At 39.3% G+C, this 72,089-nt stretch overlaps 2 protein-coding genes, 2 long non-coding RNA genes and 5 pseudogenes across 5 annotated transcripts; 7 read left to right on the top strand and 2 right to left on the bottom strand.

The window, feature by feature from the left end:
* Positions 1-3,741: 3,741 nt before the first annotated feature.
* Positions 3,742-7,804, top strand: LOC146479488 (uncharacterized; annotated as a pseudogene).
* A 12,624-nt stretch (positions 7,805-20,428) lies between these two features.
* Positions 20,429-23,426, top strand: LOC146479487 (uncharacterized). The gene is made up of 2 exons (XM_085110210.1): positions 20,429-21,182; positions 21,462-23,426. The coding sequence occupies exons 1-2, from the start codon at positions 20,828-20,830 to the stop codon at positions 22,427-22,429; spliced, it is 1,323 nt and encodes a 440-aa protein (XP_084966336.1). The 5' UTR covers positions 20,429-20,827; the 3' UTR covers positions 22,430-23,426.
* LOC146479486 (uncharacterized) lies at positions 22,433-28,725 on the top strand (annotated as a pseudogene).
* A 430-nt stretch (positions 28,726-29,155) lies between these two features.
* LOC146479485 (uncharacterized) lies at positions 29,156-30,142 on the top strand (annotated as a pseudogene).
* Positions 30,143-33,917: 3,775 nt separating this feature from the next.
* LOC146479484 (uncharacterized) lies at positions 33,918-35,563 on the top strand (annotated as a pseudogene).
* Positions 35,564-38,096: 2,533 nt separating this feature from the next.
* Positions 38,097-40,715, top strand: LOC146479483 (uncharacterized; annotated as a pseudogene).
* A 536-nt stretch (positions 40,716-41,251) lies between these two features.
* On the bottom strand, positions 41,252-50,491 carry LOC146479482 (uncharacterized). Of its 2 annotated transcripts, XR_014864815.1 has the most exons (4): positions 50,284-50,491; positions 47,874-47,941; positions 46,131-46,197; positions 41,252-41,393 (listed from the first exon to the last, which is right to left on the bottom strand). It is a non-coding gene; the product is annotated as an uncharacterized LOC146479482 (long non-coding RNA). The 2 variants fall into 2 exon arrangements; XR_014864814.1 differs by lacking the exon at positions 41,252-41,393 and having other exon boundaries at positions 46,051-46,197.
* A 2,649-nt stretch (positions 50,492-53,140) lies between these two features.
* On the bottom strand, positions 53,141-63,021 carry LOC146479481 (uncharacterized). Its single transcript, XM_085110338.1, has 3 exons — positions 62,994-63,021; positions 55,905-56,138; positions 53,141-54,868 (listed from the first exon to the last, which is right to left on the bottom strand). Exons 2-3 carry the CDS (start codon positions 56,130-56,132, stop codon positions 53,342-53,344), a joined length of 1,755 nt encoding a protein of 584 aa, XP_084966464.1. The 5' UTR covers positions 56,133-56,138; positions 62,994-63,021; the 3' UTR covers positions 53,141-53,341.
* A 5,544-nt stretch (positions 63,022-68,565) lies between these two features.
* On the top strand, positions 68,566-69,471 carry LOC146479480 (uncharacterized). The gene is made up of 2 exons (XR_014864845.1): positions 68,566-68,688; positions 68,797-69,471. It is a non-coding gene; the product is annotated as an uncharacterized LOC146479480 (long non-coding RNA).
* Positions 69,472-72,089: the final 2,618 nt, after the last annotated feature.

The raw sequence follows: 72,089 nt of genomic DNA, 5'->3' as shown, positions 1-72,089 counted from the left end.
TGAAACTGAAATAAACTATTTTCACCCAGTTTGTTTTGCTGCTATAAATACACTTAACATATCAATGCTTTCTAAACATAATAGGTACTAAAGGAGTAGCACGGGATATGAAAAAGGTTTGCACTGGTCCTCACCATGACGAGGGGATTACCTGGTTCACTGAACTATCCGACAAAGGTATATATAGACGGATGTGTTTATGAAGCCAACCGACAGTCACCAATATTTACATCATAGCTCTTGTCATCCGGGTGCATGTAAGAGAGGTATTCCATTTGCCCAGGTGATGCGACTACATAGGATTTGCTCAAATTGTTTTTTTGAGAAAAGAGCGGAAGACCTGGTGGAATTTTTAACGGACGGGGGCTATAGGAAAGCCTACGTCGAGAGTCAAGTCGATAAAGTGAGAAGAATGACCAGGGCTGAAGTTTTGAGTAAAAGCATCCATCCACGCTCTACAAAGACGCCTTTTGTGGTAACATACCATCCTCGCTTGCCAGACATCGGCAAAATACTCCGAGAACTTCCCCCCATACTGGAGTCATCAGAGAGATGTAAAAACGCTATCAATAGTGTTCCGTTTGTGGCGTTTAGGAAACCGAAGAGCCTGGGGACCATCTGGTCCATGCAAAGGTAAACAGCCGGGACCCTAGGGATACATTATTGGCAACTGTTAAATGCTCACCGAGAAGATGCGAGGTTTGTCGTTACTTGGAGGAGAACAGTCAGTTTAAGGGCTCATATAAAGATAGGAAATATTCCATGAATTACCATGTTGATTGTAACTCTAGCAATGTGGTTTATCTCATCACTTGCCAGAAATGTTCCTTGCAGTATGTGGGCTCCACAGTGACCAAGTTTAGATTACGGTTTAATAACAAGTCTCGAATTAGACGCCACAAGAGGATGGGCCCAGCTGAGAAAGAAAGAGATGACATAACGTATCAACATTTCTGGAGCGAGGGGCACAATGGACTCAGTGACACGAGAATTCAATTAATTGACCGCGTGAATGGTGAGGAGGAGCCGAGAAGAAAAAGAGGGTCACTGGGCCTATAGACTAAACACTCTGGATCCACATGGCCTTAATGACAATGCTTTTTTTCTTTATACAGAATAAGCGCTCTAGGCGTACATGAACTGTTGTGAAATGAAGTAGCGCGCGCTTGTCGGAGAGTTAATAGGTTTTAGGAGCGCGCACGCGGCTGTAAAATTTTAAAGTTGTAAAAATAGTTTGACGCGTGCAGGGCAACTGAAATTTACCCTGATGAAGACTCCTGTACGGGGTCGAAATATAGGTGTGTAAAAAACAGTATCGTTTGTCTTCATTTGTAATTACTAAAGAGGCATATTGGAGTGCACAGTTGTTCTCTCTGGCACCTTTTGAGTTGAATAAACGTCAAGAATTTCACTCGAAAAAAGAATAAACTACAATTAGTGTGAAAATAACTAACAAATTTGGCGGTCATTCAAATTTAGTTGTTCAGAGACCCCAGCCACGGATCTTGTTAGCTTTGTTAGCGCTAAGTAATCTCAGGGGCCCCCATCTGGGATTTTATTACAATGCTGTTGTTTAAGGGCCCTGTTCGGGGCGGCTGTTCCGTTGCCGCGGCATGGTTTCAGGGGCTTTGTTTGGGGATTTTGTTATAACTTTCGCCTTCTTGCTATTTTTTATGCTGGTTTCTTGACATTTCCAGTTGACTCTACGAATTACGAAATTTTTTTCTTTTTTTCTTATCTTATTTGTATTGTATTTGCTTATTAATTTTTTTTGTTTTTTTTCGTATTTTTGTACTGCATTGTTATAGTTTTCCGCTTAGTAATTACCAATAAGTAATAGTAATGAACAATTATTGTTCATCACTTGTTAATTTTTTGCTACCATGTGTTATCACGCCCTGTTATGTAACCATCTTGGTAATGTTATGTCAACTTTTATACTGCGAACTTATTTAAGGAAATTGTAATTTATTGATCACTTTCACTGCAACTGATGAAGGTCAATGACCGAAACGTCTTTTTTTATTAAATTTTTTACTTTTTTAGATTTTTTATTGTATATAGTTTTTTTTTCGCTCGAACTTGTCCGTCCTCGTTTTTTATACTTTATATAATGCAAGAGTTAGGTTATTCGGTCATTTATTCGCTACTCTGAGTTTCAGGCTCCATGTGAAACAATCATCAAGCAACTGCAAGAAAAAACGGTTACAATAAGATAAATTTGAAAATACAGAACAATACACAATAGATGCTAACTTCTTTGTGTGACGCATCAACTCCAACGACATTGAATCCAACTTCCAGAGAAAACTTAGCGGTGACATCAAAAACAAGATCAAAAAGCCAAACAGCCTCCTAATTCCGGCAGACAAGACCACAAATTTCTATGCCATGAACCCTTCCTCCCACGACAAATTGGTTAAGGAGAACGTCACCAAAACCTACAAGAAATCAAATGACAAACTCATAGGAGAACTTGATGCGAAGTCTGCCAAAATAGCTGAACGACAAAAGTTAGGTGACCGCATTGATAAATTAGCTACGAAAGAAGCATTTGTCACGCTAAAAGATCATAAACTGAATTTTTATGACCATCCAACGTGTTGCCTAATAAATCCATTCAAGTCGGAAATTGGTGCCATTAGCAAGCAAATCCTAGACGACATTAACGCCTCTATTATCACCAGTACAAAAATAAACCAGTGGAAAAACACAGTAAGTGTTCTGCAGTGGTTTAAGAACTTAAAAAACAAGAGCTCGCTCTCGTTCATATGTTCTGTCATTTGTGAGTTTTATCCATCAATCACCGAGAAGTTGCTCTCTGAAGCGCTCGACTTTGCCTCTCGATACCGCCAAATAACCAGTCAAGAGCGCAAGATTATATACTGCAAGCAAAACGATCACTGTTGTTCAGCGACAATTGTCCATGGGAGAAGAAATCAGCAAACAATCAATTCGATGTCACCATGGGATCATTCAATGGAGCTGAAACATGTGAATTGGTTGGATGCTACTTTCTGTCTCTCCTCCCAAGAAGTATGGCCATAACATCCGCTTATACCGTGCCGACGGACTGGCTGCCTCCAACATGAAGCCACGCGAAATGGAAAGGATAAAGAAGGGGATATGCAAAGTCTTCCGTGACCACGACTTTTAAAGATCACAGTCGAAGCAAATACTACAAGGGTTAATTTCTTAGACATCACGCTTGACCTTAGAAGTGAGAAATTCTACCCTTACATCAAGGAGGACAACATCCCATTATATGTCCATAAAGAATCCCACCACCCACCGTCAATCCTCAGGAACATTCCTGAATCTATTAACAAAAGGCTATCTGAGATATCATCAGATAAAGAATGCTTAGATAACACTAAAGACGTTTATCAAGAAGCACTTGACAAAAGCGGCTACCACTATAAGCTCTCCTTCACACCAAGCCAGCCTTTTCACCCACGGAATGCTAGGTGGCAAAGAAATATCCTGTGGTTTAACTCACCATTTAGCAAGAATGTAGCAACAAACGTGGAGAAATGCTTTCTTTCACTTATCGACAAACATTTCCTTAAGTCTAATCCCCTTTACAAAATTTTTAACCGTAACACAATAAAATTAAGCTACAGCTGCATGGGTAACGTCAGAACAATAATATCTGATCATAACAAAGCTGAAATTAACAAATCCGTACGCACCAATGATCAAAAGAAGAACTGTAATTGCCGGAATCCCAATTTGTGCCCTATGGATGGAAATTGTAACACAGAAAATGTCATCTACCAGGCTGAAGTCACCACTCCAACCATGAAGGAAACAAATGAAGATTCAGAAATCATTTATGTTCATTTCGTAATGAGCACTACAAACATGCTACTGCGCTTAGTAAGTATATATGGAGCCTAAAAGATAAGAAAATTCAATTTAAATGTTCTTACATCATAGCCACTCTTACATTATTGTCTTATTAATGCTGACAGTTTCGATGCCTATCAGCCATCTTTATCAAAACTTGAAAAGTGTCAGAATTTCGTCAAGAAGATCAGAAAATTGCGTATGAAATTAAATGGCGGCACGTTAAACAAGCTAGGTCTTATTTGAACGTATCTAAAAGATGTAATTTGTGTTTGTGGGAGAAATTTTTCATATTATGTAGGCTGGAAATGTCAACTCTCAACAGCAGAAATGAACTTGCATCGGGTTGTAGACATACTAGGAAATTTCTACTAAAAAGTGCTCCTTTTTAGTTACTGATCTTTTTTGAATGATGGCCGAACAGTGTGTGTTAAAGGTCGGTATCACATTATACGTTTCTTTTTGTTTAGTTGTACATTGGTCATCAGTGATCTCAAAATGCAACTGGCATAAATCTAGCAATAAAAAACCATGAGAACTGGCCTACCTCATGTACACATGACCTACAAAGCTACAATATGTTGACCATCAAGTGCCCAGTAGTTTAATAATATCAATACATATTCAGTTTGCACATTCCATCAAGAGCCCTAAACTTGAAATCAGTGATATTCCTGACAACATGGGTATTTGTTACCACAGGGAGGACATTACCTTTGCCATGAGGATTTCAGGTGCAAACACGAGGGATACGTTTGCTCCAAGAAGACTATGACTGACCCCAAGGCAGTGGAAAGCTTCAAAGCTGCGATACGGAAGACTACCATCTACCAAAAACCCACCGATTATCTCCTGGTTTGTATGCAGCCATAAAATCCTATCTGCCTTGTGCTTGTTCATATGATGGCAAAACTATAGATTGTTTCATTAGAGGGGGAGGGAGTGGGGGGGGGGGGGGGCACTGCCAGTAGTTACTCTTTCTATACACCTGTTGTCATTAACCCTACAGTGTCGTGACACATTTTATATTGTCTGTTCATGTTGTGGTGTTGATCTATGCTGCCAAACAGATTCATTTTGGTGATGCCACGTACGAATTGAGGGTGCATCTGGCTGTATTGGATTGGGCAAGTTGGCGTAAATTACATCTGTATATTTAATAGCAATACAGCTTTTGTCATAAAACGGTTTGTGGCAGTAACTGTTTTATAACGACATGGTGTGGGTCATGGTGGTGATCTGATGATGGGAGGGGTCAATACATGAATCATACTAACAGCAATGCAATTTGCATTTCCACTTCAGAATGAGACTGTAGGCCGAGAGGTGCACTCCATCCAGTACTGCCAACACTCTTGACATCCTGGCAGAATGGCTCCCACTAGACTGCTTAGACCCAAGACATTCCTGTTCAGACGTGCCATATGGCATACGCTGTTCCAGAGGAATAAAATATCTACAGCTCCTCTGCTGTTCTAAACAGGTTGGTTTCAATTGTCACATGTGTGGTCTTCGCAGTAGTGCTTGGTAGAGGTAAAACAAACTTGAAACCATGCCATATATAGCAGCCCATGTTGTGAGGTCAGCCTAAAGAATCAGGGTGCTCTAGCGCTCCAATCTGTTCTCATACAAATGACACTGTTGACAGTGTTCCTTTTGTTTTAATTTCAGTGTCCAATCAATCTTCTACAACACAATCTCCGCTGGAGTTCCTCTGGCTGCACTAGTTTTGGTGCGAGAAAGGCAAACAAATGGCTCCTTTAGGAGCCACATATCTATTCAAAAGTCTTTGACCAATACATTTTATTCTGGCTTACAGAACATTATTATGCATTCTATACTGATAATGACGTACATGTCATATGTGTGTTGATTTCTTTCCTTTCTTTTAATTTTTTTCCAGTTCTCGATACTTTCCTCTGTAAATTATAGTACAACAATTCAGTTCAGGCTCAGTAAACATTGTTGAGTATTTACTTTGACTTCGTCTTAGTCAAGGTTCAGCAATATTCACTTCACCTTTGGTGAGTAATTGTTGAACATTTTTGCAGTGTGATTCCTTTTCAGACAGGAAAGAAGTAGTAACTTTGTCCACTGTTTCAGGACATGATTGGAAATGCTGAGTAGAAACAATTAACTATAAGCTAAGTGTTCTTTCTGTTGACATTTTAACAGTGACTTTATTTCCGTCTATATCTTTGACAGGGGGACAATATATGCCTGAGTTCCTGTCTTGCATGTATTAGTGGTTTATCCACAAACGAAACAGACAATATGATTTTTAACAAAAATGGTTCATTCTAGCATAAGATATAAACGTCTCTTTCCAACGAGGTACAAAGTAACGTTTTATCTTTTTTTAAACAACCACTGTACAAAGAATCAAGAATATCAAAATTTTGATCAGCACCAGGGTCATAGAAAATTATGAAGCGTAATGAGCATACATCATAGTGTTTACAAACCAAGTCTGAAGTCCAACCGTCAAGTAAACTGTTTACTGGATCAAAATGAAATGTGTGGAAACACACTTCTTAACAGATTCCATCGCATGACCATCAGTTGATCTGCAGACAGATAGGATACTTGGCCAGTTGAATAAACAAATGTTACTTCCCCCAGTTGGGCTTGTGTTAAGCTTAAATTGACAAAAGTGTCGACAATTTTCGTGGGATCTACATTGAAAATTGACGTTTCGTTGACGCGGAAACACTTTCTGTCATTGCTGCCATGTTCACGAACTGTAACGAAGGTAAGTGGCTAGGAAATATGGCGAAAAACCGGGGCAGAACGTCCATGGAATCCCCTCGTTCCTCGCTTCAACTTCGAAAGCACATGAGATGTTTTCACAGGAATCAGTAGGGGGGTCATTGAAGAATTTGCAGGGGCAGTTATTGAAACCTTTTTTGTCAAGCAAGCTAAAGAAAGGGACAGAAAATCTTTTTTGTGCAGAACACATGTGGAAACAGACTGTTTTCTCTCCATGTGTAAAGTTTAGGAAAGCAGCCATGAAAAACTCTGCTGAGGGAGAACTGACAATTCAAGTACCAGCAACATTGCCTAACGCAGTGGATTCCACTCTCTGTCCTAAACCTGAAGGTGCATCATTCCACAACATCAAGTGCCTACAAAGAGAATGTGACCAGTATGGAGTGGATCTGTTCACTCTTCGTCCAGAGGAATCTGCAGATAAGGGGTCTGTACATTGGTCACGGTATAACTACAGTCAAACAGGAAAGTTTCATGCCAATGGTCAAGAAAAGAAGAAAATCTCCCTCATCCAGAAGGAAACTCCTCCATCAGAGTTATTCAAGTATTTCAAGAAGCTCCTTTCTGTCTATCCCTATCACTCTTCAACCTTCCTGCAGGTCATGTGGTAAGTGTGCATGACTATTCCAAAGGCTAAACTTGCCGGCAAGAGGATGAGATCCAATCGGAATACTTTGACGTTGCCAAGGTATCACTGCATGTCACCATACTTCATTGCCATGCAGTAGAAGAAGTGGATGAAGTAGCCAGTACAGAAGACGACCCTCACCTGGTAAAGGAGCACATCCTTGTCATATCCGATGACCCTGTACAGGATTATGACAGTGTCCACAAGATGTGTGAGCTGATTGTCAACTACTTGACAAATGATCTACACTACAACACCAAAATGATCCACGAGTTCACTGATGGCTGTGCTGCTCAGTATGAATACCGGCACTGCATTGGTGACCTCTCCTGTTCTCTTGCTGACTTTGGCTTCACCATCCAGAGAAGCTACTTCGAGACCTCACATGCCAAGGGAGAGCAGGATGCAGCAGGTTCTCATGTGAAGCAGAAACTGGGCCAAGCTGTCCTTAGAAGAACAGCCACCATCAACAATGCCAGAAGGATGTACGACTTCCTTGTCCAGCACTTTTCCCAGCTAGCACGCTCAAGCTTCTCTGCGAGAACAAATTCAGTTTAGTTAAAGCGTAGGATTTTCTATTTTGTGCCATTTACTGGGGAGGGATCCGTTATCAGGAATAGAGCTGGGCGCAGATTCACAGAATTAAAAGGCATTCCAAAGTTGCACTATTTGAACACCACACCTCAACAAGGAAAAGTGTACGTGCGACAACGGTCATGCTAATGCATCAATTGTATTGTCAGTGAGGAGGAGGAATGTACCAACAAGGCGTGGCTTATGAATGGAAGCAGGTCGAGCTGGCCAAGGAAGGTGCTGTAACAACAACTAGAAAGGTAGCTGAAGCCCCAGTGCTTGACCAAGATACCGCTTCCTACCTAGCCGACCTCACCAACAAGGACAGTACAGTTGCCATAGCTGCTGAGGAGGATCCTGTCTATGACTTATATCTCCTAAAAGTCACTTCTGATGGAGTTGAGGAACTAGACAGTGATGTCACAGATGATTACCAGTGTCACTATCAGCAAGAAAACAGAGTTCTGAAGTGTCACTTTTTCATCAGAGAGAACATCCATGACACTGTCCGCCATATTTGCGGTGAACTTCCAGTCAGAAAGAGGGGGAGAAAGTTTATTTATAAGCTCCCTTTGAGAGAAAATGAGGAGATCATTGCTTCAATGTGACATAATAGATAAACTTTTATATTTTTTCCTTTTACCTTGTGTTTGTTTGATTACACAAGAAAAACAGAAATGTGCCACGCCCACAAGGGATTGTAATCAGGAAATTATCGATAATAATGCAAAATGATTGAAATATTTATAGTTATTACTTGCAATGTGCATTTAGATCAAAATTAATGTCATAAAGTGATTGAAAATGCAAAAGTAGAAAAAATGTTTTAGGACCATGCTACAGCAAATGGCTACATAACTGTGCTACTCATCATGTACCTTTTGTTTAGTTTTATGTGTCAATCCATTTACATTTAAACCTTTTTATGGAGAGCAGAAATTTGTCATGAAAAAGTACACATTGAAATATAGATGTTTAAGGAGAATCTTCCGAGATCCTGCATACAGTAATTGCAGACACAACATGGTTGCTTTAATAGTCAGCTTGAGAACTGTAAGCTTACACATGATTAATCTGTTGTACAGGTGTAGCACAGATGTCATCTACACACCGCCTTTGAGTTAGAGCATTAGGAATGTTATGTTTCCTAGTTTTAAAATTACTTCAATCATACATTTCATACACAGGATTCTTCGAAATTGGATATCCAGTCCAAATTGGACAAACTTTTAACTAAGGTGGAGTCCATTGAGGACCATCTAAAAAGGAATTCTGCCCATGGAGGGGTACACCAACATGTAGTACACTCTCCTCCTTCAACAAAAATAAAGGTAATGTAGGTCTTTTAATTTGCATCATTTCATGCACTGTACCAAACTGAAACCTGAAATTTTTAGGCCAATTTAAAGCCAACCTGTCTTGAAGTCGGAAGGTCTAATATTTTCTGGAACCAGTAAAGAGTAAATATTAGAAGGGCTTTGAGTTCTTTTGACCAGGGGTCTGTTAGAAAAAAAAAGTTACCATCCAAGGTGCTTATTAGTATTCAACGCCTTTTGTCTTTTTGTTGATTTAAATGGAAAACAGAAAGATCATTATAATGCAGGATAGGGTACCCAACAAAATGCAGTCAGGTGTGGGATTACTTGTGTGTCATATGTCTTGAAAAAGTTGCTCTCTATTTCTTGCTTGTAGTTTGGGCTAGATGATGATGGAGGAAAAACATCTGGGGTCTCATCACCGGCACCTTCTTTGGTATGTACACTGTAGAATGTGAAATATAGAGTTCTGTTTTACTCAGGCTGTAAGGCCACAAGTTTAAGCAATGGGCCTTGTTTCCTTCTTTCTGGGTCACAAATTCCAGTGCGTGAGACTCGAGTGATCTGACATGCACCACTACACAAAAGGTCGGCCATCTTGAAAAGATGTTTTGAAACCTTGCATTCATTTCAGTTTCAATTTTTTTCTGGAAAAGATCCTTCAGTAAGAAGCTTTGGAGGTTTCTCTGACCATACATTGACTGATATTTAACCGTTTGAGAAACATTTCCTTTCTCGAACAGTGAGCGGAAATATCCACTAATGGATTGTAATTTAAGTCGTTGTGTTGTGAGGCAATTTGTAAATAGTCTTTGTATTAGGTGTGCAGCACATTGAAAGACTAGCTCTAGCCTCTTGTAAAAAAAAACAGCACTAGGTCTGCAGTTTAGAGGGGGAAATGGCCAACGATTGGACCGGGTTTGTTTTTCATCACATTTCACTGTAACTTTGATAGGTCTGAAAAGTGTGTTTACATATTTTTTTTTTTTACCACTTAATTGTGAAAGGGGTTGTTGTATGAGTCATGAAATTGAAATGATACCAGCTTTTTACCGTAAATGTTTTCTATTAGCCTTGGCCGCTGTTTATCAGCAAATTAAATTCCCATGTTATGTATATTCCATAGAGAGTAGTTAATTTACTACTTTTCATGTTGTTTATGTTAGACTTGTTTTTTGTTATCATTAGATGTACAAAGGGACAGACTTGCTTACCTTATCCTCTAGTGGGGACAGCAAGAAGTTTACCCTGAGAGCTTTTTTCACCCTTTTTACCATGGAAGAAATGGCTGGGGGAATAGTGGGGCCAAGTCGTGCAAAAAATGGCAAGACCGTGCTTGATACTGAAAGTGTAGACCTTTTAAAAAGTGAGTAATGTCTATTGTTATTAAGCTTGTATGTATGCATCAAACTATGATTGTAAATTGAAATGTAGTGAAGACTTCCTGGTATGCTTGAATTTACTTCCCTTAAAGGGGTGACGGGTGATTGAGGCTGCCCTTCAGGCAAACAATTGATGAGGGAGTATGCGAATGGCGCCGTATCAAAGTACATCCGTCACTATAGGGGACTCTGGTGCGCACAAAACAAGTGTTGTGCATTATAGACTTGGATCGCTTCTGCTGCACAACACATAATTTTTTTTCAATCTACGTCCCCCTTTTTTGGGGGGGGGGGCAAAATCCAAGCATCTCTCTTGTTTGGGACGGGAATGGTTAAGTCAATAAAAGCACGAAAAAAACGGAGTTTTCATTGTATGTAGTCCCTCCCCTCACTTTTTAACTCGTGAATGCGCCATGTGCAATGAACGTGTTATAGTGATGGTGAAGTTTTCACTCGGTTGGTTGGTTCATGTTGTTAACTTTCGGGCATGCGCAGTGAATGACTAATCGTAATGTAGCGGAATTTTATTCTGGCGCTGGTCGAAATTAGCGACGTTTGCATTTTTGGAAGGGAAACACACCTCTTGGAAACGGTGAAATGAAAGAGGAACTTCCAAGGAATGATCAATAGTTTCAACAGCGGAAATCAAGCATTAATGGCCAAGAAAATTTTGTTTGATTTGTGGTTTTATTTAATTTTTGAAAGAACTGTAGTCTTTTAAATTCAATTAGTTGAGTAAACAGGAGAAATTTTTTTTCACGGCGTATCAGAATAGTTTGACGATCATTTAATGCAAGAATGGAGATTTTTAGTTAAGTCCGGGGTCGTAAACTCAATTAGTGAAAAAAAAAAGAGAAAATTTTTCACGAAGCATCAGAATAATCTTATTTAATCTGCAGGGCATAATTTGGCCACAGGGAGCCCACACAATGTGTCTGTGTAGCCGATTGTTATTACATAGTAAATGCACTGGATTTACCGTTTGCTTCACCCATAGCGATATATCGCTACCTTTGTATATAAATCAATGATAAATAAACGTTGAATTACCTTATCTGTGGTATATAGTCGTCCTTATACCCCAAAAGCGGTTTTTTGAGCGATTTTGAAGGAGTTTGAGTTCACCGTTGACTGTTCCATATATAAGAAGGACAAGGGAGGAATCCTTGTTTTGAAAGGGTTCCAGCGCCGAAGCGATTTTTCCCCAAAAAAACGCATCGTTCCGCTTTCAAACTTCACAGCATAAAGGTCAAAAGATTCACGATTCTTCTCGTATCTTCCAATCAAAAATCCATTCAAACAGCCGGAGCTAGTCCTCGAAGAAAATTGAAATCCCTCAGTATTCGAGCGACTGGAATGCGTAGCAAGATCCATACGTGCCAGCCACAAACCGTCCTGCTGATTGCCCCTTTCTGATTGGACGACGTTAGACAATCACCTATTCAAAATACCTAGCAAGGGTTGGGAACCACAGGCACTTTAGTGACTCTTCAACTGTTTACCCACCAGACTCGGGTCGTGTGTCTTGACAGTCACCGGAAGCCACTTACATTTCCGATCATTGTTCGCGTCTGCCAATGAATGAACAGGGGAACAGATTGTTTCGAGTTTTCCCGCACATTTGGATGTTGACAGTGTTCACGCGTTGGTCTTCGTTGTCGATATGTAACCCACATAGATGTTAGCTGGTTTTATTGCGTTCTACTCGTGGAATTTATAACAATGGAGAGGTAACAAAATATTTTCTAACTTTTTAATGAATTTTATCAACAAAGAAACAGCAGCGTAAGTTTTATGTTGAAACATACACCTTCTTCTTTTCCATTCAGAGATTCTAACACCTTGACAGCGGAACAATCCGAGATCATCAAGGTCGCCGAAGCCGGGCACAATATTCTTGTCACTGGTCAAGCTGGTACAGGAAAATCCACTTTAGTACATGCTCTGCAAAAGGATTTACCCAGGAAAGGAAGAAAACATCTTGTTGACTTCCACCCAATATTCGGCGATCAATCTCTACTCTCCAAAATCAAATTAATAATTGAGTCAAGTATGACAAAAGCTTTGGCTCAATGTGCTTCCTTCGCTGGAGACCAAAACTTTTTATTCATTTCTCCTTAAATGTCTTTGGCGATCATGTTACATCATACAGCCTGGAAGCAAGTTTCTAATTCCATGGAGTTAGACCAAGATTTGTTCACTCATAGTCAACGAAATAATGCCACTGAAAGAAAATAAAGAGAAAATTTGAAATGCCATCTGCTCAAAGCCAAGAAATGGAAGAAAAACAACTTGATTGAATTACTTGGTTGTTTTTGTGAATATTTAGTTAACTGTGACCATATGTCAGACTTGATATTCCATCATCTAATGTGAACAGTTTGTCATCAAAGCAAGACAATGAAACCTCATTGGGTATCTGCCATGTTGGTGTTCCACCTTCTACCCCGGGTGAAATTTACATGTTTACATGCCATCACCATGCAATTAGTCGAAGTTACAAAGGATTCCTCAGAAAAGGAATGTGTTCCTTCAATTCTTGGATTGCATGTGACGTCATATCCGCTACCTTATTAGGATGTCCGCCATATTGGTGTACAGGCTGTGTGAATTGACCCATAAAATCTCTTACAAATTCTGTAAGTGACTGCTCGTGAGGATAACAAAATTTGCAATTTAAATACGTGCTACAAACTCACCCTCGGAAAAAATCTCTGAGGGAATTGAGAATGGAATTCCAACTCGATCTGAATACTATAATTCATTGGATCCTGCCGAAAAGCAATGATATTTAGAGAAAATATCCACTGTGGGTTTAGACCCAGCCACTCTAGTTGGCGCGAAACTGAGCCTGGACAGTTTACCGCCAATTGAGTCCGTAGATCTGCAAGTTACTTGGGCCTAGACACAAGTTATTGCACCAATGAGCAGTTCAAAAACGTCAAGAGCCTAAAAGCTTATAACGAGCTGGTCTCCGGCATTGTAACCTATGTGCAAGGTCTGCAAATTTCGGATAAGTATGTTGTAATCGGCAAGGTGTGACATAGCCAAAGAATGAAGGACCCGCTTCTGCTGGTTTAGAATATTTGAGCAAGCAGTGGGAATATTTTCTCAGCCCATTGCATGGGATGTAAAGCAGGGCTTGCAGAAACGTGCTCCCACGTCACAAGCATTTTGTACTATGTCGAATGCTGGACAAAGATCCACAGAAAACTTCCATGCACACAGATTAAATATGCATGGCTTCTCGATTCATATGTGAACGAAGTACCATATGCCCCGTTCAGAGAGATCAATTTCAAATCAGCCTGCAAAACTAAAGCAAGATTTGGACAAGTCTATTAATACCAATAATGACGAGCAAGCTAAAAGGTATGGAAACAGCTCATTGATTAACATTGAGTGCACAAAATGCAAGAAGAAAGTTCACCTCCAAACCTCTGCTTATCCAGGAGGCAACTGGAGAGCCTAAAGTGCTGTAGATATCAATCGTAGGATGGTATTTTCTGCTTGTGAAATGGGAGTTTGACGCAAGGCGATCGCAGTTATGTGTGACATTTTGAACATGCCTCCACCTTGCCAGACAAAAGCTTGGAATGGCCTTCCACAAGCTCTCTATAAAGCTCACAAGGATGCTATTGATGAAAAACTGGCAAATGCACGTGCACATGTCCATGAACTACATAGGAAAGAAAACCCTGAACTGACTCTGGACAAGTGCTAGACTTTGGATTTTCTTCCAAGATTTGCGTCCTACGTAGCAGCAAAAAACAAAAACTTTCCGAAGAATCTGATGAGTTTAGAACCTGGTATGCTTCTCACGGTCCTTATTGCACCGAGAATCACACTGGTGGTGCCATGGAAAAGGAGATTGCCAGGCGAATTTGGAGCAATTCAATCAGCTACAATCTGACATACAAATTCATGATTTGTGATGGAGACAGCAAAGCCTACAATTTGGTGTCTGGGACATCTATGGTCCATACGACGACTGCAGCAAATGGGAAAATAACGACAAAAAAGTAACAAATACAGGAAGTGGGTGGCCTCTTATGCACATGAAAAGTGGAAATCTGATCATGATCTGGGAAAAGCAGATTGTCTAAGGGTCATGAAACTTGACCGCATTGGACATGTGCAGAGACAAGCAGGAACTTCTCTTCGTGAGCTAAGGAAAAAATGTTGAAGAACTAAAAGATGGTCTACCTATTGGTGGACGAAAGCACAGGCTAACAGACCGTTGCATTGAAAAACTTCAAAGCTACTATGGAAAGGCCATCCAATTTAATGTTAAGTCTGGGGAGGTCTCCCCAGAGGCAGCAGGTCAGTACATCGAAGCCATGAAAAATTACATCTTGTACCACAGCTGCAATGTCCCTGAGAAGACAAGAAGCCAGTAGTGCCCCTCAGGAAAGGACTCCTGGTGCCAATTCAAAAGAACAGCAAGATTTGAGAACAAAGACAACCACTTGGATCCAGTTAGAACCAGTTTTCCAACAACAAAGTGAGGAATCCCTCCTTTGCCGATGCCTTTCAAGATTCTCTTAAAACAGCAATGAGTATCAACAGCTTGGAGTGGATGAGAGCTCCTAAACATAAATATCATGGGCCCCAAAGTTCGGAAATGGCAGCAATGGGTGCAGTGTTGCAGTTCAATGAAGGTGCAAGTGCAAAGCATCTTCAAATGGAGAAAGCAGTAATTTCGCATGGGGAACTGTCAGCCATTGGAAGTACGCAGAAAGATCAATGGCAAGTAAAATACTCAAAGTTGAAAGCCTCCCAGGAGCAAAAAAAGGCTTGGAATAAGATAAGGCTAGCAAAGAAGAGGGCAGAAGAGGAGAGGAAGGCACTACTTATAGCAGTGGACGGCTTAATAACGTAAACCCGCTAGACAACCATAGTTCATCAAATGATGTACAAGTTGCCCACACGAACACTAAGAGATTAAGGAACAAACTACTATTGTTTTGATGTTTTAAGGCAGGAAGTGACTTGGTGGTATTTCTTTTATCATACCTACGCAAACTTTCTGCAAAATTCATAATGAAATTAAACTGTAGTTACTTTTTTTAGCTTTATAATATTTAAAGAGCGTTGCTAAAAATTGCTATCTTTGCTCCAAGCAACTCTGAAATTGTAATAACTCTTTTAAGTATTAATCCAATTTGGCTGAAATCTGTTTATCAAAGCTAAAGGAACAAATAAATGATAGCATTTTAGAGAGGGAGACTTACTTTCCGAGCTTTTTTTTTTGTAATTTGTTTTTTTTTATTTTACCACACGTTACAATACTTAAAGAACTCGATTTACTAATTACACTTTACAGCTTATTTGTAGATAACTTTCTGAGCTATTGCTTTTTGAAATTTGAAATTGAATTTTTGTTAGTTGCTATGGCAAAAGGAATGCTTAATTGTAAAAATCCTATCGTTAGATGTTAGGTTAACCATAAGGCTTTTTGGAAAGGGTGCTCTTAACATCCTAAAGTGATGCATTTTGGAGGAGAGAAATTTTTAACTATATATGCTGGGTGTGACACTTTGTATCCTTGTGCACCCTAGGTGTCCACCATAGTGTAAATAAACTAAGTGGAATCAACTTCAAAATGTAGCTTGGTCTCTCTAGTTTCCAAAAATATATAGTTTGTGAGGGTTTACTCTAACAGTTGTTAAGATACAGCATTTTAACTATTTACCCAGATTTACACGAAAGTTTTGTTCAACTCAAGCACTGTATTTCCTTTTACGTCCCTTCAGAAGGTGAAAGTGCTATTGACATAAAAAGGGATGGAAGGAAATTTAAGGAAGCTAAAGGGATAGGAAAGTGACACAGTGTTAAGTCTTTGGTCCAGCAAGAAAAGGTTCTGGTGAGGCATTGGTCCTAGTACTGTGTGAGCTGCATTGTTGAGGATGAAGAAAACTGCAGTAACAAGGCTTGGCTGGATAACTGAAATGAAATAAACAAAGCCTAATAATAGCCAACGAAATAAACTGATATATCTTTATTTCTCTCGGGGGGTTTTCGAGGCTCTTCGGCACAGCAGTCGATTATTTTCAGTTTTCTTTTCCGAATTCTGGGAGAACTCATAAACAAACATTGTGTCCCATGATGTGACAACTTCAAACTATGAATGCGAGGAATTTACTGCCTCAGAGTGTTCAGATAGCAACGTTTTTTACTCCGACAATGGCACAGAGAGATGTGAATCAGAAGAAAGTTTGACTGGCGAAGAAACGGAAGAAAATAAAGAATTTGAAGCCCGTTCGCTGTAAACATGTCCCCGATGTTTTCAAGCTAGCCAAACCCAATAAAGAAATGAATGTGGAAACTGAGCTAAATAAAAAGCCAACAACTAAAATCGACAACAAGCATGATTCTAGCCCAGCACCAAAGAGGTGTAAACTAACTAAGAACAATCCTACCGAAAGAGTGGGAAAGGGTACAGATGGAAAAAAATTCCGGTCTTCTATTAAGGCCTTCATGTCTAACACAGCATCCAAGACTGCAGACTCCTGCACTCCAGTAAACACCCATGCCGCTAAAGAACCACAACCAACGGTGAATTTCGGACTTGATGACAAGTCAATTTCGAACATTCAGAGAAGCGAGACCATCTTCAGCTTTCCCGAATACAAGGAGCCACTGCTAAACTGCCTATTAGACAGGTTAGTTAAATTATCGAGCAGTAGCAGTATAATTGATACGGAAGATCTTGAAGGCCTTCTAGCTCAAGCAGTTTAAGGCCTGGGTTTGAAGGGTGGTCAGAAATTATGAATGATCCCCTCTATCTTCGGTTGGTCTGCCTAGAACAGGATGAAATTTTCCCTGAATATTAAACTTAATGTTTTCTTTTGCCTTAACGTATACTTTTGATCACGTGACACATCATGTGACCAAAAAATGAGAATTTCGTAAATCGGCGATATGGCGGCGAATTTTCTTTATAAAGATAACTGAATTAGTGTTTCCGAAGCAGATTTTAAATATTTAACTTTCTACGTTTGGAATGACTGTCCTTAAGTTTTTGAATTGGAGAAATTAACGATCAAAGGTTGAATTGTGGACTAAAAAATGACCTTTGCCCTGATAATTTTTTTCTGGAGAACAATGGACGATCATTCCAAACGTGAAGCGATGGAGATATTTAATCTTTATTAGAAACGCATTTTTGTTTGATGTTATCTCTTAAAACCGTCACCTACCTGTCAAATCTTTGCTTTTTTCACAAAAATGATCACGTGACATGTCACGTGATCTATAGCACTACTTATTATGCTTAGAAATTTTCAGAATGATGAGATCTTTTTATCTTCCAAATTTCAGTTCAGTGCCATTGAATTTGTTAAAGTTATCTAGAATAAATCGTTTTTCCTCTTAAAAGCCCTTGACCCAGGCCTTAAACTGCTTGAGAGGTGGCAAGCCTCAGGACAAAGATAATTATCTGAACAACTTCGTAATAGATGCTTATCTCCATCTCCTGAAAGGAAAATCAACTGTAAGTGTGGAGGTTATTGAATGGGAGAAATTTGAAACTTGCATTGGGAACAAGCCAGCAAAGCAAGTGCTGAAAGACAAGGCTCCGATTCTGGAACAAGATGTCGTCTTGGTGCCCTGCAATCCAGGAAGAAGTGAACATTGGTTTCTCTTGGTGGTTCTTCCAAAAAATCAAAAAATTGTTGCTCTCGATAGTATGGCAAGGTCTTTCGTTAAGCCCACTATTGAGAGTGCTATTAGGAAGATGTGGGGTCTCCTAAAGGAACTAAGTCCCCTAGATCTACCCATGAATGAATGGCACTTTTCCTGGAACACACCTCGTGATATCGCAGAACAAGATAATGGCTTTGATTGTGGGGTGTTTGTCTCTACGCTTGATGCCTCCTTCTAGCATCTCCATCTGTAGCCACACAAAGCATCACAGCATTCAGGAAAGTGATGATCGTGGAGCTGCACGAGCAACAAATATACGACCTTTACAGTCCTACAATTGTCGAAGGGTGGTATTATGCAGTACACTACAAGCGTCTCTTTTACTTCGGAAGGGTCATCAAGTGTGAGGGCTCTCAAGTTACTTTTTAGTTTTTGTACTCTGTCAGTGCCAGCTCATTCGACTGGCCGAAGCGTGATGACATTTACACCTGTCCTCAGTCGTCCCTCTTCTATAGGCCTGTCACCATTGTTGGCGTTGGCCCCTTTACTGTCCCTCAACATGCTGAAGTAGGGCTCGTGCACCGCTACTTCAAAAAAAGTAGGAAGACAACTTGAGGAAAGACGAGAGAGATAACAAGACATGTTCCTGCCTCTAAATTTTAAAGATTTTAATAATTACTTTTAAAGCCATACATCGCCAAGCACCTGATTACATTTGTAATCTCGTTAATGTTAGGAATTTTTCCACGCATGGTCTTCGCTCAAATTCTGAACTTTTGTTAGTACCACCATCCACGAAAACGAAGACGACACTCGGTGACAGGGCTTTTACTGCTGCTGCACCATCACTGTGGAATAAACTGCCGAGCGCAATAAGGGACGAGGATAATCTTACAAGTTTTAAGTCCAAATTGAAGACATTTTTATGTAGAGTTGCTTACAATACGATGTGAGGACTGTAAGAATTGTAAATAACTATTTTTAATTAATTATTTTTTATTTTTTACATATACAATTTGTTAGGCGCATTTGATCATACACACATGCTAATTTGCGCTATACAAATATTAATTATTATTATTATTATTATTATTATCATAAAATAACACTTTCACAGATACTGAACTATGCACATAAATCTTTGAAGAACTGTTTTATTAAAAACGTTTTGTTCTTCCCATTTGTAAACTGCTGATCTAAACTGAAAAAAACTCAAAATTAATAAACGTTTAATATGTAAAAGTTGTCTGAACTAAATTGTCGTTTTCCAAATGTATTGCAAGGCAAGCAGGGAACTTTTTATCCTCTTTTCTTGTAAGAATTTACCAGATGATCTTCTCTTCTTTTCTCTTTCGTTTCATAGACAATATATAGTAATAAAGCACGAGAAATGAGATTACTTTTCGTTGACACTATACGGAGTGTGAAAGGAAACTGCTGCCTGTAGTAATGCAGGCACATGTCTAATCGTACGTGCAGCCGTGCAGGGCACGATCGAATTAAATTTACCTTCGATCAAGAACAATCTTGCCTTGTAAACTGCAAAGCAGCACAACAGAGCGAGGAGAGCAAAGAAGTTTATTGCGTCGCTGTGTCCGGCTCTAAATTGCAGCTGAAAAAAGAGGTTAACCGGCCGGGCGTTTCGGTAAAGCTATGTTTTTGTTGTCGTTCGAAACAAGTACAATTGCCTTGAGAACTGTGTTGGATGAACTTTTGAGATTTCTTTCTTGCCCTAAATTTGACATCCTTCCAAATTATTTTTTCTGGAATCTTTTTTTTATGCTTTTCGGCGAAAATGTGCTCCAAAAATTCCCGCGAAATCGGCCGTTTTCTCCGCGAATTTGTCTCTGCAAATCCCGCGAAATTTGACTTTTTTTTCCCGTGAATTATCAGAAGCCCTGTATTATTATTGTAATTTCTCTAGCATTTATATTTCACTGAAATTTGTTGTTCATTTCAAACTGAAGATGGCAGAGGCAACTGCCGAAACATGTCTCTAAAACTCAGGGGTGTCGTGTTTTTCTTAAAATTAATTTCATCACTGCCTTTATCCAAAGTGTTCTCAAGGAAAAAATTGAACACCTTGATATGGGAGATGTAGTCTCAGTAAGGGAAACTTTGTGCCATGATCTATCAGTAGACCAACAGGTTGCTGGGGTGTATAGGAATTAAGAGAATTTCCTCCTTATGCTTTGCAAATTCTATTTTGAAACTGATGAATACAGGAAAGATAATGACAAACTGACCTGGTTTGGTGAGAGAGAGGGAAACCTGAAATTCGCTCAAAAACTCAGTTTTTTGTTTTCCTTGGAATTTGTTGCTTTGGGTATTTAACTGTACTATGTAGAAAAAATTTTCCACCAATCTCCACTTTTTTTACCTTTTCGAGCGATTTTAAATTTCCCGCTCCTGTTTAATGACGTGGTTACCATGGCAACGTCCACAGCATTTTTTGTTTATCAGTTGTTTATAACGTTTTGTAAAGGCAATCAATCGCCGAACAAGCAGGATTTAACCAGGGACACTTTATTTAGTCTTATTTAACGTAGTTCCTTAGGGACAAGATCATTATGGGATAGATTTCGTGGTCGTTTCAATCGTGAGTTGACATACAGTGTACACAGAGCGCCTTACGCAGTAAATCCGAGTAAAAGTTATCGAAAATGGTCAGAGAGAAAGCTAGATCTGTTTACAAAAAGAAGAGAAAGGGAAAGCCATTTTCTGGAAGGCGAAGACAAGAAGGAAAGTCCGAAGAACCCACTTCTGTTGTTGACGAAATGGACGAAATCACCTGCTCAACTCCAAGCACATCTCGAGATGAAAATCAGCTTTCAGACTCGGACTCTAACGAAACTGTTGGTTCCACGAGGAAGAAAATGAAACATGCCAACGAGAAGCTTCTTTTAGATAGCTTTGATGAAGAGATTACCCTCCATAATGAGGAAAGCGAGGGATATCGATTGATCAGTATGAAAAATTTATCTACGGCGGTGTCAAAGGCACACGTGTGTGAGGAAGGTGAGACTTTTTTTGAAAGCATTGTCGTTCTCTGTATTCATTTAACTTATTTTCCATATCATATTAACCCTTAGCTCTAGAGATAGCTGTTTTCTTCTGAATTACCTTGAATTAGCTATTAAATCTTGGATCAAATAAGATAATTTTTTTTAGGTAAATTTTGTGCATATAAACAACAATGGGAAAAAGTCACATAATGTATAATTCTGACATGAGATCTTAACTGACAATAATATTACCTGATTTATCTGACGATTTGCACTTAATTTGTCTTCCTAGGTGACCTAACTCTTGAAGAAGACAAAAGCACAAGAGCAGGGCTGATGTCAGAGCTTAACCTTAAGTGCAGTTCCTGTCAGGAGTCCAGCGCACTCCTAACATCGTATAGTGTGACGCAGCGTGGGAAATTGTATGACATTAACCGCCGAGCAGTCTACCATGCAGTAGAGAGTGGCAGTGGCTATGAAGGCCTTGCGGCATTTTGCAGTATTATGAATATGCCCTGCCTTTCTAAGCCTGCATACTACAAGCAAGTGGACAACATCCTGGAAGCTCTTGAGGATGAAGCAAGGGAGGATATGAGAAGAGCTGGAGAGAGACTTCGACAGCACATTTTAGAAGAAAACCCTGAAAAAGACAAGGATGATGCTCTTGATGCTGCTGTCAGTTTTGATGGTACTTGGGCCAAACAAGGGTTTACCTCATTAACTGGAGTGGTTTTCGTCATTTCAGTGGACACCGGTGAGGTGTTAGATTACCATGTCCTGTCCAAAGCATGCCAGAAATGTGCTCTAAAGAAAGGAAAGGGTTCGAGTGATGAAGAATTTGAGGAGTGGCTATTGGAACATGAGTGTGATATTAACTTTGCTGGTAGCTCACCAGCAATGGAGTCCGAAGGAGCTGTTGTCTTGTGGAATAGGTCAGTGGAGCGTCACAACCTAAGGTACAAATGGATGGTGAGTGATGGTGATAGCAAGGCGTTCAATTCTGTGGAAAATCTTTATGGTGAGATCAAAGTGGAGAAATTAGACTGTGTTGGACATGTCCAAAAGAGAATGGAGAAACATCTGTTGAACCTGAAGTCCAGAACTAAAGGGAAACTTGCTGATGGTCGGCCTATTGGCGGTGCTGGAAGACTGTCGGACCCCAAAATTAAGAAGCTTCAGAAGGATTATGGACTTGCAATAAGGCAAAACACCATCAGGAAGTCAAATCCAACAAGGAGAGAGGTGGAGGTTGCAGTCTAGGAAATGAAAAAAAACATAATTGCAATTCTCCATCACAATGTTAAGTCCAACGACCCTGCAAAGCAGCATCGATATTGTCCTCTTGGCGAATCGTCGTGGTGTAAATGGCAGCAAGATGAAGCAACAGGAACTTCAACATATGATGATAGTAACTGTTTGCCTGAGGTCTTTTTTGAAGTCTTGAAACCAACTTTTATTACTTTAAGTGACTCTCAATTGCTTGAGAGGTGTGTATTGGGAACAACACAAAATCCCAATGAATGTGTCAACTCCATGGTGTGGGTACGGTGTCCCAAACATAAGCACCATGGTGTTAAAGTAGTTCGGTGTGCTGCGTCTTCAGCTGTCTGCCACTACCATGGTGGAGCTTCCAGTAGACTAAAAGTTATGGAGAGGCTAGCTATTCCTGGTGGAGTATGCACAAGAGAGGCAGCACATGCAAAAGACAGTAAGAGATTGAAAAAGGCTGATTTGCACGCCACGCAGAAGGAAAAGAAACGCCGTCAAGGCGAGCAAATTTTGCGGGTTCGTCAAGAAGAAGCCCTTCGAGAAGCAGAAGGAGTGACATATGAAGCAGGGGGATTTTAAATTGCTTTCAGACACTCCTGTGGTCAAAATATGGACATAAGGGCCACTATAATGGTTACAATTTTTAATAAATCAACTTTAATTGCTATCTTTAAGTTTAAAGTCAATTTTCTCATTACACAATAATTTTGTCTTCAAGAAAAGATATCTTGAGAACAATTTATCAGATTGATCTGAAATTTTCAGGGTTTCTTTTTCTCAATAAGTTTTGTGTTTTAAGCAGAGGAATTTTCCATATGATGCATGTACTCTAAGTTATGAAGTGAAACACATCTTTGATTTTCCATGTCAAATTCAATCAATCATTATTTTTAATGTTTTCAACATTTTAGAAATCCTTCTGCTTAAAACAATAAGCAACATGTCTTCTTTAAATTGATATAAAATAAATTAATTTTTATCAGTTCTAGCAAGAGTTATCTTTTCTTAAGTAAGCCTTGGTAGCACCCAGCAGGTGGCATGGTTAAATGAGTGGTATCCTATTACAATTGACTTGTGGAGTGTGAAATATTTTTTTTCATAATCTTTGATTCATAAGCTTTCCAGGGATATATAGTTTGCTAGGGTTTTCAATTAAATCCTAGCTGTGAAAAATTATTGAAAAATGGCCTATTTTTCAGGTTTACCCCCGCCTTAAGGTGGCCATTGGAGGTGATGGAGCCCCATTTGGCAAGTGGGACCAAGCAATGTCTTGGCAAATTAGTTTTTTAAATGTGGGACCCAGGGTAGCTTCTCCCAATGATAATTTTCTCTTGTTCGGAGCAAACTGTAAAGAGGACCATAAGGGTATTGTTAGATTAACAGAGAAATTAGCATCAGACAAGGAGGCAATAGAGAAGAAAACCTACACGGTAATGGGGAAGGAAGTTACATTTTCATTTGACCTTCTCCCACAGGATATGAAATTTCTGGCTTTTGTCAATGGTGAATTTACTAATTCAGAAAAGCACTTTTCCAGTTTTGCCAATGTCTCTCAAGATGATAGTGTTGGTTTGAAACGTGATGCTCACCGTCAAGTTCTTAGTCAGAGCTTATTAGTCAAGTCAAGCATTGGGACGTGTGCAACCAAAGTGAGTTTTTACTATTTTCTTGTTTCTAGTTTTTCTAGTAATCGGTTTACGTTTCTTAGTTCAGTTTCGTTCGTTTTATTCCTTCAGTGCTAGTTAAGTTCATAGTATTCAGTTTTTCAATTCGCTACTAATCATCAGTTCTCAGCATGGAGACAAGGATTTATTGATTTATCTACATCAAAGTTTCTATCATCTTATCATCTTGATTATCGTTGTTAGCTTATTTGATTTTAATGCTATTGTATTTTATTGTTATGCTTTTCAACACTATTAGCGTTTATCTTAGCCTTTTATATTCCCTTTTTTTGTTACTCTAAGAAAGCTTAGCTAAATCAGTTTTTATTTATCTCTTATCGCCTTTCAGTTCGAAACGACTAACATCAATTTTCATTGTCTTTCATCGATTTTCATCGACCTTGTAATCTTATCAACTTAGCAACCTTTGTCACTGGAACTTTGAGCATTTCTGTTCAATAAACCTTCACGCTATTGTTCGTCGTGTTCGTCTTTAAGCTGCGCATCCGTGCTTTCCGTAATTTGCTTGGTTTTTTGACCTCGTTATTCTCCCGAGTAAGTTAGAGATAGTATGTCACTTACTGGGAAATTTGGGGATACCCCAAACTGTAAATGTAGACCATGGCAGTATAGTCAAAGACTTGCAATTGCACAGCAGGTTGCTGACTTCAAAAGGAAAATCCCAAATCATTTAGCGGTAAAAACAAAGAGGAGTAAAGTGACACAGTTCATTGCCGGGAAAAAGTCAAGGCAAGAATTTAAACCATTTACTGGGAAACTTTGTGACAAAGAGGTTGTTCAACCACTCCACATACATAACAATGGTGTGCAGTATTAATTTTACATACAATGCTGCTCGATTTGGCCATTTCTAAGAGTAACCTTTCCAAGTCACAGAACAGCCTCAGTGAACTGCCCCCAAACTGTGCACTTTCCAGGTATTTAAAGGCTATTGAAAATGATGTTAACCCAATGACCTCCAGTGTGCCCTGATGCGCCCTCAAGGAAAACCGCTCTCAAATTCCAATGCGCCCCCACGCGCCCTGTCAGATATGCACTTTTTGATTGGCTGTAGCTTAGAAACTTAACTCCCCTGGGTATTGGAAAGCAGTGAAACGTGACATGAATAAATTAAGCTTTCATTTGAGACCAAACTCCCCTTGTTGCGTTCTCCACACGATTTTTCACAAATTTTTCAAAAAACGTCTTCGTTATAAACATGGCTTCTGGACGATCTGAGGAAGTTTCATCTTCGTCTGATGAAGAACAAGATTTCTTTGCCGGTTTTACCGTCGAAGAAATCAGACAAATGCACCAGGATCGTCAAAGACGGCGAGAGCAAGAATTGCTTCGCAATGTGGATGGGAGAAATTGAAGCAATGATCGACCTTCAACCACAAGAAAATGGCAATAATTCCGATGTGGAAGTTTTTGCTGGCGATGAAGAAGAAGATGGCGCTGAAAGTAGCGATGAAGAAACTGCCGCCGCCGAAGATGTACGGCCAAATGCCATTCAGTGGTCAAACACTTTGCGTGAGTTCACCGTAGAAGAGTTTTCTCTTCGGCATGGCCCAACCAAAGATCTTGGGGACAATGCAAGTGCCAAAGATTTCTTCAATCTTTTCTTCGACGATGGCTACTTGGACGAGATTGCTCGCAACACCGTTGCGTATGCCCATTCGAAGGGAGACAACAACTTCGCAACCAATCGAGCGGAAATTTCAGCATTTCTTGGGCTGAATATTTTGATCGGAATCCATGAACTTCCTCAGCTGAAAATGTACTGGGATGTGGACGAATTTATTGGAGTTGAAGGCTTCAAAAAAACAATTCCAAAGCAGCGCTTTGCAACTCTGTCGAAGTACTTCCATATTTCCGACCCAAACGCTGAAGAGCAAGGCGATTTGCTCTGCAAAGTTCGTCCCCTCATAACGCACTTGGAACAGAAGTTCATGGAAGCTTACATTCCCGGCAAAAACATCTCAGTTGATGAAGGACTTGTGAAGTTCAATGGGAGGCTTTCTTTCAAGCAGTATATGCCAATGAAGCCGGATAAATTTGGCATCAAAGTTTGGCTGCTCGCCGATGCGGATACGTACTACGTTCCTCGATTTCAAGTGTACTTGGGCAAGAATCGTACGAACAATGACTTGTTCCAACGCAAAGGGTTAGGGTACTATGTAGTTTGGACTCTTGGTGAGCCCTACTTGGACAATAACAGACATTTTTTCTTTGACAATTTCTTTACTTCGGCCGATCTGATGAGAGCATTGGAATTCCGAAACACTTACGCTTGCGGTACAGTGCGCACAAACAGGAAAGATTTTCCTGCCGATCTCAAGCACGTGAAACTCATCCGGGGCGAAGTGAGAACCCGTCAAAGTGGAAATTTGGTTGCCACAATGTGGAGGGACAAACGTGTTGTCTCGTTACTTTCCACAAATACTCCTGCCGAGCAAGAAATCCATGCAGTGGAACAGGTTGTGCGCGGACGGAAAAAGCGAGTTGTCCCCGCAGAAGCAATGAAGAAACCAGATGTGATCGGTGTTTACAACTCAGGAATGAATGGGGTGGATGTAAACGGCCAATACCGAAGTTATTACCCACCTGGGACAACTTCTCGAAAGTGGTGGAAATACTTGTTTTGGTTTTTCTTGAATGTGTCCATGGTAAACGCTTTCATCCTGGAGAAACTAGCCGGCAAGAAGAAGCGACGCCAACTAGACTTTCGTCGGGAACTAGCGAAGCTTCTTATTGCCGGCTACAATGGATACAAACGTCCTTCAACCTCCAGCAAACGTGTGGTTAGGACTGTAACCTCAGAGGAGAATTTGCGAGGACATTTTCTGGGGAAAATGGATGGCAGAAAAAGAGCATGTGCTATGTGTGCAAGCGCGGGCAGGAAGCGCAAGGAAGGCGGCTGCACCTTCAAAACATCTTATGGCTGTGAACAGTGTGGCATTCCTTTGTGTCGGCAAATGCGGGCTGGACAATCCTGCTTTTCTCAATGGCATGGTGGAAACTGAACTGTGTTTTTATCTTTTTGTTATAATCATTTGAGATTACAACCACGTTTCGCTATTCAGTGTAAATATAGTGAGTGCACTTTGCGTAACTCTGCCTTACTCTTTGCAAGTTCACGATTGAGTGCAGATAAAAACAACAACCTTAGGCCATTGTTTGGTAACATTCACATGGTGAAACGGAAATGTTAATAGCTCTTTTATACATTAGGGAACTAAATGTAAATCTTCGTGTCTTGTATCGCTTTGCTTGGCTTGCAAAAATAGTTTTCAAAGTTGCATCTTGTGACGCGTTGTGATGTCAGCAATGGCGCGCAAATTCAAAATTGACCCGCGCAATAAAAGCAGTCAATTTCGTTCTCCCAAGAGAAATGGCCTGTTTTTTGTCCGTAGGATTTCACAGCTAGCTTTTTCATGTGACTTTCTGATAAAATAAGAGTACACTAGTGTGTTATTTCACTGAAAATTACTTATAAAGCTAGTGTGCATTGTATACAACTCACCACTGGACATGATGTTGAATTGATTCTCCAACTTAAGGATTTTTTTAAAGAAAGCATGATGCATATTTTAGAGATAAAACTTCATTTAGCATATCTTTGTTATATAGGTAGAAATTCTGTGAAATTTCATTGCATTAGGACATGAAATGAAATGAAATGTTTTAACAGTACTCTGTGTTGTCATTGAGGCAGCCATTTTCTCTGGAATTTGGGGGGGTGGTCAGGTTTCAGGGATCTGGAGCTCACTGGGTTAAAGCAGGGAGAATGAAAAAAAAAAACAATTGGGCAAATGGCTCCTTGAGGACAGGGGTAAAGACAAGGATTTTACTTATCGGTTGACTGGTAAAGATTCACAGCTAATCTTTCATAGGTTATGTATTAATTTCAGTCAAAGCAATCCAGGGTTACTCAACAGATCCCAAGCTGCTAATGGATCTTCTGCCAATTGTCTTCATTGGTACTAAACTCAGAGATTGCGCTGCCATTTTCTCAATGTACCATCTTACTGAAGAAAATCTTGCAAAACTTCCTCAGTTGTGCCATGATTATTTTATTGCAGTTGCTGTTTGGTTCTTCAGTATCAGCCACTGTATGGAGCACTGGACATTTAGTCTGAGCTCACTCAAAGCAAATGTTTGACAAATATGGTACAGGGTTGGGTATCAACACAATGCAGGAGAGGGAAGCTAAACATGTGCAAATTCCAAGCTTTGCTAGTAATAGCCAGTACAAACAGCGTTGGTCTCAGGTTTTTAGGCGTGACCACATAAGCAAGTTGTGGCTCCCCATCAAGCAACCTTGCCTCTTAGCATATCATCAGTCACATGACACTCATTCCAACATGCATCCACACAGATCCCCAACATAACTGCTATTGTGGCATCTATAAAGAAGCTGACACTGAACACTATTTCTTCTGTGGACATAAATTCATGCAAGAAATCAAGAAAACAGTATCTGATGGCAAACCAACGGCCTTATGCACCTTCTGGCATGGAGAGAGTTCGATTAGATGGCAAACCAGCTCAATAATTTTTAAGGTATGGCTAATGAATTTAGCATGTAAGGTGGATGTATGTCATTCCTTAAGATCTTAATGATGCAAGGCTGTGCTCTAGTGGCACCCGGTGGCCCCAGCCAACTAACATTTCACTTCAGGTGTCTGAGTAAAATTACTGGTAGCCCGGACGGACCCTCTTGTCTAGAAGTTCAGCTCTGTAACATTGCAGGCTGTAGGGCATAGAGAACTGTAGTTGACATGTTTGGAAGCCCAAAGGGCTCCTTAAATTGGTTTTCTTGGAGCACAGCCTTGTGATGTGTAAGCTAGGTTATAACTTTTTTTATCATTAATTAATTGATATAATTCTGATGAATGCCAGCTCTATTCAAGTACACTATAACCGAATCAGTTGGCTATTTCAATTTTTTTTAGTACAAGCGTAGCCACCAAAGGCCAACTTTTTCAGTTCGACTGGGCTCTTTACGAACAGACAGATGGCGTTGCTATGGTGTCCCATCTGGGGCCCTTATTAGCTAACGTCTTCATGTCATTCATCGAAGATACCCTTGAGCGGCAAGGAAAACTTCCATCCTTTTACCGTTGATATGTCGATGACACGCTCACTGTAATGCCTGATTTAGCAACAGCAACTACTTTCCTGCATACCCTCAACAGTGCCCACACTTCGGTCAAATTCACCATGGAGGTGGAAAAGAACGGCAAGCTACCTTTCCTTGGCACCGAGCTTCTCAACCATGCACTGCGGATTGAAACCAAGGTTTATGTGAAACCAACAAACGCAGGTCTAATATTACACTATCAAAGCCATGTAGACAATCGCTACAAACGGAGCTTACTGACAACAATGCTTGATCACGCACACCGATTATCTTCCTCCTGGGCCTATTTCTCTGAAGAGTGTGATCGCCTAAAGATCGTTTTCGCACACCTTAAATATCCTGAACGCTTGATAAATTCGACCATTAACACCTTCCTACACTCAAGAATAGTTGACCAGCACCCCCCACAGATGCCGAAAGAACCAAGAGCCATCGTTCATGTAGTCATACCGTTTAAAGACCAGGAATCGGCAAATTATGTAAAAAAGAACTTAAGGATCTCGGCATAAAGGTGCAGACAACTGTCCACCCAGTATTCGTTAGCCGCAAAATTGAGCAAGATCTAAAAGTACGCGAAACATAGCCACAGATCGTCAACCAACAACGCATCGTTTATCATTTTCAATGTGACCTGTGTGATGCGGGCTATGTACGCTATACGCGCGGACACTGACACACACGCGTGGATGGGCATAAACAAAAAGCATCTTCAGTGTATAAACACTACCACGAACAGCATGGCGAAGTCCCGAAAGACCTACTGGGGCGTTTTAGCATTCTGAAAAAGTGTAGAAATAAGTTGATTGTTTGGTTAATGAAATGCTTTTCATCAGAGACCTAAAACCCACTCTGAACGTGCAAAACGACTTTATTCGCGCAAAAGTATTTACTTAATTAGCCTTAAACACTATATGCTAATTTATTGTTACACCTTGCCGTAGACTCTGTAATTTCTTATTTCTCCTTGACAATGGCGTCATGAAGACACCGAAACGTCGGATTTTATCATTAATTTTTGCATGTCTCTGCATTACCAAATCTTTATTGATAAAAAAAAAAAAAACATTGTAAGTTATAAACATGATTTTCTAGATGAAACATAGTTCTCTAATGTTATTATATTGTATTAAAAAAGTTATATATATTGAGACCTTTGCCTCTCAAATCATTAAAGGAAACAGTTGAGCAATAATATTTCAAGTGTCATCGTGTCCTCTGTTTAATGTTGACTGATTCAATAACAGTTCCAGTATCCACAATTAAATTTTGCTCTTAAAATCTCATCTTTTGCATTGTAAGTCACGGTTCCCTTCTTTTCCTCATTCACAATAAGCTCTGCTTGTCCTTTGCTAAAATTATGCCACATGACAGATTCCTAGCAATCTGGAACAATATCCATCTGTGTGACAATACACAAATGCCTCAACCAGGAGAGCTAAGCTATGACAAGCTCTTCAAAGTGAGGGAATTTTAAGAAGATCTGAAGACAAACTTCCGTCTCAACTATGATCCTCACTGTCAGCAAGCCATTGATGAGGCCACGATCAAATATAAAGGAAGGACATCACTGAATCAATATATGCCTATGAAGCCCATCGAAAGGGGCATTAAAATGTGGTGCAGGGCAGACAGCATGAATGGATATCTGTGCGAATTTGACATTTACTCTGGTAAAACCCCGCAGGGTGTTCAACATGGTTTGGGATATTGTTGTCAACCACCTATGTTGTCATATAAAGGGGAAATGGTATGCCATTTTCTGTGGCAATTTTTTCACCTCTTATGAGCTGGTGGAAGACTTGTACAGGGAAAGGTCATCAAAACACTGAAATGGGGATATGTGCTATGGAGAATGAAAGGTCCAGTCTTGGCACTGACTTGGATGGACAAGAAACCAGTGCATGCAGCAGGTACTTACACTCAGGCTCCAGCAGATAATCTACCTGAAGTCAACCGGAAGCAGAAAGTTGGCACCATTCAGAAAATAAAATACGTGGAATTGGTGTCCTCTTACAACAAACACATAGGTGGTATGGACAAAAATGACCATATGAAATCCTACTACACCATTCCTGTGGCTATTACGCTATTACATGCCACTCTCTCCTAAACAACTGAAGCCATGATATTTTAGCAGTTTTGCATTGTGCAAAAAACTAAAAGGGTTTGGAACTTATTCTGTAGGAACTCTACAACAACAACAACAACAAAAATTTATTTATAAATTAAATCTAAGAGTAAATAGAACTCTAAGAGTAAATAGAAAAAAACTACCCTACAGCTTTGAAAGACAAAGCCCTTCTAAAAATAAGGAAAGAGGGGACTACTACTCAGCCACCAGTGACCGAGTTACAGTCACTGTGTGGAAAGATACTAAGGATGTAAGCTTTATTTCTAATGTGCATTCTTCACGAGGTGGAGATACTGTTGGGAGGAAACAAAAGATGGTTCTATTCGTGCCATATCTGCTCCTCTTGTAGTCAAAGACTACAACACCAACACGGGAGCCATTGACAAAAAGTGACCAACTAATGAAATCATATGCCATTGATTGAAGACAAGAAGATGGTGGGTCCGCTTTTGTTTGCATATGCTGGACATTTGCAGAGTGAATGCATTTATCATCTACCAGCCCAGTTACAAAAAGTGGAACAATGGCCTTATGGAAGAAGACCCTCTTTATCTTCTTGACCAGAAAGAGTACTCATTGAGTCTGGTGAAATCTCTCTGTGGAACTTTAACCTGTTGCAAACCAAGGGGAAGACCGTCTGCTGCCCCCTTCCCCATGGTTGGCTCACCTGGCCATGGATCTGTGAATGGAGTCAAAAGGGGGCTTCTGAACAAAGGAAGGTGCCATCAATGTGCCTTGGGACCAAACAAGAGAGCTACAGTGGAGAGAAGGCTTGGCTGCGTGGAGTGCCAAGTGCGCCTTTGTCCTGAGAATTATCATGACATATTTCATGCTTGTCTGGCAATGGAAAACCCATGAGACATTTTTTTCGTAAAGAACTACTTTATCAGTCAGAACGTCACTTTATTGTTATATTATTATATTGTATAAATGGACTGTGTTAGATGAACTGCATAAAATTGAGAAGTGAAATACTGAGACGTTTTTCCATCTCGAGACTTCTTTCAATAACTTGCTTTTAGGCCTAAATTAAGTAGAGAAAAGTTAGATTTAGGGCTTCTGTAATTCATAGTGGCTATATATTTCAACATATTATCATTTATGCACTCTTCCATTTTATGCATGCATGTCTAAACTGGACTAGAATTACTAAAATAAATCAGGATTAAGGATTAAGCTCTATGATTGTCCAGCTTATATCCGTGTAATATTGTCATGTCTAAAAGCAACCTGAAAATACTTATACAAGAGAATGAAAGTTTAAAGGCTCAACTTATTACTTTAAAAGGCAAACTAGAGAAGCTGTGAGAGGCTTTTAAGCAACAGGAGGCGGTGATCAACAATGGCCCTGCACGTAAACAGCGGCATTCAAACAATAATTAAATATGCCATCGTGGGCAATTGGCACTTCTTAGTTCTAAGAGGGCACTGGGTACATGCTCATTCTTCACAAAACCAACCACTAAAATACTAGTGGCTCTTTTGTGAACCTAGTGGCCTTAAACCACAGCTTAAAAGCTCAGTTGCTGCAGTCAAAACCCCTTTTTGACAGCAATGTTGTAGGACCTCCTTCAAATAACTGCATGATCATAATCACTAATTTCCTGATATAAGCCAAGTACAAACCGCTTGTTACCCAGACTGACAACGAAGTTCCCAGGAAAGGTTAGGACGCAACCCACTTTGATAGGCCCTTGCACCGATCCACCTGTGGGGTGTAAGAGAACCACTAGGAACATAACAAATCTCCAACAGTGACCGCCCCTGCTTTCTATTGCAAGTTTATTCATACACTTTATGTTTTCTTACTATCACATAAGGAGAAGGACCAACAAATGGATGATAGCTGTAACCATCGGTACCTACAAGCTTACGTCTGGTCCTATTTTCCAGTAAAATAAAGGAAAACAGACACATTTGTTACCTTGTCGTGATTAGTAAAATGCCGTTATGAAATAAGAGAAGAAATTATTAAGATTGACATTTTTCAAGGCTGTCGTCAATTCATTGTTACATTCAGCAATCCAACGAAGATAGCTTTTGTTACACGAGAGAATCTATCGAAACTAAATGTGAAAGTGAACTGATCTTTAGTCACAGAACAACCTGAAATCTTTCACATTGGAGTGTCAGGAGATGGCGCATGGAAAAAAAGAGGATATTCATCCTCTTATGGAGTTGTCCCTGCTCTGTCTACCATCACTGATAAAGTGCTTGATGTGGAGATCATGTCAAAGGACAGTAAGGAATGTACTGTATGGAGAGGTAAACAGGGTCTGAAATTGACTTTTTTAGGCAGGTGTCAACTGGCGACTGAAATTTTTTTTCAGTCGCCATGTGGAAAAATGTGCTTGCCAAAAAGTGTCAATAAAATTTTTCCTTCACAGCGAAACACAAACCAAAATTTTTGGTCGCCAGATGGAAAATTCTGGTTGTCCATTTTTCTTTTAAGAATCAGAATGAAGAGAATGCGTTTGGAATCGCAATCGATGTCATCAGGAAAATAGTGTTGAAATCATATTTTGACCACTTTGACAGATCTACATTTCCACCTTTTGACACCCCAGCCCAGAGAATATCTAAATCCTCAACCAATATCTTCGCGGATGTTCCCTCTCTACTTTGTAATAAATTATGCACAGATTTCAGAACATCTTTGGAAACCACATTGCCTGAATAAATATTGATAGCGAAAGAACGCACGTAGCGTCTTGCGCCCGCAATATGTATGTTATGGGAAACCGCTGAAAAAGCATGGCGGCGAAGTTTCGCACTGATTGACTGTGAAGCATTGCGAGAGATTTATCATAACAGGAAAATCGGTTTTATACTTCAAAAGCAGTGGAAAGGTAAAAAGAACATCTTTGGACACCACATTGCCTGAAGAAATATGCATAGCGAAAGAATGCATGTGGCGTCTTGCACCGGCAATACGTATGTTATGGGAAACCACTGAAAAAGCATGGTGGCGAAGTTTTGCACTGATTGTACTGTGAAGCATTGCGGTAGATTTATCATAACAGGAAAATCGGTTTTATACTTCATAAGCAGCGGAAAGACAAAAAGTAAGTGACCAATTGGCGTTGAATTTCATTTTAATTGACTTGGCTGAAAATCAAAGTTATTGTTTGTAGAATGATCGTGGCATGAAATAGTTAATCGCCCGCTGGTGACCAGTTGTGAAATTCTGGTCACCAGTGCACAATTTTTTGTCGCATTGGGGACCAGGAAAGCGCAATTTCAGACCTTGGGTAAAGAAGATACCCAAGAATTCGAGGACTGGTGGGAAGGACACCACCATCTCTGTGAAGCTAATTACCTGGGTACATCAGGATCCATGGATTCCTCTGGTTTGTTAGCCATTTTTCAGCAGTCGGTGCAGATTTACTCTGTTGGATGCACTGAATTTTTGGGAGATGGTGATAGTAAGGCCCACATGCTTCTTGTACAGAAGGCAGTGTAGAGTGATTAGGAAAAAGCCCAGCTGGAATGTGTTGTTCCTTTGGTCACTGGAAAAAAAGGTTTGGGCCAAACACGTCTTGATGATGGCAAGTCAATTGGTAGTACTGGAAGGCTTACCAAAATACAATTGATAAACTTCAGGGGTACTATGGGAGAGCAATCAGAAACAACATTCATGACATTTAGGAGATGCAAAATGCTGTCCTGGCTGTTTGGCATCACTTACAGTCAACAGATGACAGTCCAAACCATCACCTTTGTCCACCTGGAGAGGATTCCTGGTGTGGCTATCAGAGGGAGCTAGCCATGGGAACCTCTGATTATGAGCATAACCATCCCCTTCCCAGGGCTGTTGCTGACACTATCTGGCCCATCTTTAAAGATCTAAGCAACAAAGATCTCCTTGCACATTGTCTTCATGGAGGCACTCAGAACCAAAACTCACTCTAGATTGAACACAGTTGAACTTGCTGCATTTCTAGCAGTTTCAAACGTCAATGATGGTGCAGGATCTATAATTTTGGTGCTTCAGAAGTATGGAATCAATCCAGGAGTGTACTGTGAGAATGCCTGCAATGAACATGACCATGATAGACTGCACCACGCCAGACAGAGCTCTGAGCATTCAAAGAATAGAAGACAAATATGGAACTGTAAAAAAAGGGTACACTGACGTTTTGGAGGCCCTAGAAGGACCCTCGTATGCATCAGGAGCCTTTTAAGATTTTACTGTGAATCAAATTGAGTGACTGAACTTATAATTAGTTTTCTCAAATTCCATATCTTTGATGTATTCGGCCACCGTAAACACAATATCTCAAAAAGTATTTAGAATAATTCCATGACATTTTCCCAGAAAGTTAAGTATCAATAGAACTACACAGTGAATTGAAATACCTGTGTTTTGGACACCCTGCCTTGAGCTGTTAACATTTTGCCAGAGAGATGTTGAGGGGTGTTTTTTTCACTTTCTTTGTGACAGCGTCATTAGAAAGCATTTCAAATTGAACTGATGATTCCAGTTCATTGCAAAGCTCTGGTAATCACATAGCAGTGTGCAAAATTTGAACTGACCACTCTGAAGCAGAGACAAGATATCATGTTTGCTATTATGCCTCGTATCTGTCCTGCGGAAATGGGTGTGGCTCGTGGAAGGGGGGTGTGCAACTAGAATAAAAGGAATGGTGGAAATTGTTCCCTAAGGCCTGCTTTGTGTTGCGAATTTAATAAGAGGCCATGTATGAAAAGATAACTGTTTCAGAAAAAGTTGTCAAAATTGGCGATTTGAAACCATCAAGCCACCTTAAACCAGTTTACAACAACACATTCATCTGGACAATCATCATATCCACAGCCCCCACACAAGTGTCCTTCCTTTAAGCAACCCCTTCATTTTCATTGCACCAAAGAATCCCACTATGCAAGTTACTTTGGCTGCATTCACACTCAAGACAGTGTGAGCTTTGCAGTGTTTGCCTGTAATAGTTGGCTAGGACCTCAACAACAGTAATGCCGCCAGACCAAAAACAAGAGCCAAAACCAGTTGTTCACTTATTGTCCTAGGTTACATGATCACTGGAGAATAAGATTACAATGAACACAGAGTTGTTTGTTTCCTACATTTTGTTACAGGAATATATTGTTTAGGACAAACTAGACACATGTTATTGGGGGTGGGATTAGACTCTGAACCCTACATTTTCAGTTCAAGAGACCAATCTTGTCAATGTTTCATCAATTATTGATTCTAGATCGCTTATACCATCCAGATTCATGAACAAGTATGACATATTCAAACTCTGTTTACTAAATTGACTGACAAATTGAAAGTCAATAATAGAGACAAAAAGACTACCACCCTGCAACCAAAGGCAGGGGAATGTGGAGGTACCACAATTCCAAGTTTGAGGAACCCTTGTGCAGCAAATCTCCAGTTCCAACGTTATCAGATATGGGAATTAAGGACACCGCTCAGAACAGGAGTCAGTCAGGCCTACAGTCTTGGACATTATGTTACACAAGTAGCTGAGAAGTTCTAAAGGAGAAAGCTCCAAGTCGTATAATCAAACAATGGGTTCCAAAACAACTATCAACACTGTTCCCATCAAGATCTGGTGACTGGCAGACAAGTCATCATATCCTTAGACTACAAAAGTACATGGCTAGGGTCATTCTCAATATCAGATGTCCCCTTGATGTTCCACTACTGTCAAATTGTTCAACAGACTGCAAGCGGATGACCATTAAAATAGATTTGAATATGACAAATACCAACTTCACACCAGATCAGCCACAAATTGCTGACATTCCTCTGTCCTAAGAGACAAATGGACTACTGTGCCATGATTCAGTCTCTTGTTGAGTTGCAGGGCCTGCTGCGGCTGCACAGTCCCATCCTACATCGTCAGGCTCTGTTGCAGTTGCTACAGGTGAATTGGGTGTCATTTTCATTGTTTTATGGTCTTTCTCTTTGTGACTTTTAATTTATTACTTTTTAATTCTTCATCGTATACTTATCTTTTAGTTACTTACCAGTATAGTTATTAGATAGTTGATACAATTTTGTACTTAACTTTTTAAATGTAAATAGTATTTTTTTTCAGAGCTAACCCCAAGTTTGCTTGATACTACCTTCTCTATGTATTGTCATTATTATTATTATTATTATTATTATTATTATCGTACCAAAAAACATCAAATTCACTAAAACTTTAACTATTGTATACTTTTATGTAGTGTAAGTTGTGAGTTATTCACTAACTTTGGCTGAGTTCATTTCTTTAACATGCAACATTCATGTTGGTCAACCAAACAATGCAAACCCAGTTGGCATTAGCATGAAAACATACATTTCCAGTTAGGAGATTTATTTCTTATTGTGTACAAGCACTCTTTAACTCATGATATACAAGGTTTTTGATTTGTACCACTTATTGCAGCTAGTGTTAAACTATAGCCACAATGCAAAGGGGATAAAAATTTCAATAAGTGCTTCATATACTATGGGATTTAACGTCATCCTCAACCGTTTCAAGTACTAAATCAAAAACGAGTGCGAGTGTTTGACCGGGGTTACCAGACACCGAGAAACAGACGAAAGCACGAGGCTGTAGGCGAGTGCTTTTATTGTTTCAAGGTGTCTGGAGACCCCGGTCAAACACAACGCACAAGTTTTTGATTTGGCTTCTAAAACTATTCACACTTTTTTAGTAATTAGGGGGGCATTGTTTCAGTGCTTTAATTTCCCATGAGATTATGTATTTTAATAATAATCAAAATGTGGGAATTTTGTTGTTGTTCATTGTAAGTCATGTGGCGGTGAAGATGGCAGAGTCTTTTGCAGCGAATACCGAAAGTCGTTTTCGTTTTCCAAAAACTGGGGAAGAATCTGCAATGAACTTGCTGCAAGGGAGCATTCCTAAATCAACCGCCTACAAAACCAAATGGGCGATTAAAATTTTTCGCAAATGGCAAATAAATAGAAAAGTTAAAGTTCCTGTACTTGATGCTGGTGGCACTTTTAAAGATTATGGAGATTTCTCCAAAGTTCAGTCGTTGAGTACAGATTTGACAAATATGGATGCCAACACTTTAAACTACTGCAGGGCTCAAAATTAGCGACCAGCTGGTCCCATATGCGACTAGATTTTTCATTTTGCGCCTTAAAAATTTTACGTGATCGCACTCTCGCCCCTAAAAACGTCCAAGCTCAGTGCGCCTGAATCGGGGCCACTTTGTTTCCTCACCTGACAATTCTTGTGTACTCTGCCTGATTAACACGAAACAGAAGCTTGAAATAATAAATTCAAATGTGGATGTAACGCAATTGGGTTCCACATAAGAAAGTTACACCGTTTTTCTTGCATCAGTGTGTTTTATTTGTTGTTTCTTCAAGTCCATTTCTTGTCCGTGTTTCATCCCACCCCAGACTTTACCCCAGACTCTTCTCGGTTATGTGACCGCACCGCTGACACGTACGTAAGAGTGAAGGCAACCTTCTGAAACACGTGCTTCTTGCGCAATTTAGTTCGCTTTGCCGATATTAAAGAGTCAAGAATGTTTAAACAATCTGGGTTAAGAGACTTTTTTTCTTCAAGGTAAGAACAAGTTAGAGTTACAGTTAAGTCAATGCGCTGTCAACAATCTAATTTATTCCCTTTTTTGAAACGCTCATTTACAAAAAGAAAATTTATTCTCAAACAGTCGGCCGCTGCCTTCCAACACATTTCACCCAACTCCAGCAGTTGTGAAGTGGTTAAACAGTGAACAGAGATCAAGGCGAGCTAACCTTGCCTACAGAAAGTAGCCAAATGAATTACTTTCCGTCGGATAATCCGTGGGACTTGAAGGATTTCGTCTGATCGAGAGGATTCAATGACGTTATTCCTTACCTTCGTTTTGTCTTATTCAAAAAAATGTAACAGTATTATTGCTATCTCAAACGTACAGTAAGAGACTGAAAGAAACAAACGCACGATTGAAATAAAACATTACCATGCTGATTAACGATCGGCAAGCGAAAATAAGAAAAAGAAGTTAACAAGGTGTCGGTGTCGTCATGACACCATTATCAACGATCACTAATAAAATGTCTGAAGCTTCTGATTTTTCTTTTTGGTGCTACCAGTATTTTCAGTGGTGCTCCTAAGATTTTTTGCTGTGCGCCTAAAATTTCGGAAATGCGCCTAGAAATTTACACCTGGTAGCACAGGTGCTCCCAGAGCCAAAAATAAACTTTGAGCCCTGCTACTGGCTGAGTAAATTTGTCCAGGAGGTTGCGAATAGTGAAGGGAAGGTGTATCCAGCAAGGACCCTTTATGGAATTATCTGTGGCATCCGAAGGCATTTAGATGAAACTGTGGGAAGTGAAGCATTAAATCCTTTAAATGCTTCGCATAAAAGGTAAGAGAGGATATAGAATTTATGTTCAATGCAAGGTACTCTTTTCATTGAAGAGTACAGTTAGAATATAGATTGACCTTGCTTAAAATTTTCTATATTTTATTGCAGATTTCCTATTTTTCGTCATTGTCTTGATGCCGAGATGAAGGATAGTACGCAGCAAAGTGTGAGTTTGCAAACAAAGAAAGAAGAGAAGGAAGCTGTGACAGACGAGGACAAAGAAAAGTTCTGGAGTGCAGGATTACAGTATTTGGCAGCGAAACAGCTAAGCAATTATTACATACTATTTATTTCTATAATGGTAAAATGTTTGGCTTGCGTGGTGGTGAACATAGGAAGATTTGTGTGAATAACTTTTCTTTAGGGCCAAATGTTATTAATTTTGAAGAAACTGTACATGCAAAACTTTCCATGGAGGTATTACTGACCTTAAGTATGAACCAAGAAAAGTAAGGCATATTTGCCATGAGAGAGGTCAAGAGGGTGATCGACGTTTACTGCAGTTTTATCAATAAATTGTACATTGGATTGGTTGAAACTCTTTCAAAAAGAAATGAAGCTTTCTATTTCAGGCCAAAGTCGAAATCGTTGTCTTTTGAGAATAGTCCGGTAGGGATTAACACCTTGAATTCTATTTTGCCGAATTTGTGCAAGGCTGTGGGAATCAAGAGAAAAACCGCCCATTGTTTGCATGTCACTTGTGTTTCTGAACTCTTTAATAAATGAATTAGAGAGAGAACCGGGCACAGGTCTAATGCATTATTTGCTTATGAGAAAACAAGTGAGAAGAAAGTTTCTCATGTATCAGCTTTATTAGGAGCAGAAACGAAGACAGAAAATAAGGAAGAAAAATTTAAGTGTAACAGATACAAAGAAAGAAGGTCAGAAGGTTTTTCATTTTCGAATGCTTATTTTTTCACGAATTGTGATATAAAAATTTTTGTCAACGAAAAAAATGAACTGGCAGTGTAGCTGATTAATTATGATTATAATAATAATAACAATCTTTATACAGGGAGCCCACATCACGAAAGTGATTTTCAGTGTGGCCCTGTAGATTGAGAAAAAAAAGAAACTACATCATGTTTTAAAAACTTACAGACAATTTAAAATTTACAATTATTTAAAAGTAGAAAATACAAAGGCAGCAATAAGAAAAAAAATTAGAAATAAGAATTAAAAACTAGCTAAAAACACGCTCTTTGATACGTTGCTTAAAAATTAAAAAGAATTTATGTCTTTAAAAGACTGTTCTAAAAGGTTCCATTTCTTAATACCCTGGTAAAGGATAAAATAAACTGAAGTATTGTTTTTGTGTTCAATTTGTTTTGTTTTGATCCATAAATCTTGATGTCCAATGAGAAGAAAGATGAAAACCATTCGTGGTTTTGATATGTGATCCAAAGCACGTGTGGTTTTCATCTGTGTTTTCATTGGGTATCAAAACTCATGCATGTGACGAATCACGAATTGCAAGAAATGAAATGTGACTAGTAACTTACCTTTAAGCGGTACGGTACGTCATCCACAGAGCTGAGCAACTACAGATGTGGGAGGCATATCACTACTTCCCTATCAATGACAAGGTGACCAGTGGCAACTACCTTTCACTCTGTTTCCCCAACAGTTTGTCAGTAATCACACACAGACCTACAATAGGAAATTTCTTGTGTTGGGTTTGACATTTTAAGTGTGAATCACCCACTTTACACTTGTGTGCCTGGTGTCCTGGCCTTTGAGTACAAGCAACTTTGCTTTCATACAAACCTCTGTGCACATACATACATGCATTTACTAGCTAGCACAGGAACAAAACAATTAACATAATAATTATGTACACCACACTGTTCCTATGCTTACTACTAAACGCACATACGTATGAATAGTTCACCTTTTTTGTTACGAATGGCATTGTGTTTCATAATTATTATGAAAAGCACTGCCATTTGTCACAAAAAAAAAGATAACACCAGCCTCACACTCAAAGACCAAGGGCCAGATTCTCAAAACCCTCCTATGTCAATGTGCATTCTAACTACTGTTTCTTAAAAACAACCATTATTATTCCAACAATACATAACTGGTAAGAAACAATACCTAACAACACAACAACCCCGTTTAATGCCCTTAGCTTTCACAAGTCTCCTATAACTCAGTGGTAGAGCACCCAAACTAGTAATTGAAGGGGTGCCTGGAAAAAAGCCCTAAGTGACTTCTGATAGTTGCTAGATCCTCCCTCCCAAATTGCCTTGTATTCACTTGTGGAACAAAAGGAGATTTGATCTTACATCAAAAGTCACTTGGGGCCTTATTCCACACACCCCTTCAATTGGAAGGTCATAAGTTCAACTCCTGTTGGGAGAACTCAGATTTTTTTTAAATTATGCCTTTGTCAATGACTCAATAATTTACAAAATTCTCATTTATTTACCAGCCTTACAATAAACAACCGATTTTTCAACATTGTGCAAATGCCACACAAATTCAAATCTCAGCAGTAGCCAGGATGTTTGTCACAAGGACTTATTAGCCATTCTCCCACAAGCAGGGCTCAAAATAACGTCTGGTCATCAGACAATGTCCGGTCAAAATGACAATTTGTCCAGACAAAATTTGGGTCAGGCGGTCATTTTGATCGGTAAGGTACATGGCTTCCAAATAAATAACTAGAAAAATAAATTCATTCACATTAATTCTGGAAATCATAAACAGTTAAGTCATAAAATATCTTAGCTGCTTACAGTCACAAATTAGGAGAATACAGATGAGATGGTCACGTTCTGTGACTTTGTGCTGATGCCAAGGTGGTTTAGCGGTTTGCGATGAATATCGCAACGATCAACGTCTGCTATGAACAAGCAATTACAGTTTCAATTGTCGCGCGGTCCAGGAAAAATAATACTCAAAAGTGGTTTATAAAAAAAAAAAGAAAGACAGAAAATTCCATGTTCGTAGCGTGTTTTATCATCTGCAAAATCATGAGAAAAGAATACATCATAAAATGCTTTGAATGTTACACGTAGGTCAACAATGTTTCTTTCAATATGTGCTGACAAGTTGAACACCTACATTGTAAGTCGTGGTGCTACTCGTCAAACAGAATTCCGGTAAATGTTCGCTTGTACTGAACAAAATAAAAAAATTCAGTTTCCACGGCGTACATTGGGCCACTTTTACAGATTGAAATGATAACTCTCGATATCTTTTATTCTTGCTTTGGCATCCGGGTGTTCCTCACCAATTTTATCAAAGTCTTCTTGTGGAAAATGACTTCCGCAGATGTCTAAGACTAACAGTATTTTCCCATTAGCATATTTTAGTAATTCAATCAGGTACTGTATAGAACGAGCTTCTCTGTACATGTATTAGGTGATATTGAGATCCATGTGTTTTGAAATGGAAAGTGAGGTAGGCTTTCTCGCTAATCTCTTAGCAGTCTTGAAGAAGAAGAATTTATTGAAAGGCCTGGGCCCAGTTGCTCAAAGCATGGTTAGCGCTAACCCGGGTTAAATACCATGACAACCTATAGGTTTTAATACCTCTTAACCAATGGTTAGCGCTAACCATGCTTCGAGCGACTCAGCCCTGGCTGCTAAGCTTTGCAGACGAACAACATCGGTTTTACTGTGGCGTTTTACTGTTATGTGTAATCTTAACTGAATAGTTATTTACGTCATTCCCTTAGCTTGAAATGGGATACCGGTATAGCATGATACATGAAAGATATCCAGAAGTCAAGGACACAAATGAAATCCTATCTTCTGGACACTTGACATGAAGCCAATGGCGTTCCTTTTTTTCCTACTTGCCGAGCAAAGGCAAAGTTCTGTCACTTGTAGCATGAGCCTATGCCCTATTAGTGTTTGGCACAAAATCAAAGTGCTTACACCCAAAGTCATAAATTTATTTGAAACTATGTACGGAGTAATATCACATTACGGTTTTATGAGCACTTCTACTGACAATAACTGATGTATCGAGTTTTGATTGTCATTCTCACTTCCAGCCCCCCATTACAAGTTTTTTCAGTTGACAAATAGCACGCAGAAGCCACTGCCTGTAGAAATGTAAATAGCGAAACATAAGTGATACTTTTAGCGATCAAAACTTTTATACTCTTTAGCAACGAGTTCCTGAGCATACGAGGCAATATTTTTGTAACCTTAATTGGCTATTACTTTAAAATGAATATTTTCAATATTTGGACCAGTCAGAAACAAGACATGACCAAGCTTAAATTTGTTTGGCCGGTCAACATGACCCGCAACTGTCCAAAAATTATTTTGAGCCCTGCACAAGTCTCCTATACAGCTGTATATCAGTGGTAGAGCATCAGAACCAGGTTTTAGGTTTAACTACTGTTAGGAGAACTTGGATTTCTCTTTTCCAAGTATGCCTATGTCACTGACTGAATAATACATCATTCTCAACACCAATTATACATCTTGACTAAGGTGGACATTGTGAGTCTGGCCACATTTCCCTATGCACACAACTGCAAAATGGACAACTGAAATAATCACAGCTAGCTGTATGTAAATTCTGCAAATACATCCAGCCTACAGTGCAGGCCAGAATTAAGCGAACCAAAACATACATGTAAAACGCGTCTGCTGCGGACGCGTATACGCGTCTAAAAATCTGCAGATGCGCGTCTAGTCAGACGCATTAGTATGTATGAGCTAGCTCATTGTTTTCGTATTGTTGACCTTTCATTGTTCTTTTGAATTGCCTGGGAAAAGCGTTTCAGAAGGGTTTGACAAAGTATGACTACACTTGTCGACTTTCTTGTAGAACTGGCTCAGCGCAAGAACAACTCCATGTTGTTGAGCGCATGGAAGAACTTAAAAAAAAAAAAACTTGCCGCGAGGCTTACTGTATTTTGCGAAACGAAACGAAATGATGAATAAAATCTGTAGAATTGAAGATATCAAGACTACAACAGTCAGACTTCTGTGTGTGTCAAGCTAAAAGAGGAATAAAGCGCCGGGAATGCAGGGTTTCTAAATTTAAAGATCTGTACTTCACGAAACGAGCTCTGCGTACGTAGACCGTGAAAGGATTTCACTTGTTTGTTTATATTTCTATTAAAAGGCTATTCTTAATTATTCCTTGCCGCAATGATGATTCGGGTAGTTCGAGAATAATACAGTATTTGTGGGTAAATCATATAGAGTAAACAAATAAATTACGACCCGGAATAAAACCAGTCAAACCACCAAATGATTTTCAACAGACTTTGCTCCTCTAGCGCGCTTCGGTTCAGATTTGCTGACTTCAATACCGTGAACTTTCCTTCATTCTACCTCAAGCATTTACTATCTCCGGCAGCAAAATGTAATCGTTCAGTTGACTTTAAAGATCCAAGGCAATTCCGTTGGTTAAAGGCTTAGGGTAAAATAAGAAACTTCAATTTTGCAAAATTTCATTCGGGTCTAGTGTGACCGATAAGATCGATTCCCCGGAACAAACCTAAACGTAAAACACTGAGAGTCTACTGAGTACCGCAACGCTTGATGCATTCCTATATTTACGTTCACTTGGATAAAGCCATAATAGCAACTTTTGCAAGATTGAAAGCTTCTTCTAATGTTGTAAAACACTGACAGAAGCCGTCTTTTCGACGTAGAAAGAAATTGCCACGCTGATAACATCGGGAAGATTTCAGTCATGTGCTAGGCAACCAAATTCCTGCACATGTATCAAGTTTCATTCGACGACAAGACGATGTACGGAGGTTCTTGTAAGGAAAACTGGATGCATTTTTTTTTCAATCAACACGGGAGCCACAGTGCCTTTCCAATTATAGCCAACTTGCGCCATTTTCGCCCCTTCGAAGAAACCTCGAAACGCTCTCTTTGGAGTCACAATGTGCGTGTAATTTTTAAAATAACTGAAGGCATAACTCGAAACACTCACCTATCATTCACGAGTTCGCGCACAGAGCGCTTTGATTTCGAACAAGTAGTATTCGACTAATAAGCTAAGATTTATGTTTCCTATAACATACGGTGAATATTCAATATCGGCTGGAGTTGTTTTTAAAGCCGCCAGTATTTACGAAGCGGATAAGATTCGAAATATGATAGCTGTCGCTCGTTGATTTCATAAAATGCTAATTTTGTGTTTGTTGTTAACCCGTTGAAGTCTTTTGTTTTGTTTGACAATACCACACGAAGAGAACTTACGGCAATGAATAACAATGGCAAAAACGCGCACATTTAGACGCGTCTAAAAATACGCGCAGACGCGTTTTTCCTGCGTATAAACGCGTCTGCGTAGTTCGCTTAATTCTGGCCTGCACTGTACATTCATTTGGTATTTTATTTCCTTTGTTAACAAAGCAAAATACAGATGCAACAACTTATCCAGAGTATGAAATCTTACCTCAAAAATTTAGCCATTGCCCTGATCTTGCTTGTCAATGCATCTGGTGTATTGAAGTCCTTTACATCTAAAATACATTAAAAAAATGAAATTTAAAAAACAAAAATAACGTCATTGTGAAAGAGGTCCACAGTTTAAGCCAAAGCATCCCTTGCATTTCTGTACCACAAAACATGATAAATCACCGGTGAACCACCTGGCCCGCCTAGATTAGCTTGGCTACCTGCGGCGCCAAGAAATTGTACATGTAAATTTATACAAACACCTAATAAAGTTGAAGTTGAAAGTTGAATTCACATGGCCTGTATGGACCCCATTTCCATGAAGTCAAGAGAGGAAATTTCTCCTGGTGATACACATTTACATCTACAATAAACCAACTAAGATCCGAGAACAACACTAAACTGGCCAAAATCCTAATGATAGTCCAACCTTCGTAATGAAATTCTGCTTGAACAAGATCTCACCCGATGTTGTATTCTGACTCCGAAAAGCGAGCGAATCACAGTATTAAAACTCTCAGCAAACAAGTAGGAGTGCTCTCTGTAAATACCATTCATTTACTATATTTTTGCCAGTGATTGGCTGGAAAATTAGACAAGAAATGACAGGTAAGCACATCCCAATTTTAGTCTTCTGTTGGGCAGATACAGTTTACTCTACTGCAGAGTCTTGTTTATAAACTTGGTGTAATGTATATCCCGATGATACTGACTGTTGCCATCTCCTAATTCAATGCCTCTCAAAACAACACAATATTCAGACAATTAAGTTATGTAAACGGGATGTCTATATCCAAGATCCTCAGAGATTTTTGTGTTCACTTTTTAAAATTCATAGATAGGAACAATAGTACTTTGTATACAAGAGAGTACCAAAAGGGCACGATGATTGTAAGCAAGGCAAGTGTGATGACGTGAGCATTTTGTCATTGGTTTGCATTAGGTCATTTTTTATGGAACAGAGGGAAATAGAGTGTTCACAGTTCCCTACTGTCCAGTGAGTTGGCCCCATGTAATGGTTGAATTTAACTGACAATTCATTGAATTCATTACATGTGCAATTTATGAGAAATAAAAGGACCCCTCTACCAATATTCCTTGGTGTGTTCCAAAGTAAATTTCCTGCAACATTGCATCTTTGTAAAATAATTGTATCAATGACCACTCTTGTGGATTGCCACGGAATTGTTGTACCATTTAACAGATCACTTGTAGTAGCTTAGTGTTGCATTTGAATATCAATGATATGAATATCAGTTAAGAACTCAGGTCGATGTTCGACATTTAACTAGCCAAAAATACAAATAGAAGACATTAAATTTGGTATATTTGTTTCACCAAGCAACAAATTGCCCTACATAACATCCAACACAATTTGTTTTCCCAGAGACTAAATACCAGTGTGTGCTCAACCCAAAATAATTAATAATACACAAACAAACAACAACAAAACATTCCTGAATGACTTTGCTTAGTTACACAGGACACCCACAAAAATAAGAGCACACCAAACAGATTGGGGTGCATTCTTTTAAAATTTAAATTTGGCAAAGACCAGCCAATTAATAATGTTAGCAGTACAAAGTTTTCTGACTTACATATGTTTTTGCTATGGAAGTGAATGTATTAATGTATACAAAGCTCATCTTCCTTACACATCCCAGTACAATATAATAGACCCTGACATGGACACTAATGTTTGCCTATAACACAAGAACCTGTGCAGACTTTAAGTACTCACCTTCAGAATAAACATGAGCTAAAAGATTGGCCAGCATGTCTCCCATTTCTGGACATCCTTTCTATCAACTGTAGGGAAAAATACAGCATTGCATGTGAATTGATTCAAACAATGTGGTTAAGATGGTAACAAAAGAGAGGTCGCTTAACCCTTTGGTCACCAGGGTAAAAAACCCCTGTGATCTAAAATAGTAAAAATTTGAAAAAATTTTTATTATCAAATAAAATACACTAGCTGTCAATTAAAAATTTTCCAAAAAAAACAAGCTTGAAAGTAAAAATGTTGAACATTTTGATGAAATTTAATCCTCGTATCACATGGACGACTTTGATCCACTCACAAGGACATGTGTTTGTTTATGCAAGATAATATAGTTGCAATGTTTCATCAATGAAAATAGAGACAAACAGACAAAAAGCATTCCTTAATGAAAAATTTAATCAGATAAGTCTTTGTGCAGCCCTAAGAAGCAAACATGTACAATTTTTCCTGTGAGGCGACAGACTCCCAAGTGATTTGAAGGAATTGCCAGTTAATTTCGAAGCGAATTTATCAACTTGTGCGGAGTCTTTGTTTATGGCTAAGAAACAAACACATACAATTTTTAATTCAAGGCGAGAAACACACAAGCGATTTGCCCTCTCGTTTCTTTTTGCTGCCTCTTCTCAATCTGAACCTTCTTGTTTTGGCCCAAAATAATGCAAAGTTCGCACAGTCAATATTAAATTTATCCCAGCTTATAGCGTCCCCAGGAAATGCTTTTCACACGCTTGATGGTGTTACAAATTTTTAATTGTGAGGTCACCCTGCCAACCATGATCTCCGTTCTTTGCATGATTTTCTCATTTCTTCCCCTCGATTAATTTGTAATAATCGATGACACTCTTACAAAGTACAACCATCCACTTTTATTGCCACAAGCCACTGCCAGGTACAAAAACACCTTCTCAATCTCATTAATAATTCATGAAGAGAAAACAAAGGAAATCACTACCGTGAAGGAGGTTTGGAAATGTGGTCTTAATATCATAAAATTTTGTGAACTTTTGCTTCGAATTTCTCCAAGAATTATCAATAGTATGAGAAGCTAAATTCAACACTCGAAAGAGTGTTTCCTCCTATTTCCAAACACCTCGAAGTTGGTTAAAAAAAACTCGGCCGCTCCTCATTTTTCCAACCTACTTCTCGGTGTTTGGAAATCAGAGGAAACACTCTTCCTCATGTTTGATCTATTACTTCAAAATGACATCATTTACAGGATGCAGGTGCTTTTTTTACAATTTTGGCACACCAATATGGCAGTGTAGCAACAGCACTAGTCAATGATTTAGTCATATGAGTCAAAAAAATAAAAAAAAAATAGAAATGATGCACTTTCAGTTTGAGATCAATGAATGAACCTGCCGATCCACTAGCTGCTTTTCTAGACCTCATGTGTGCATCGATCGTTTTCTAAGAGAAAACCTGAAAATCATATTCTATTTGGAAAATAGAAGAGAGAAACAACAACAATTATCTGCATTGATGCATAAGAGAAAAAAAGCAACAATTATCAAAAAGACGTATTCTCAATTAATATCAGTTGAAATCAATTCATAACAATTGATAATGATTTTTTTTCAGTGAATATGATTGTTGCTGATCATCAACATTGATCCATCCATGGCAAATTCCAGGCATATTTGTTTTGGAATTTTGTGATCCATTTTCAGATTTCATCTTTTGTGGGATTTCAGATCCAAGGAATCTATCTCTTGGAAGGATTTTGTAGAGTATGACAAATCTGGATTTCGTGAGATGTCCTTTTTCTTGGAAATCCGAAAATGGATTAGTAAATTAGTTCTAGAAAACAGCGGGGTGAATCAAAATTTCTTGTAAGAGGTCGCATCTGTTCAGTGTCCGTTCTTCCTTAGCGACAACATTTTCCCCCGCACTTTGTCGAGTCATACAAAAGCAAGTAAAAATCGTTCATTCAAAATTCGTTGCTCTTTTTATTTTGGCCGGCGTCAGTACGGATGGAAACATTATCATCTTTTAATTTTTAACTTGTTTCAATGCAGAAATATGGTACAGTTTAAATTAAAGTCCGTAATTTGAAGTCCCTTCCCAGCGAAATTCCCGTGCCGAAAAGAAATCCCAGGTGTTTGCCATATTAAACTACAAATCTTATCTTTTTGGCACCATGAAACGAAAACACCCCACGATCGATTTCGATCAATTTCAATCGATTGGCAGTCTGCACGTAGCCACTGCTTTAAGAAGCGTTTCGAAGTAAGCTCAGTATTTTGCGGTTAAGCCTAGCTTGACATATAAGATAATGAGAATTAGCCTTCACAAAAGCAACAAAGTAATTAAAACTAGCTAACGCTTACCAACATTACACAAGGCTCGAATAAATATTTGAACTCACCTTGCACAAAGTTCTCCAATTTCTGTGCATGTGTTCACCGACGTGAACATCACTGTGTCTCTCGCCGAAAATGAAACTAAACAGGGTTCATTCAGTGTGTGCTTCCCTCATTTGTGGTCAGGGAATCTTTTGCTTTCGACTTTCAAAGGAAAACTGCAAAAAAGCACGGTTGGAGAACCTGACACAGTCGATTGCGGCAGGGTGGATAGTTGATTGCACGGCGTTTGAGCGGGTTTGAGTGGGTCGCTACGATCGCAAAGCACGTTGGGATGCAGTGGTCGATACTATCGATCGCAAGACAGGTTGGGACCTTAGCTTTCGTCCCTAAAAGTGCCGACAAAATGAAATGAAAATTAAACAACAACAAAAAAGAGTTACAAAGACACCATTGCAATCCTTACAGCCGTAATCAATAGTAAAGTCCTAATGTCACACTTGCAGATACAATTTTGATGTGAGGCTTTTGGGGAAATCAGCGAGCAACCCCCCAGCTACAAAAGCCTTCATGATGGGCGTCGCCGGTCACACCGCATCCCCACAGCTCCGTGATGTCCAAGGGAATGGTGTACACAAGATCTAAATGGTTCAACGACGAGCTGCACTTTAGACACTGAAATGTTTTAACAGCAGTTCCAGCGTCTCCCAGATTCTTGACCACTCCAGGATGGAGATCCCTTAAACAGCTTTGAGTAGCCTGCGAGCAGGCTCTCGAGAAGGGAGGAGGGGGGAGGAGAGAAGGAGCGAAAGCTTGCTGGCAGGATAAGCTTAGAGCTGATGTTCGCGTCGATTATGCTTTACACCATTCCAGGCGACTACATAAATTACCTACAGCGTATATTACGCAGAATCAGGCATACCAGCAACGAGACGGACCATCGGGACATCTTTATCACGCTCAGAGTACATCAACCATCGCTCACTGTCTTCCCTTTTACCCTGGAACCGTACAGCTGTGTGCAGCCCGAAAGGGTATGGCTTTTGAGCCGTTTTGGTCTGAAAAAGGGTATAGATTTTAACCATTTTCGTCTTAAAGTCTGGAAACGGTTGCGGATTTCACAGGAACGGGTGTAAATTTTACAGAAACAGATGTGGATTTCAGCGACCTGGTCTGAAAATAGATATGAATTTTAGAGGCCAGGACCCGGTTGTTCGAAAGCGGATTAACGCTAATCCACGAATAAAAGTTAACCAAGGCTTGTTAAAACTGTTTTAAGGGCTAATTTTAAGATAATGCTAAAGAAAAGTCTAAATCAAAACTGAGAGTCATTTCTTTTAAAAGAATAAAGGATTTTTATTGATTATTAATTAGACTTGAATCAAAGTACACGCTAACCCAGCATAGCTTAATCAGTATTTGTACAACTGGGGCCAGGTCTTAAAATAGGCTACCGGAAAATTTTGTACACGTTTCAGTAAGTCGAAAAAAGGATCAGGGTTACAGAACCGAGCCACCCCTCCCCCCCCCCCCCCCTCACCACCACCAACAACAACAATTCTGAATAGTGCCCCACTTTCCCCCAGGCCTAACTCTAGTCGACTTGGAACAATCATCTATGACGTGTAATGTACAGAATCAGGCATCAGCCTATTTGGACAGTTTCATCCGGCTATCTACATCAGCCGCCTTTCACCGTTTTTCTTTGTATCCAAGAACCATATCTCAAGGGAATAGACGGCCTCACTCATTCTTTGTTCATAATCTATTTCTGCACATCTTCAAACGTAACCACCCCCAGAGCAGTATGACAATGAGATTCAAACCCCACATTTCTGGTTTATCTAGCAATACTGACTCTTGCTAGCTGAATATTTATGTGTCAACTTAAATGTTAAAGCCAATAAAATTTTTGTGGGGAATGTTCATGAGATAGGTGGTGTCTTTGATAACCCCCTACCCGGGGGGGGGGGGTACTCCCCTATATGGGCTATACAAGGACGTGCCGCTGGATAGGGTATGTTTTTTGGCCCCTCTGTCCTGAACAGGGTATATAATTTCAAGCGAGTCTGTCCCGGACCAGTCCTAGACAGGGTATCGTTGCAAGACTTTCGTCGAGTTAGTCTGCATTTATTTCAGTGAACAATGCTTCACGTCAATTGAGTTTCTACTTAAGGTTCACCGCTGTTAATGCGAAATTTTGGGATTTTTCGCCATCACTTTTAAGAAGTGTATTATTTTATCTGTTGTGATTGGTATTCGCGTTTCAATGCGGGGAACATCACGTCTGGTAAGTGACAATGGGCCTTTAAATGTTATTACTATTACCAATAAACACTTCACAAAAGCTAGATGTTGTCCTCTGTCCTAAATAGGGTCTTAAATTGAGGACATTGTCCTACACAGGGTAGGTATTTAAGGTTATTTTCGTCCTAAACAGGGTCAGGGTTTCAAACCCCCAGCGGCACCCCTATACCCAAACATGGGTCAAGTGCCCCCCCGGGCCCCCTACCACAGCGTGGGTCACCTTTAAACAAACTTGTTATGTCCAGTTCCCTTATAAATCACCTCAGTCTGTAATCTGTTGCGAGAATTTGACATCTCGTACCTTTATATCCAAAAAGCTGTCAACAAGAATAATATTTCGATGGATTTTTGTTCTTCGTAATTGATATTATTGAAGCTTGTTCTTTTTCTTGGTTCTCATTCTTGTGGTGTATATGTTCTTAAAAGAACTAAATTACTAGGATAATAATGAAAAGACAGTATCAGCCTAGCCTGTTGGAGGCTGTCACATCCTTTTTGGCTTTTTCGAAACGCAAAACGTTCCGTTCGTAGCTTAGTTTTCGCTGGTTTGGACAACCTTAACGCCTGAAACAGGCTAGTGTTAGCTCTGCAAAACGATAAACGACAACAACTGGATTTGTCACTAAATTGTTGCTCTAATTTATTTAAACACAGTTCAGATGGACACTACTCAACGTACTACAGATCAACGAATGTTTTTGAAGAAAGGAGCATAGTCTTTTGTCAGACCACCTCTAGTGATTGTTTGCAAAACAAATCCGAGAGAGTGAAGAAGGTGCACTTCCGGAGAATACGTAGTACTACCTTATACAAAAGTTATGGGTCCTGTGGGGGTGGAAGACACACCGTTAATGGTATTTCCTCTTGATCATCCGGGAAAAGTCTGGTTACTCGTTCGGTATCACGTGTTGGAGGAAGGGATACCACAAGTTGTTCAGGCTTTGTAGTACTCGTTGGACACTCTTGTTCACTTGAATATGAACTAGGATCACCTCGAACCCCATGCGTTGGAGTGGAAGATGGATAGCACACCGGATTTTGCACCTGACGGATCATGTCTCCGTCAACAGTGATAGTAACCTCCTCATACTCGACATGGAGCTGCTGACTGCTTCGGCGGGTGAAATTATTCAACGGCACACGTAAACAGCACGGCGAAAGGCAACAGCAACCGTCGTCGAAAATGAATGGTGCTGGGTCACGTATAATCCTTTCAACTTTTCTAGCAAGAAGCTGGAGCCTTTTTCTTTTGTTGCCGAACAAATTGATAAAACTGACCCAGTGATGAGGACAATTCATGGACGCAAGAGAATCACGAAGCTCCGTCAGCAGTGTCACTAAGCACTCTTCAATGTTTTCTTCTACCCAAAACCCAACAGGCATTTTTTCCAGAGTATTTAAAAATATGGTTTTAATGTGGTATGAACCGATCTCAGGCACAACGGGTTGGAGGTGGTCCTTTAAAATGATTTTCATTGCCAAGAAACATTTCCTTGCCGTATCTGGTACAAGTTTAGACAGTTCAACTTCTGCCAAAGAGAAGGAAAATCTCCAACTTGTTTCCTTTTCGTCATTTGGTGCTGACTTGGCCACAAGGTGACAGCCTAGTGACATTATTCTTTGTGCATCAACGAAACTGGGCCAGTACCTCTGCCGAGAAGACCAGTCGCTGAGGCTTGGCCACTCAGGACAATAGATGCAAAAAGTGATGTCAGCCTCAAAGACAGGAGGAAAACTGATCTTCATTGCCGGTCCTTTTGAATCCAGCTTTAATTTTGGAGTAGACGACCCCAAGCAGGTCGGAACGTCGGGAAGGTTGGATACCCTAGCATTTTTAACAGAACTTTCAGCTTGACTTCTGATTAGCTTTGAGCTGACACATCTTCTTTCAAAGCCGGGAGTTAGTGATGAGAGGTTAGCGTACCCCGTGAAACCCACAGTCTCAGCTATAAGGGGTTCGACCAGAATGTTTCCTTGACCAGAAAAAGAAGCTCTGTCTGCCACAGAGCAAAACATTACGTCTAGATCAGTAAAAAGTGCATTGATATTGCAACGTAGTTGACAGCCGCAACGCTTAGGCTTATAACACAGCATAAAAGGGAGTCCGTATCTCTCGATGGCACTTCCTGAAAAGATGAATCGAAATGTTGTCGTTGTCATTGTCCTCTCGAACTCGGCCTTGATGTCATTCAGATATGGTAAGGATTCCACTTCTAATTCCTGTAGTGTTTCTTCATCTGGAATTTCCTTGTCAACTGACAGAAGAACATCACGAAGAGGCTTAGAGCATCTGCCAGTGAAAATGCACCTTCTGTGGCCACAGGCAACAGGAAAGCATAAAACCTACAAACGAAAGGGCACGCATCAATTACTGAATTTAAAAATGCCACTGCCCACGGAAAAATACACTGGTTACGCAAAACATATTCATAACACAAAGTACCCTCTAAAAGTAAGCGTTGGCAATAATAGAAACATTTTCTAATTTTAACAGTGTTTTAAGTTAATACAAGAGTCCTGCACCAGGAGTTGTTGGCTATTGTTTTTTTCCCGCTGAAAAAATAAAATTTGAGTGAGATAAAGGCACCGAAGACACTGACTCAAGTGTCCGTATTATAGAAGTAAGTAAGTTAAACCTTCTGCTTTATTTATCCGCTGGTTACACTAAATCACAGTGGAGTGCCCTGCCACAGAGCCGTTATATAAAACATACCAGAATTATACAACCTACATATGTACAAAATAGAAATACAGTATGGGAATTGTTATGGAATAAAAGCAAGGGAGTTAAACTATAGCTCCAGCAAACACACGTTAGGCAAGAAAAAAAGAATATAATTACGTATCAGACATATTTCAAGAATCTCTATTGAATAATGTTGATTCAAGTTTGCATCGGTTTTAACTTTAATGCTCTCAGTAAAGCCTTAAAATTACGTCATATTCAGAACCTCTATTATAGGATCCCTTTATCGTATTAGAGAAGGTTTTTTTTTTCTTTATCGGAAAAAAATTTTCGGAAGTGTAAACAGTAACAATAGTTACACCGACAAATAGCCTCGGGGAAGGTCAAGCTTACACCATAACCCGTACAATTTTTCTCGGACAAGCTTTTTACGGCGGAACACAGGAAAGCGACAAAATACACATGGATTCGAGGTAATAACGTAGTAAACCTAGTACATTATTAAAGCAATGTCTTGCAAATGTTCTCGTTGTCAAAATGAACATTTAATAACATATATGGATGCATGCAAGAAGCTGAAAAACACTCCGGATGTTCCCTTGCCTCGTAATTTGTCTAAACATGTTTAGACAATGTACATTCGTGTCTTAACTATATTTATACTTTTAACTAATGGTTTTTCTAAGATCCTACCAGCCCTCTTCGTATCATCATAATTAAAATCCACAGGAACACGACAACGCCGAAGCTTATTCCAAAACGTTTCCAGCTGTAGGTCTTTGCACATTCAGAATCACGATCATTGCAGCTATTTATCAATATGCCCAAGGTCTGTATCCATTGAGGGATTAGGCCAACCAGTCCAATGATAGTTCCGAATGTGATGACACCTTTTATCGTGGTTACACAGGGTGGTCTCATGGCTCACTAGAAAAAAAGAAGAAAGAAAGAAAGAAAGAAAGAAAGAAAGAAAGCGGTATTAGGCTGAAAATATTCTTGTGAATATTCTTAGATTATAGCGTATGACATTTCCGTTTTGAAATGTATTGGAGTATTTATTAAAAGTGTTTGTTGTCCAGATCAGTATCGAACTGTCATTGGCATCGAGCATTTGGCTAGTACAGGTTTTTATTGGCTAGTTTTGCCGTTTATAGAAAGAAAGAAGTTTATACGCGGTTTAATTAAAAACATATAATCGAAAAATTACTGGCTAAGCTACACGACAGTGTTTATCAGTGGTTTCGTCGTCACGTAATTTTGCGCTTACAGTTTACTGGTTAGCCTGACTGAACTACGATGGAATCATTTTGATTTAATATTTGGTGTTACCGATTGAGTTGAAAAGGTAATTTGGTCTGCGTAAAAAGGATTCGAGAACTTTAAAGCCCCTCGTTGGTTGCTAAAAACAAATATTCGTTTTCACTCTCTCCCCGACGCAGCATCACAGCTTCTTAAGAAATTAACACCCTTATTTATGATGAAATTAGTTGAGGTTAAAAGGAATCCGTTATATATCCGGCTAGCCTCCCTCGCAGACGCTCTTTTGGCTATATCTAGCGTGATATTGTACAAAGGTAGGATAATTTTGCCAATTAGTGGTTTAATAGATCCTTTGTTTCGAACTGTGACGTAAATTTGCCTGAGAGGTAAAGAAGAAAATAGAAGACTAGCTCCTCCCCCCCACCCCGAAAAACCCAGCCAACACAGATGTCGGTGACCTTAAATTTGCATTTTTCGGAAACATAATTACATTAACTGATTCAATTCTGGCCCGTAGGCTGGTTTTCGACTGGGTAGATTCGTTTCCTCTAAACGGAACAGACAGATGAAGCTCGAACACTGATTTGCTTATACGTTCTGTCCCACTTATTAAGGCAGCACCCTAAATAAATACCATACAAGCAGGTTAATCTTTGAACCAAAACGACGGCAATTTGTAAATGTACTCGATTATCTGAAAGCACAGAATGTTGACCGCTCTCTCTCTCCTAGGCAAAACAATGGTATCTGTACCCCAAGTACGTAGCCTTGCTCACTCACCATAACTGCAAAGAAGGGCTTTCTGTTTGGAGAAACCCATGCACCACGTTTTACTGAATGACAAAGAGAACTTGTTTCTATGGTAATTGTTGTATATATATCTTTTGGAGGTAACTCAGTATCTAGTGCACGCCCGGTCTAATTTAAGTGACCTGGTGCAAACACGACGGCGACGGCGACGACTCAGTCTGTTTTGAGCTAACCTCAGTTTCAAATACAAACTGGTTAGCATAAGAACGACATGATGTTCATACGAAAAGCAATAAGTCTCTTCAGGGACGCTGTCCGTTTGGCCAAGCGCGATTTTGGTTCAACCGATTGAAATGCAAATGGACAGCCTTCGGAGGCACTCGACGTTTTTCCGTTCGAATCGGTCAAAATGGAAAGTTCCTTTCATGGTTCATGGTTCATTTATCTTACACCATTAACACAACATTAACATAGAAAGAAAAGTATTATACAACAGATGATTACAAGATAAAAATAAATACAGTACAAATTATAAAATGTGTGTGGTGGTCAAAGTAGCAAAGACTTTCTAGTTGACCACCACCTACTTTTATGTAAACAAAGAAATGACACTGAGCTTAACTGAGAAATAAATGTAAGAAATGTTTGTACAGCCTAGGATTAATGTACAAGAGAGAATTACATTTATGTAAATTAAGGTATGTTAGAGATATACTGAACCGAGCAAGAAATCTAAACAGGACAAGCTTAATAAAAGAAGAACAAAACAAAAAATAAATAAATTAATTAATTAAAAAAAACACAAAAACAAAACATACAAACAAACAACCAACAACAATAACAACAACAACAACAACAAACAAAAAGAAAGGAAAAGGACAACACATCATCAGCAGCAACAACAGCAGCAACAGCAGCGACAACAAAGTTCAAAATATAAGCAGACAATAATTATTATGATTATTATTATTATTTTAACTCTATTATTATTATTATTATTAGATAGTTACATACTATTATATTTGATTAGTAAACAGAACATATATTATTCGATTGACAAGACATCAGGTGGGCCTTATAAAGTTTCTTAAACCTGTTAAATGTTTTTTTTTTTTTTTTAATGCCATGGGGACAGTTTCCCATATGACAGATAAATTTGCCTATGTTGGTTGTAACTTGTGGTTATTTCCAGTCAGTCCCACGGAGGACCACGAAGTTTTCCTTTAATTACGCAATCACTGACTACGATTTTTTATCTACCAGTGAGATTGCAAGTTTGAACGAACGCAATAAGCCGTTCTTTTTGACACGGGAAAATTCCTGAATTTCCACCGAAAATTTTGACTAAACTAAAGCGTTGAACGGGTTGTGATAATCAAGAGACAGATAAGATAAAGCCGCCGTTACACGTTGAAACTTTTAGCTGAAACTTGTATGCAGCGGCGCTGCGAAACAAGTTTCATGAAGTGGTGTTACACGGTGAAACTCTTGTTTTTTTTTTTTCACCACCGCGACCGTTGCGAGGTATTGAAAAAGTAGAAAGCGGTTCCACTTTTCGTGAAACTTGCCTGGTATTAAATGAGAATTATTTATTATTCACTGACTGACACAGGCATACTCGGAAAAAAGAAATCTGAGTGCTCCTAGCAGGAGTCGAGCCTATGAACTTCCGAATACTAGTTCGGATGTAATTGTGTTTGTAAGAACCACCGCGACAAAATAAAACCACCTGGATGTAGTTAGATACCACAATAACAAAAGCTTAAGCAAAATAACTAAAGTAACGAAAAAGTTACAATTTGGAAATTAAAAATGCGTCTTAAATTGCCAATGGACAGAATAGGCATAACGTTACGCTTGCTACCCCAGGCTAATTATTTTTGGCCACGCGACGTCAAGATCAATCTCGTAAACAGAGTCCCCAGGCTCTTTGGCGAGCGGTAGTTCGCGAGGATATTAGACTCTGAGGAAGTGTAATTTTCTTTCCGCAGGATTTCTGCGATAAAACAATGCAAGCCGCTACGGAACAGCCAATCAAAAAATTAAAAAAAAATTCCAGTTCCCCAGAGTCCCTCCTAGCGACCAACCGCTGGCCAAAGATCCTGAAGTCTCTGGCTACGAGATTGCATCAAGATGAATTATAACTGAGAAACCACAAAAATAGGTACACAATGAATAAATGTGTCTATCGCAAATATTTCTTGACGAAAGTACACAGTAAAACTCTTTGTCAAACACGTCTCGAAGAAGGACATGTTTAAGTGGTTCTTGCCCGGGGTATTTGACAGGTCACGCCTTGATTGTTATATAAACTTGCTGACAATGTTTGTAGTCTCAAAATGTAACAATCTTTTGAGAGAGGTCGATGCAAAACTAAGGTGGCAAAGAGATTGAATGGTTGAGACCACCACGGTAAAACTTAGTAAAGAAAGAATCACTTCTGTAACCACTGAAGATCTAAACCACGACTTGTATGAAGCGCCTATCGAATTGAGTCCGGCTGGATAACAGTGGAGTACTCCTTCAGAGGATTGGTTTAAGTTTCTTTCTAGTTAGCCTATGCCACTGCATGATATTAATATCATAAAGATAATAAAGAGAGATGTAAAGAATCGACCAAAAGAGGACACGGAAAAAAATGGAGGCTAAGCCCGAGATGGGATTCGAGCCCACAACCCTCCGTGTTCTAACCTCTGAGCTCCTGTGCATGTGGACTCGTTGGCGAGCAAGGGTCATTTTCGTGGGTTGGACTTGCGAACCGCATCTCGCAGTCGCGCAGTCCATCACAAGCAAGATTTTTTCTGTGTCCTCTCAAAAAAAAAGTCTTAAGGTCGATACTTTACATCTCCCTTCAGTTTCCTTTCTCTCTAGTTGTTCGCTTTTTAATAGACCTCGGTATGTTCCTAAAAGGATCCTGGACGGTTCGAATTTTCTACCTTAAAATTTGTATGAGCTTTTCGGGCCTTTGGTCAAGCAATATTATCGCTTTTATGTTTGGTATGCCACTGCAATCACAGGTGCCCCAAGCTCTATGAGAGATAGAGACGGTGACCTTTGCGTGAGTGTTGTAATTTCAGTGTCACGGCGACCATTGCGTAACGGCGATATTATAAGGATTTGTATTCGAACGATTCCTACTTCAATTTAAAAATGACACCGACTTTTCAATACATGACTAGATTCACGAGGTGCTGAAATAGCGGACCCCTACTGGTTTTGCCTTAGTAAATAGCAAAAGACGCGTTTGTCTGTAAACATGGCGCATCCGTCGCTGCACAGAGTAAAAGTTCTGGCTCTGAACTAAAAGACGTACTGTAAAGCGTCGTGCACTCAAAGCTATAAAGCGATGGTATTTGCAATAGCTCTTTTCAATGTCAAAACAGGAAACAGTGGGGTTTGTCGCGTCCAACCAGGGTTGTTTATTAAACGGACGAAAAAACATTACTACGGTTCAGGGCGTTCAGTCTCACTACAAATCGCAGAAAATACAAGTCAAACTGTTTTTCGCAATCAACTAATCAGCACCAAGGTTTTGATATGCAATTGCTGTTTGATCATAGCCGCAAATCTAAACAATGATCACCTTCCTTTCAAAAGTAAAATTTGAATTATGTTTCGTATCCAGATCTTTCAACCAGTGCCGCTTGTTATAAATTTCCCAAAACTTTAAAAATCTCTATATTTCCACCTACTGCCAAAGAACCACGCTATACTTACATTTAAAATATCACTACCAAATGGCCTGTCTCCTACTCTCGGAGGGTAGAAACTTTTTCATCAGTTGAAAAAGCGTATACGGTCAGTCTCTTTCACGAAACTGTCTCCTTGCGCTGTCTAACTATTTTCGCTTGTTATTGGGAAGCTTCCGACCGCATCATATAACGCTCCTAAGCAGTGCAAGGAATTGTTATCAACCCTAGCAGCCTCTGCCTCAGGAAAATGGTATACAAACATTCAGTTGGTCATGCCAAAATTACATTCCTCAAGGTCTTCTAATTACAGCGAATTTGCGTAGAGTAAAAGTTTGATATTTGTTTTCTCGCCGTCAGTTGACACTTCGAACTTGTGTTGCCTGAAGTTATTCTGTATGATCACGTTCTTTGCTAATTAAAAGAGCCGCTATTCATCAATGGTGACTACAAGAAGCTTAAAACAAAGAACATTTTTATTTCCAGGGGCGTTAGAACCCACTTACTTAAATCATCCATAAACCTAAATAATGGACTGTCACTGAGGCATCAATCAAGTCGAATTTGGATGTCGCCATATAGTGTGACAGGTAGAATCAATTCTGGCTCGGCATTTTTCATTTCATGTTTCAAAACCTTCCTAGCACAAAAGTACCTCTAATATGCAATTATTGAGTCCGAAAACAAATAATACTGCTTCCTCTGTTAAAGCACAGAACCCCCTCATCTTAACCTGTTATGACTCAGGTACACTGGACCTACTTTAGCAAGCCCCCCCCCCCCCCCCCCCTTTTTAAGGGATTACTCCAGTGTCCTTGTGTTTGATAGAATCGTAATAATCTGGATTGCGTTTCCAAATTGTTTCCTCCATGCCGTTTTGGCGGAATGCACAAAGGCAAGGAAAAGAAAAGAATTGCTCTCTTAAATGGGAATGGGGTAAAATTAGAATACTAAGAACAAATGACCTGGTCAACTGTGATGATGAAACCAACCATTCGTATAATCGGGATAGTCAAAAGTGAGTTTAACTCTAGTGATTGATTTCAGTTTGGAAAAGAGTAGAGATTGAGTGAATCAGTATTCTTCTTTTTACAGTATACCGCGAGAGCTTAATTAGCCACTTGGGTGGCGTATACATAGAGGTATTTGGAGTCCTCTAAAGAACTGAAAGTAACTAGAATACGACAAAATTTCAGTATGGAAAATATGTCTATCCACACTAAACGTTTGATCTTTCATTAAGTCTCAAGGGAAAGAAACGTCCTCGATTTAAATCTGATTAACTGATTAAGTATTTTTAAAATGAAGCTATCAGAATTTCCCGTTACGATTGGGTGACATCGACAATCGGCCAAGAACATCGACAAAGAGCCGATCAAAACAAAAGCGACCTTCTAGAATACTTCTTCCATTGGAAAGAAGAGATCAATATGATTGTGCTGACGAACTTCATTCGAGTTTAAAAATTCACAGCAGCGATTAGGTTCTGCTTTTCATTTCATTTTTATTTAAGTGATTTGCAGTGTAGAAAAGGAGCTAGTTTCTAAAGAAACTGTGGTATTGCGTCGGTGGGAGGGTAGAGACGAATCAGTGTTTGGTTTAATCAACAGGGTTGATAAGTAATTTAGTCACCGAGAAATTTCAAAGCTGAGGTTTCGAGTGTTAACCCTTTATCAGAGCGGATCACAGTTTGCAGTGTATAGAGTTGTTATGATGATGGCGGTGTAATTAAGGAAGTAAAAGCAAATGATAGGCTTATATTTGGTTTACCATCCAGTCCAAGACTATTTAAGGTATGAAGTTATCACTTTCTTGAGTTTAAATCTGAAGCTCGGCCTAGCCTGCAAACTCAAGGTTCTCTCTCAAGAAATATCTTGGAAGGTGTATACTAGCTAGGGTGTGAGAAATACGTGTACCCTACAGGCTAGTGACGACATGAAGTGCTTAACCGAAAAGCACGGGAAAAGAATACTGCGAAAAAATTGAAGTGAGAACTTAACGATTTCTCCTCAACTCTTCCATTGTACATCTGCTAAAATTGACTGTAGCAAAAATGATATTTCTTATTGAAGATTGAACTTACCTTCTAGATATGTCGTCGCCAGATCCTCAAGGAAATAAAAGGATTTGTTATCATTATGACTACATTTTTAACATCATTGAAATACAAATGTGACTTGCCCTATAGCTAAACCATGCCAATCAAGTAGACATCCTTTATCTTTATCCAACAGAGCGCAGCTTAATTTATTTGGAAGCTACAGTGGAACCTCGATTTAACGAAGTCGCTGGGGACCGGCCAAATTTGTTCGTTAAATCGAGAGTTCGTTATATCGTTATATCGATATAACGAACTTGAGGATAAACGACCAAAATGTTCGTTATATCGAGGTCATAGTTAATGATGTAATATAACATAAGCGTAAAAAAAAACACAGAACAAGAGCTTGAAAACCGACTTTTTTAACGCTCATGCAACCTTTATGTAAGGCTCATGTCAGACTTAAATTTAACTCTGATAGTTTATGTCCTGTGAGACCGCTGTTTCAAAAATAAGGCCTAATTAACTGTCAGGCCAAAACTTTTCGCACAGGGTCACCCAGTCGTAACGGGAAATTCTGATAGCTTCATTAAATACTTAATCAGTTAAACTTAATTTAAATCGAGGAAGTTTCTTTCCCTTGAGACTTGATGAAAGATCAAACGTTTAGTCTGGATAGACATATTTTCCGTACTGAAATTTCGTCGTATTCTAGTCACTTTCTTTCTTTGGAGGACTCAAAATACCTCTGTGTATCAGTGACCCAAGTGGCTAATTAAACTATCGCGGTATGATGTCTGCCATAAGTAAACTGAACGTGAGTCGATTGAATAGCTTGCAAATAAATTAAGCTGCGCTCTGTCGGATAAAGATAAAGGATGTCTACTTGATTGGCATGGTTTAGCTAGGGCATGTCACATCTGTATTTCAATGATGTTAAATGTAGTCATAATAATAACAAATCCTTTTATTTTCTTGAGTATCTGGCGACGGCATATCTAGAAGATAAGTTCAATCTTCAATAAGAAATATTATTTTTGCTACAGTCAATTTTAGCGGATATACAATGGAAGAGTTGAGGAGAAATCGTTAAGTTCTCACTTCAATTTTTTCGCAGTATTCTTTTCCCGTGCTTTTCGGTTAAATGCTTAATGTCGGCACTAGCCTGTAGGGGACAGGTATTTCTCACGCCCTAGCTAGTATACACCTTCCAAGATATTTCTTGAGAGAGAACCTCGAGTTTGCAGGCTAGGCCGAGCTTCAGGTGTGTTATTTTTAAACTCGGGAGGATAATTGTACCCCACTGTAGCAGAAACTACGTTTCAAAAAATCGGTTCGAGGCTTAGGCAGAGGCAATTTGTTATCACTATTCCTAAGTCCATAGTCCGTACTAAAGGGCTTAAATAGGCCTTTCAGGTATTCCGGAGACTGATCATTTAAAGTTTTAAACATCAATTTCAATTTTTGCTTTTTCCTTCTGGTATATCCCATCCGGCCCAGCTTACCTCAGAGAGCGGTAGCGCTAGAATAGTAATCAGACTTTGTTATAACCCGAATGGCGCGTTTGGAGTTTTTGTATTTTGTCGGCTAACTCGTTGCTGAGACCGTCCCACACAGCACAGCAATAATCAAAATATGGTTCAACAAAAGCTCGACTGATATAGTAATATTGCTGTATCTTCGCAAATGAACGGCCTCGATCTTATAAGTGCACCTCTGGTGCCAGAGGAGATAATCTTGGCAGTCTCATTAACATGTTTGGACCAAGAAAGATTTCGATCGATGTAAACTCCTAAGGATTTGGTGTGGGGCACTCTATCAATTTCGTAACCTTCAATTTGTACAGTAAGTGAATGGCCAATTGTAGTACTAGCAAGTCTCTGCCGTGAGCCTATTAACATTAATTCAGTTTTGTCCAACATTCAGGCTGAGCTTATTTACATTAAGTCATTCATGAAGGTTAGCTAGTTCAGTGTTTAGTACTGACGGATTCAAGTTCTGGTAAGCTGCTGGCGGCAATGCTGATACTTGTATCGTCGGCGTACATTCGTGGTAACGCCTTACTTAGACAGTTCGGCAAGTCGTTAATATAGATCAGGAGAAGAAGGGGACCAATGAGGCTTCCCTGTGGGACACCACAGGTAACAGCACGCCCACCAGACAGCTCACCATTAACTACACACTTTTGTTGACAATTGCTTAGATAGGAGTCAAACCACTTTAGGGCCTTATGATCAATGCCATAACTAGCTAGCTTTCGTATAAAAGAATCTCGTGGTCAATGGTGTCAAAAGCCTTTTTTAAGTCTATGAAGATTAAACCATTTATAAGACCGTTGTCAATATTGACAGACCAACTGTTAGAAGCTTCAAGCAAGGACGTTAGTGTGCTATGAAGTGATCTAAACCCATATTGACAGTTAACTTAAAGATCGTTATCGTGAAGATACTTGAAAAATTGGCCGTAAATTATTCTTTGTAACACCTTAGTGACAACAGGAATAATCGAGATTTGCTGGTAGCTGTTTTACAACTTGTCTTTTGCCCTTTTTGAAAATTTGCATCACTCTAGCTAGCTTCCATTCAGTTGGAACAATATCAGAGAAAATCGACTGATTGAACAGGAATGCAAGGGATGGTGCCAGAACACCGGCCGCCATTTTAAGCATCCTGGATGGCAAATAGTCCAATCCAGTCGATTTCTTAGTGTCTAAGTTTTCAAGTAGTTTACGGACTTCATTGGAGCTACAACTTTTGAAAGAGAAAGTCGCATTACTTGAGATAAGATATCTTTCTGGAACAGTAACAGCAGAAGGTATGTCTCTTGCCAAGTCATGACCAATGTTAGCGAAGTGGCAGTTAAATGCTTCCGCCATTTCAGATGCAGAACTAGTTTCCATGTCCCCGATTTCAATATCAGCAATAACTTTTTTCATATGTTGACGAGAGCTCAGCTCATTGACTAGCTGCCAAGTTTTACGGGGATCATTTCTGCTAGCAGCGAGGTGATCGCTAAGGTATTTACGTTTGGCATACTTAATTGAATTATTTAAAACTTCATTTCTTGCTGTTTCGAAATCATCCCAGCAAGACTGATCCTTAGTTCGAGCCGCCTTCTTTTTAAGGAAGTCCCTTTTACGCATCTTACGTATTAACTCATGCGTAATCCACGGGGACTTCTTGTTCCCAATTCTTTTCGATCTCATGGGGGCATGTTTATCCATACCGAGGTCAGAAGCTGATTCTTCCGAAACTCCCACCTTTCGTTGGAGTGAGAGAATAGACTAATGTCATCCCATTGAATCAATTCAAGGTCCGCTATGAACTCCTCCTGATTGAAATCTTTAAAATTCCGAGTACTAGGGATGGTATAATGTGTTTTCCGAATTAGATAGACAACCTAAAGGCATAACTCCTGATCTAACTATTTTGTCTGGGGTATTAGTTATGCATAGGTCAATTAGGGACTAAGATTGAGCTGTTATTCTCGTTGGCTCCGTAATCAGTTGACGAAGACCAAAGATTTCACAAACATTGATGAGTTTGGAAGAATTGCTATCTACGACACCAGGTAACAAGTTTGTATTAATATCCCCGAAAAGGTAGAGGTCCCTTTTAGAATCATCAATTTTACCAATTAAATTTTCAAAGTCATCAAAACGGTCAGGAGGAGAATTTGGAGATTTATACCAGGTACTGACAACGAATGGCCGTGAGTGGGGTTTACTTATTTCGACAGTTAAACATTCGAGCCTATCAGTCATAAGCTCCTCACATGACTGACCGCGAGAAAACGGTCCGTGCACACTTCGGCCAATCTAATTTTTGATTTTTCTAACCAAACCGGAAAAAGGAAATATTACCAAGAGAGGATATTACTTATCCTTATCATATTTACATATTTTAAAGTACAGAATAAAATAAAAAAAAAAGAAAAAAGAAAATGGTCAGGAAATCGATCATTTTTCCATTTTTCTAATTGTGACGTTAAATTCGATAATACAAAGAATACTTTTAAAGACTAAAAACTATTTTGCCGGTCCGTGCCACTTCGGCCAATCTAATTTTTGATTTTTCCAACCAAAACGGAAAAAGGAAAAATTACTTATCCTTATCATATTTACATATTCTAAAAAACAGAATAAAATAGAAAAAACAAAAAATGGTCAGGAAAATCGATCATTTTTCCATTTTTCTAATTTTGACGTTAAATTTAAAAATACAAAAAATACTGTTAACGGCTAAAAACTATTTTGCTACTTTTTTATTTTCTTGTTTTTGTTGGAAAAGTGAGAAAAATAAAGTAATCACCGAGTCCTAGATAATTTTTCTATTTTTTCGTTTTTTCACAAAAAACAGAAAAATGAAAAAAGGATATTTATTCACATCATTTTTTCATCTTTTCCATTTTGTTTAAAAATGAAAAAATAGAAAAACGCAAAAATGGCATAGATATCGTCCAATTTTCCATTATTCTATTTCCACATGAAAAATAGAAAAATGCCACAAGGATTTTGACCGAATTTTAATTTTTTTTCCATTTTAATCGATCGTAAGTTTGAAAATGAAATATGACGGATGTTACTAAATCCAGGAACGGGAACCGGGAACGGGAACGGGGAACGGGGAACGGGAGTCTGAGAACGAGTGTACAGCGGTAATCCCTATAAGAATTCAAAATAGGCTATTTAATGCAACTCAAAGAGCGCCTTTAAGGTTTATCTTAGATTTTTTGGCAGATATTCGGGGTTGAGTTTTATAACAGGAATTAAGGACGGTGCCTACTATTGTTACTGCGCATACGTTCTGCGCATCTCGAGATAGTCGGGTTTCCTATGGGTAGTGCGCACTAATACAGGGATATTTTTGCGCGGTTTAAAACTATGCTGAGAAAGCAGAACTTATTAAATGCTTTTGGTATCTCAAAAGAAAATTGGGGGTAACCATGCATTTTTCAGAGATAATTAAGCTTCAATTTAGGAAAAAATCCCATACATTGCTTTATATTTTGGCGTTTTTTAGAGATATTATTGCTTAATTATCTCTAAAAAATGCGTGGTTACCCCCAATTTTCTTTTTGGATTCCAATAGGCCTTGCTAAGATCTGCTTTTCCCGCATAGTCATAAACCGCACAAAAATACTTCGGTATTAGTAGGCACCGTCCTTAAGAGTGATTGTCAGTAAAAATCAAAGAAATCGTGGCCACGGTCATAAATATTGCTCATACTTTGTCAGTTTGAAGGCCTAGGTAAGTAACTGAAGGATATACAGTTAAGCCTGGTTTACACTAGCGATATAACGAAATAAGCAAAACGACATAAAAAAGGTCATTATGTCGTTATTTTTGTAGTGTGAACATGTAGACATAATGACATAATAGCAACATAATGACATGGACATAACCACATATGGAAAAAAAATGATCTTTTCCTTGCATGTTCCTTCTGTCGTTGTGGCTATGTCGTTATGATGTTTTATTAAATTCTCAGCCTCGGATATTGCATTTATAACGTTCTGATTGGTTCACTAAATCTCGGTTATCAGTTCATATACCGTAGTTTGACCTTATATGGAAAACGAAAGCCCCAGGTGTCGCTAAGCTAATTTTTTTTTTCGGCGGAAAGCAAAAGTTTCGAAAAAATGTAGAAAAAAAAAGGAAAAGAAAGAAATACCAAACAATGCCATCTCAATATAACAACAATAAAAGCCACAAAGTTCGGTATGACACTATTTAATGGTACGTATCTCTGAAGTTTCCTTTAAAATCTTCAAAATTGCAAGATTTTACGATTTTTTAGATCACATAACAACAACAATAACAACCGGTTACCTTCTAAAATTTCAGGATGGCTTCCAAATCCTGGCCGGGTAGGAGGTTAAAGCCAATCGAAGAAATTTCTCAGGAAGAGCTTCATGCCTGTTTTTATGTTTTTACGAATTTACGAGGACTTTAGATGGTTCATCTATGAAATCCGTACGAGCGGCGGCCATAATGTTCGTTTTCGTCGCTCGGCACCACTCAGCAAAACATTTGCACTTATGTGCACAGCTCTTACGCTTCTCAAATAAGCTTGAAGTTTAAAAACTTGCACTGAATGCTTGTCTCAGTGAAGTTGTACTTCGTACACTTGGACTTGCCTGAAGTGGTTTAAATCGTCCGCGAGGAATTCAATTCAGCATGAAAAAAGCCCGCCGTCCTTGCCCTGATCTCTTCCTTCGCTCGGCATCACGCAGCAGAACATTTGCTCAAATGTGCACAACTATTACGCTTCTCGATGAGCTGCAACTTCAAAAGCACTTGAATGCTAGTCTCAGAAAGGTTATAATTCGTACAGTTAAACGTTTCTTGAATTTTAGATGTCCGACTGTGTCCGATTTTCTTTGCTTTCGATTCCGTTTGCAAAGCGCTTCGCGTGTCATGTGATCATTAGGTTTCGCGCGCTTTGGTCGGAGGTTGCCTCAACATCCGGTCGTTTAAATTTGAAAGAAATTTTTTCTTAAAATATAAAAATTCAGTAAACTTCAAGAGCAATGTCCAAACGCGGAGAATTTAATAAAACAATTATTCCATTTGCCCTTGTTGGATATGAGATTAGTTATAGCCAACTCGGCGCTTCGCGCCTCGTTGGCTATTTACCATCTCATATCCAACGCGCGCTCATGGAATAATTGTTAAATTTTTCAGCTGAAATAAGTGTGATAATCAGTGACATAACGACATAACAAACGATTACTATTAGAACGAAAACGAAAAGGTTTAATGAACGATAGCGTTCAGCCCAGTTATACTGAGTACAATGTAGGTAACAGAGCCCAGCTACATAAACGAGTCCCTGTTACGTAGAACGATTAGAGCGAAAACCCTGGGTATAACGAACGATATTTTTCCGAGCCCAGTTATATTGAGTACAATGTATGTAACAGAGCCCAGATATAACGAGTCCCTGGACATGTTATAACGAGCACATTTTCTCGCTTTTTGGAACTTCGTTATATGGGGTTTCCACTCCAACTATATATCTTAAGTTAGTTTCCCCTTAACTATGATAAGCTGCAAACTTGAAACGTGAGATGTTCAATTATTTAGATCAATGTTTCATTTAGTAACATCACTTAGCTTGCCAAAAAGAGTTGGGTAAACGTTCGTGATTTTGCCTCGTTGATTAATTCGATGTTACCCTGTTGTCCTGCACACTTGTGGAATGATACTTTGTAAGTCCAATATTGTCATTAATGACAAAAAACTTAAAGTTACCATGATACTAGACTGAGATTGTCATTTTATCTTTCATTTCCAAGAACTCTGTAAAAGCTCAAAAACGGAAAGGTTCGTCTATGATAAATTTCATTTGTAACATATTTTAAAAAGGGAAAAAGCAAACAGAACTATTAGAAAGTCCCCAGAACAGCTTTCATTTGATTATCACCACATGCATTGTAGTATTTCATCCACGAAATTTATCGTCTTACATGAAATTTGGTTTGCGGTTCGGGAAGTGAAATAGTTCAGTTATTTCATCGATGGAAGAAAAATATCAATTTTTCTCGAATTTTGTGTCTCGTTAAGACCCAAAACTTTCCCATCGCCTCTACTCCACGAGCTCGCCCTTTTTGCAAAGAGATATTTGGTCTCCACAGATGAGGAATTGTCTGATTTAGCAATATTACCGCACCATTCAACAGTGGAGTGCGGTCTGTTAAGTCGGTGCCCTTGCGACCGCAAGGAGTTTGCAGATAAAAGAGTTTTTCGTGGCGTGGAAGGCGACGATGAAATCGGAATAGCTTCCACGCAAAGTCCACTAAATTTACTGGTGTTACTGTACATCGGCTCCGCTTCTACGCTGGTCGTTCTTGATCGTCTGTGACTGAAATCATTCAACTGTGGACTGGACTCGTCGCCACTCCAACTCGATGGACGCTTTCTTCTTTCATCAGTTCTCAACTGTGGGAAAGAACTGTACCGAGAGTAGAATTGAATACGGGGACTGTTCGTTTCGACTGGTTTGCTTGCCGTTGAGTTCCATGAATCGTGGTCTGTCAAAACAATACGTGGCATAAGCGTCCCATTTTCTCCCCTTCTCGAAGTCGCTACTTTATCGCTATGGCTTGAAATTTCGTGAACAAAATACCCACCAGCCACACTTGGAACCAACATAGCTTTGTTGAGATAATCCGATTTTGACGTATCTGTTTCATTAGGTCTCAAAGCGTCCTCTTTCGACAAGTTGTCGTTTGAGCAAGCAGGCGAATTCCGAGGAGTCTTACTCCCTTTGGATAGCTTTTGTAAAGTAAAATCAAATAGTCTGTGTCTTCTTCTTTTACTCTCTGTTTTCCCTACTGCCGTTTCTACCTGTTGCGTGGAACGCAATTCAGTCCCTTTGTGTTCAATCATTAGGTCTTGACTGTTTACTTTAAGGCATGGCTTGGCTTTCTGGTGATTGTGTTTTCTCTCGAGGTCAGACTGATTATTCCCATCGCCGTCCAGATAGTTCAATTTTGATCCTTTACGAACAAGTGCAAAAAGAAATCCCTTCGCCATACCAGAACGTAACTCCCAAGAATTGTCTGAGCTTAACTGACTCGACTGAAACATCAAGTTCGTTCAGTTCTGTTTCGTAAAATTTCATTTTAGTTGCAGCATAGCTATGCAAATTTGCTCAGCACTTAAACTGTTTACACGATGCCTAGTGATGCAGTAATGAATACAATTGTCCCATTTTCGCTACGCTATTGTGTTCTGAACAAAAGGCGATCAAACAATGTGAAGGAAACGTGATTTCGCCGACACTTTCGCTCTATTGAAATAGTCCTTCCCTTCAATCACAACAATAAATAAAATATAATTACCGAGGGCTTCTTTTTTCTTCATCGGCATTTGTTTCACATTTAAAGGGAAAAGAAAATGGTATTTTAATACTAATTACCTGATACAACACACGTTCCTGAGTGTGGTGACGCAGATTGCGATCGCATACCTTGCCTGCATACTAAACAGGCGTTCCCAAGACACAAGCGCTGAGTGCGAGGCGAGAGGGAAAGAAATCATTTCTTTTCCCGTACTTTGCGTTTCCCGTTATGCAGTCTGTCGCATGTCTTTTGCTTGCTTTCCAAATAAGCCGCCGCACGTTCAAACAGCCT

The sequence above is a fragment of the Pavona decussata genome, unplaced genomic scaffold, assembly GCF_977016875.1.
Source record: "Pavona decussata unplaced genomic scaffold, jaPavDecu1.1 SCAFFOLD_58, whole genome shotgun sequence".
Taxonomy (NCBI): domain Eukaryota; kingdom Metazoa; phylum Cnidaria; class Anthozoa; order Scleractinia; family Agariciidae; genus Pavona; species Pavona decussata.
Note: the sequence above shows the minus strand (reverse complement) of the source record. Positions and strands in the feature narration are given on the sequence as shown.

Coding starts and splice junctions, on each gene's coding strand:
- LOC146479487 (XM_085110210.1), top strand. CDS start 20,828: ATGGTCAGAGAGAAAGCTAGATCTGTTTACAAAAAGAAGAGAAAGGGA. Junction 21,183..21,461: donor GGCACACGTGTGTGAGGAAG/GTGAGACTTTTT, acceptor TTGTCTTCCTAG/GTGACCTAACTCTTGAAGAA.
- LOC146479481 (XM_085110338.1), bottom strand. CDS start 56,132: ATGAGACCACCCTGTGTAACCACGATAAAAGGTGTCATCACATTCGGA. Junction 54,869..55,904: donor TGATGATACGAAGAGGGCTG/GTAGGATCTTAG, acceptor TTTCGTTTGTAG/GTTTTATGCTTTCCTGTTGC.